The 71,257-nt window shown below is 37.8% G+C and overlaps 6 protein-coding genes across 13 annotated transcripts in view; all 6 read left to right on the forward strand.

The window, feature by feature from the left end:
• The first annotated feature begins 3,239 nt into the window (after positions 1 to 3,239).
• On the forward strand, positions 3,240 to 5,047 carry LOC130428160 (uncharacterized). Its single transcript, XM_056756022.1, has 8 exons — positions 3,240 to 3,303; positions 3,443 to 3,757; positions 3,850 to 3,888; positions 3,970 to 4,269; positions 4,344 to 4,473; positions 4,554 to 4,597; positions 4,703 to 4,815; positions 4,907 to 5,047. Exons 1-8 carry the CDS (start codon positions 3,258 to 3,260, stop codon positions 5,045 to 5,047), a joined length of 1,128 nt encoding a protein of 375 aa, XP_056612000.1. The 5' UTR covers positions 3,240 to 3,257.
• A 244-nt stretch (positions 5,048 to 5,291) lies between these two features.
• spa17 (sperm autoantigenic protein 17) lies at positions 5,292 to 17,046 on the forward strand. Of its 7 annotated transcripts, none has more exons than XM_056757604.1 (8): positions 5,292 to 5,623; positions 6,979 to 7,157; positions 7,377 to 7,453; positions 7,695 to 7,778; positions 9,451 to 9,497; positions 9,917 to 11,429; positions 14,033 to 14,231; positions 15,861 to 17,046. In XM_056757604.1, the coding sequence occupies exons 1-8, from the start codon at positions 5,559 to 5,561 to the stop codon at positions 15,908 to 15,910; spliced, it is 2,214 nt and encodes a 737-aa protein (XP_056613582.1). In that variant the 5' UTR covers positions 5,292 to 5,558; the 3' UTR covers positions 15,911 to 17,046. The 7 variants fall into 7 exon arrangements, with proteins under 7 accessions (XP_056613582.1, XP_056613581.1, XP_056613580.1 ...); XM_056757603.1 differs by having other exon boundaries at positions 5,301 to 5,623; positions 14,036 to 14,231; positions 15,858 to 17,046; XM_056757602.1 differs by having other exon boundaries at positions 5,302 to 5,623; positions 15,858 to 17,046.
• A 6,155-nt stretch (positions 17,047 to 23,201) lies between these two features.
• Positions 23,202 to 28,701, forward strand: hepacama (hepatic and glial cell adhesion molecule a). The gene is made up of 7 exons (XM_056757161.1): positions 23,202 to 23,436; positions 25,160 to 25,498; positions 25,959 to 26,240; positions 26,723 to 26,816; positions 27,093 to 27,160; positions 27,898 to 27,968; positions 28,053 to 28,701. Exons 1-7 carry the CDS (start codon positions 23,349 to 23,351, stop codon positions 28,383 to 28,385), a joined length of 1,275 nt encoding a protein of 424 aa, XP_056613139.1. The 5' UTR covers positions 23,202 to 23,348; the 3' UTR covers positions 28,386 to 28,701.
• Positions 28,702 to 33,224: 4,523 nt separating this feature from the next.
• Positions 33,225 to 42,067, forward strand: pde9ac (phosphodiesterase 9ac). Its single transcript, XM_056757136.1, has 18 exons — positions 33,225 to 33,318; positions 34,579 to 34,649; positions 34,787 to 34,864; positions 34,937 to 34,980; positions 35,112 to 35,166; positions 35,262 to 35,332; positions 35,911 to 35,998; positions 36,133 to 36,214; positions 36,335 to 36,409; positions 37,528 to 37,614; positions 37,733 to 37,837; positions 37,922 to 38,004; positions 38,188 to 38,344; positions 38,771 to 38,884; positions 38,995 to 39,099; positions 39,183 to 39,311; positions 40,792 to 40,887; positions 42,017 to 42,067. Exons 1-18 carry the CDS (start codon positions 33,250 to 33,252, stop codon positions 42,065 to 42,067), a joined length of 1,560 nt encoding a protein of 519 aa, XP_056613114.1. The 5' UTR covers positions 33,225 to 33,249.
• Positions 42,068 to 54,068: 12,001 nt separating this feature from the next.
• oafa (OAF homolog a (Drosophila)) lies at positions 54,069 to 69,917 on the forward strand. Its single transcript, XM_056756835.1, has 4 exons — positions 54,069 to 54,795; positions 65,928 to 66,062; positions 67,515 to 67,695; positions 68,042 to 69,917. Exons 1-4 carry the CDS (start codon positions 54,565 to 54,567, stop codon positions 68,308 to 68,310), a joined length of 816 nt encoding a protein of 271 aa, XP_056612813.1. The 5' UTR covers positions 54,069 to 54,564; the 3' UTR covers positions 68,311 to 69,917.
• A 1,181-nt stretch (positions 69,918 to 71,098) lies between these two features.
• Positions 71,099 to 71,257, forward strand: part of tlcd5a (TLC domain containing 5a) — a 4,767-nt gene continuing 4,608 nt past the window's right edge. The window contains exon 1 of one of the 2 annotated variants that reach the window (XM_056756839.1): positions 71,099 to 71,257. This exon is cut by the window's right edge and continues 118 nt beyond it. The gene's annotated coding sequence lies outside the window, so the exon portion shown is untranslated. The other variant, XM_056756837.1, reaches the window with a different exon arrangement.

Raw genomic sequence — 71,257 nt, forward strand, 5'->3', positions numbered from 1 at the left:
CCCGGTCAGACAGGAGATGAGCTGTCTTGACCTCTGACCCAGCTGAGACTGCCCCTTTGACCAAGATGGAGTCACTGTACTCTTACAGGCCGGACCATTGCATTTTTTACACTCAATCTGGCCTGAGATGTCTGAATAGTGGCCCACGGGACAAGGCAGAGGTTCCGACATCTTTTTGTAGGGACAGTATGTTCCTAAAGGAGGGTATGTGCAACAGCAAATTAATCAGATCAGATATTTTTGAGCATTCTTGTTTCATTAAGTGTTTGTTTGGAGGGTAGAGATGAGGTTGTGAATCTCTTTTGTGACATAGACGTTTGTGTTTATTTTGACTTAAGCAGGTGCAAGGCGAAGACAAAATGTATTTGAATTAAACATGTGAGCGTGTGTTTTACCTGCCGGACACAACTGACACTGGGCACTGCAGAGAGTTGAGTAATAGCCTTCAGCACAGTCAACACACACAGTCTGGTTCAAGTTGGGTTCTTCCCCTGGTCCACACTGAAAATGTATATTAAACAAATATACATTTTGTTTCTATTAATCTGTAAAACACCACTTTACCAAGTTTTTATAAAATATTAACATTTGGGCATTTTTTTCCCAACGTGACAATAGTGAGGAAAAACAATAAAGATGATTATCTTAGAGAGGCAATCATATGAGAGGAGCTAAACTGTACAAAGTAAAATTTTGCATTGACAATACCAGTTGGAAAAGGGAGTTAGAGAGAAGAAAATAGTTTTTTTTTATTATGAACATTCAACCAATTCAAGTTTATTAAATTAACTAGACAAATGTACTTTTTGAAATTTACGGCCATTATTTAATGAACCATCTATTTATTTTCAATGTTATCTATTACTTTCATATAATGATAACATAAAAAATAGAGTTAAAAAACAGAACATTCCCAGCAGATGGGGTGTTTTCCTTGTCTTGTAAATTTGCAGTACTTTTTCTGTAATTTGATTTTTTTACCCTATATAAAAATTCCAGAGCCTTGGAATATGGCGTAAAAATAACTGTCTTAAAATGACATGTTTTTCTTGTAAATTTGCTATCTTTTTTCTGATTTAAACTAAAAAATAAGAGTAAAATTCTTTAAAATAACTTTTTTTACAGTGACACATTCACAACAAGACGATCTGAAAGACATTTTGTGCAACACAAACAGACCAATCAATTTGTGCACCTTCATTTGAAAGCCATCAATGCAAACAAAACCAAAGGGGCAGGGCAGGCACCGGGTCAGTCCTTCTGGAGAATATTGTCCTGAGTGACATGCTGTAAGGTTGCCTGATGCACTGTCATATGAGAAACCAGCAGGACAAAGCTTGCAACCCACACGGTCGTTTGTGCTGACCAAACCTGAGGCACATGGCTTTAAAAGATACAAACACTTAAATGACTGAACTGTAAGTCTCGGTCTAACTGGCAATGGCTGTGATAAACAATTATGTTGACATAACAAAAATGGAACATATTCATTTATGTGAATATGTATACCATATATACAGTAGGACACCTTGCAATCTTGAATGCTACTTTTTCCGGTAAAAGGGTTAAACATGCCATTAGGACATTGTCTGGGTGCAGAAACATTGCCGGGACAGCTGAAAAGCCACAAACAACATATAACACTTATTCTTTTGTTAAGCATAATTTGTCAAAAGTTTTTAGTAGAACATAAGCATACTCACAATTGCCCGGCGGGACATTCAAGGCAGATTCTTGATGAAAAGTAGGTTCCCTCAGAGCATGATATTTGCGTCTGATTACAGTAAATCGAATACTCTAAAATATCAGATTTTATATCTGCACCTGCAATATCACATCAAGCACAAATTACTTAGTTAATAAACTCCTTTTAAATATGTAGATAGCATGTCACGAATCCCAAATTTCATGCTGTCAATGCTTACCTGATACAAGGACATTCTGGGTTTGTATTAACTTATTAATTGTTTCAAAAAATAAAAATGCAATAAAATATCGGCCCATGTTGAGTAACGTTCAAGATCCCTGTTTCATCTCTGTGGACTTCTGTCCTCGGTCGCTCTATAGCCCCTTTAAATCTATCAGTGAATGCAACACCTCAATAATTGAAAGTGAAATTCAAACCATGTAACTCAATTCCCTCATCAGCCATTGATACACTTACTGGGTAGAACTCTGAACTTTACTGTCTAGAGTATCAGTCTGTTTTTTAAAACATGGACTGTACAGGATCTTGTTTGCTTTCAGATTTCTTAATGTTAGGTCCATAAATGTTTTACCTCTACATGCATTTACATTCCAGTTCACACTGACAATTTTTTTTGTGAGTGTCTGTAATGTCTGTAAGGATCTCATATACCCCTCAAGAATGTGTTGAATTCCAATACAAAATGTAATTATTATTCTAGATTACAGCGTTTATTCAATAATTAGCTTTTTGGGTGAAATTTTTTGTGTACGAAGACACATCCCAGAGGTTCACCCACCTGTTACTGGGTGACAATTTTGAGAGAAGATGAAAAGTCTAACAAAAAGATATTTTACTTAAAAAATATACCAACCCCACAGGAACATGTTTAAATAGATTTTAGTAGAGTGGCTGTGGTTTGTATGGTAATGTGAAGGCAGGATGTTTCCTGTTCCTTTACGTTTAAGTGTAGCATCTGCAGCTGTGCAATCTGCACCAACCCCACGTTTCCACTGCAAAGTGTGAATGTGATCTAGTTTACTGCTGCAAAAAAACAGCTCCTGAACTGTTGAGAGAGACACTGTGATTCATTGACATGGATGTTATCTATACAATATGTACTGTGAAAAATCACTGATGCAACCAGAAGTTAAATTGTTTGGGTCTGTGGAAAATGTCAATGAGATGAAACTTGAAACATATTATCACAGTAACATGTTATTATTTGATTCATTTAAAAAAAACCTATTGTGACTTATTTTAATTGTCAGAATTCACACAAAACCTTCATAATAAAAATATAAATTGCAAATAGCATATATAATGCACATATTTTTTCATCAGCTAAAAATCAATCTACCATCCAAATCAAGAACAGAAAGAGACACAATGTCATTTTGCCATGTACTGTATAATAATGTGCCCATAGTTAACCACATTTCCACAGGCAGGTGCTAAATGAGGCTCCACCTCATAGGGAGGGGTTGCCCTTTGTTTTTCGCCCATGCCAAGCTCATTTATTCTTCATATACACACATATAAGACAAATCTCCTGAATGAACACCAAAATATGGTCATGATTCTTGTGATGCTTCTTTTAAAATTAGGACACCAAGGTAATGTCATTTGATTCAAATGTAATGTATATGTATATGTATATCGCATGATAACTTTTTTAGAAATGATTCATATCAAGAAATACTTGAATGTAATTGAGTGATATACATATATTTATCTGTTTATGGCTTTCCACAGCCGCTGTTACAAGTCTGAGCACCGGGACCCAGCATGAGATTAAAAATGCAAAACTCGAAGAGCCGCTTACTTTAAATTGCACTTACAATTGTTCCAGTGGCTTCACACGTGGTTACTGGGAAGCTACACCTTTATGTAGCAAGTGTGAATGGATAAAAGAATTTTCAAAATCAGGAGAGATGTGCATTGCAAGCTTGTACACACCTCATCTAATGTTGCAGCAAACCCGTTATAACTATTCCTGTGTGTCTGAAGAGAGCGATCGGCCAGGCCTTCCTCGTAAAACAGAGCTTCTGGTAACATTGACAGTTCAGGGTAAGAGTTATGTGCTGTCATTTACTGTGATGATGACAAATTACTTTAATAACAGACTTTATATCATTGTGATTTAATTGTACGTTCACCAGATAAATCCCATAAACCAGTGACTCCTCTTAAAGAACATGGTGAGTTTGATAAGTTGGATCAAATGTTATTTGATAAGTATGTAACTGCTATACAAATTGACTTTTTTGTCATTTTGCTAGGTCAATCTCTGCGAGTTAATATGTTCAAAGGTCACATGGAGTCAGAAGAGGTGTTAACCTCATTATCCACCATAGAAGTGATGGCAGGAACCTCACTTCGACTTCTTTGTGTCGCCCCTGACAACCAGCACTGTGAAGGACAGTGGGTCAAGGAAAACGGTTCAATCCCCTGGTCCGAAAATGACACTGTGGTCCAGTGGAGTCAAATCAAAATGGAGGATGGTGGACGTTACAGGTGCCAGACAAAAGGGACTTGCACCGGCAAGCCTATTACTGTGGAAATCGAGGTCATCGAATCTGGTGAGCAATTTTAAAATATATCACTCAATTTCATTTACATAGAAAACAGTCCATCAAGCGGTTTTGGTATACAGATAGATTCACCTGGGCCAAGATCTTTGCTGCTTTTGCGGTGTCTGCAATGTTTGTTCTGATGGCCCATCTGATATACCTGTGCTACAGAAGAGGGTGTAAGCCAGTGGATACAAGCTTAACCCATGACAGGTAATGTACAACTTGAATAATTCCAAAGCAACACAGCACAGAAAATATATCATTAATTCATAATCTCTGATCTCCTATAGGGTTACATCCAGAAACGCCGTTGTCATGAGGCCAGTCACTCAAGGTGTTTATTATGACATTTATTGAAGGATGGCAAAAATTATGGACACACTTCTTTGTGATCTGTTATTCAATAACAGGTGCAAATATCTTTTTCAATTTACCCCAGACACACAGAGTGATCATGAAGTACCTTATGCTGACATTGTGATCTCTGTGAGAGGATCCAGCCATCCTGATCTGTCCGACACCAATGACCATTCTTCAAAACTGCAAAGACCTGTAATAAAATATAAATAAATGAATTAAATCCTTTCAGGTTTATTGTTCAATGGAGATATGTGACAGTGTGAATGTCTTTGTATCTGAGCAGAAATGGAAAGACGAGGCCAGAGCAGGTCAACCTTACGCTTCATCTGACAGACTGCACATCCACTCAAGAGAGGTCACCAGGAAATTAAGCACGACGTCAGAATATGCTGTAATAACCTACTCATGCGAGGCTCTCAGTTAGTTACTTCAAATAACCATGTGACTTTTAGAAAAAAAGGTGGCAAGGTCATTGAAATTCTGTCATTTTTAATTAAAACTTTGTGTACATGTGTTAACGTCTGTGTGTCTTGAATAATTATTTGAACATTTATTTCTAATCTAAAACATGTCTAGTCATCACTTTGGATAAATGTGTCTTCTTAATACATAGCCTACTGTATGTAAATGTGCTTGTCAGTTGCATTTCGGCATGGACCCCTGCGTGCAGGGACGTGCACAGGGGGGTTGCTCAGGTTGCCCGGGCAACTGCCCATATTGCCCTTCTCGACTCAGGTTGCCCTTCCGAGGTGGAAAAAATAAAAAAATAAATCGTACAATGGATGCAGAATTTCACGTAGGTCTAGATAAAAAACAACGCAAAGCCTCATTCACTTCCATATTCGGTCACCGAAAATGAAAGTCAGTAGGGGAAGAGCAAACTCTGTTTACATGGCTGCAGCGCTGCACGCGACCGGCACCTGAGCTGAGCCTGCATGAGCGGTCCTAGAAGGAGATTGTCGCGGTTGTCGGGTGAGACGACACAACGTTGTCAGAAAACGTGAGTTTGTGATGTATAATAAACGAACGATCATCATCATCAAGTTTTTTGAAATGAAGTAAAATCTTCATAAATCCACGCTGAGTTTGCCACGTTTAGCCAAATTTAGCCTAAATAATAAGACAGATATAGGCTACAATTTTTTTGCTGATAGTTAGTTTCTCACATTTCGTTTTAGCAAGAATGAATGAATGATGGAAGTAATGCATCACATTAATTATTTTATCCAAAAAGATTAAATGCCTAAATGTACGACGGCGTTTTAGTGGCACGAAAAAAAAAAGATTTCGAGAATAAAGTCGAAATGTTACGAGAATAAACTCGTAATATTTTGAGAAAATTTACAGAATTGCTAGAAACAATGGCTGTGGAGGATTTGGTAAAAGTACTTCAGCAGGGGGTCACAACGAGTTGTGGCATATGGATTCATATGATAAACCGAAGCAAACATTGAAATAGAATACAAACATTGAAATATTAAAACAATCTCGTAACATTTCGACTTTATTCTCGAAATCTTTTTTTTTTACATGGCAGTAAAACGCCAACGTAGCACATCACTGCAGGGTTGGCTGCGAAAAAGCCAACCAGCAGGTGAGACAGAGATTTTGCACAGTAAAAAAGATGACATGACACTGTGTAGGCGAATTGATTAATTAATCAGAGTTTTTCTCAGTCCTTCATATAGCCCGGGAGTTTATTTTCAGTTTTTTGGGGGGGGTGTGCCCTTTTTTCAGGTCAGAGCAACTGCCCCTCAAAATTCCTGTGCACGTCACTGCCTGCGTGACATAAAACTTTTTGTTTTATGATTATTGCTTTCATTAAAAATGTATAAACTGCGTGCATACGTTTGTAAATATTTGTTTATATTTTACTGTCAACGCTGAAAAGCTGTTTTTAAGATCCTAATAAAATTTCGGAAACGTTTTATGACCCTCGTCAGTGTCCGTATTTGGAATCGTGTTTTGGTTGCGTAGCAACGCTGTACAACATTTGCCTTCAAGTTTTTACGGTAAGAAACTTCATGCCACTTGACCTGACGAAATGAATAGAATAATATATTGTAGAATTGAGCGCGAAGATAGGAATTCATACGCTAATTTTAGACACATATACAGATTTTATAAACGTCAATCCACTTTCGATTTGTACTTTGACTTTAGCCCAGCAAACAGTTTGCAATGCCCGGCGGTGAGGCTAATTACCATGCAGACATAAATCCTCATATATTTATTATCAAGGCAATTATCAAGAAAATACGGTTTTAATTACTCAAGGTCGTTATGTTGTACATTATCTTGCATGACCAGTTAAACGCATGACTTTTTAATGAATGTGTCTCATTCCTTATTAAGTTTAAGATCTCAGGCGCTGTATAGGATGTCTGTTCCTTTCTCCAACACAAACCTGCGGATTCCCAGAGGGTTTGGGAATTTATTGGAGGGTCTTGCTAAAGAGGTGTTGAGGGACCAGCCTGAAGACATCCCTGCCTTTGCTGCACGTTACTTTTCAGGGCTTCTTAAAGCCAGAGAGGGTGATTTTCTTTTTCTCCAGGCTTTTAACATTTGTTAATGACGTGCAGTAGAATGAGTCATGTAGTCATTACTTGCAAATTTAGTAACATTTAGCCTTTGCCTAAAGCAGACAATTATCCCATTGGAATGGTCTGGTGTTGTTTATTATGCTTGATGATGCTCAACATTGACATTGTGCACTATTTGCAAATAATGAATTTCCTTTTCTTTTGTTTTAGAGAGCGGCCTTGATCCAGCAGAGTGGGGTGCGAGGTTAGAAGACAGGTTCTACAATAATAATACATTTAAAGTCCAGGTATTTTAGGTCTTTATTATGTTTTGTGGTGCGCTTTAACAGCTGTTTGCGCTTAGTTTTTTGGGGAAAACAATATTTTAACAGATTTAAATTTTTTGCTCTAATCTAGTCTATTGTGATTGGTCAGCCGCTTATTGGTCAAGCACTTAGAGCTTCTGTAGAGAATGACGTGCCTTACCATAACTTGAGCTTTAGCTCATAGCAATAAACAGTAACACTGCTATCAATTTCACCTCATTAGTTCAAAACACAAATAATAAAACAAACAGGTGGACCAGGAGACATTTGCGAGCAGGACTTCAAAGGACATAGAAGTGTTTTAGAGGTATGTGAACATACACATGCTATATCAGTACACAGAACAATTTCACAGCAGATGTTAAAGGTGCCGTAGAATGGAGAACTGTTTTTACCTATAGGCATAGATGAATAATAAGAGGTCTGTACATGGAAATGACATATCGTGAGCCTCGTTTCCTCATGTAAATCTTGTGCTTGCAAATGGCCACTGTAAAAGAGGCCAATCCCAACATAACACCGACTGTGACGTTATAATCGTTGTATATACCCGCCCACGTTCTAGGCCAGCAGGACGTGCACAGCAGAATTATCAGAAGTTCTGCAGGTACTGTGAATTGAGTTGGGCAATGTCTACACAATTTTTATTGGACGATGTTTACAGTGAAACCTCGAGAGGGACGATGACATCATAGCGATGTTAAGTGAGGCACATCTTGGCGCCAGATCCACAGAGACACGTCCTCTTTATACAGCGCGATCTGGGCAGTTATCAAGTCAGGCGTGTCATCGTACAGTGCAGGCTTTTCAGTTATAAACTCATCCACGTCTTCTTTATACAACGCGAGCTGCTCAGACACACGTCTTTTTCATACAGTTGTAAATGCTGGCGGGATGCGCAAGCTGAGCGTCTTCTTTAAACAGCCGTGTCCGATCTGTATCGTGCGAGTTTATGTGCCCCTTTAGCCTGGTTTAAATGTGTTTACAATGCAATTTGAAGCAAAGAACAGCGATGGTCACGTGACGTAAGTGAAAAGAACAGTTTTTTAACCTGGCACCACATCAAGCAGGCTACACTCAGCGTTTTGATACTAATTTAAGAAGGGGTCAATTCCTCCTGTATTACGATTACAACCCTTGCCGCAAGCAGTAAGCAGGGATTTTATCCACTTCTTCCCTTTCACACATGACAGTAGCGATCTGCTTGCAGTGTGAGCTAGTACAGAGCCATTAACCGACGGAAGTCCAAATCGCTGGAGGGTCCCCTGATTCATGGAGCCTTCAGATAGTTCCAGGAAGTGACGTTTTCTCTTTTAATGTTTTATTTCTTTCATTTTTTTATTCAGTAAACGGCTTTCGTCTTTAAATTGGTTAAAAGTTTACCTCAGTTGGTCTGTTTAGTCGCAGCTCCTTGCGTAACTTGTAACTTCCGGGAACTATTGAGAGCCTGTGTCACGTGACTCATAGAGCCTTCAGATAGTTCCAGGAAGTTATGTTTTCTCCTTAAAATGTTTGAATTTTTTCATTTTTTATTCATTAAATGGCTTTCGTCTTTAAAAAGCCTCCATGAACCAATATTAGTGTGAAAAAACTTTTCCATTGGAGTCAACGGAGTTGACGCGACTCTCTCTTTCTACCAATGGCTCTGAGCTAGTGGCATGCAGCGAAACAGCCAATAAGAGCAGAGCTTAACATTAATATTCATGAGTCTTCCAAATATGGTAGTAACAGACCTTTTCCTTTTATGAATACATTTTAGGGTTGTAAATGGACATGTAAAACTGTTTCTGGATCATTTTTGCACACAATAAAGTCTTATTTCCTGGGGCCCATAATTCTATATGTCCCCAACCTTAGTGTTGCAAGAACCATGCTCTACCCCTTGAGCTACAAGAACATTCTTGTTTGACATTTTACACAGTATATGGCATATTAAGTTCATCTAAGCAGTGCATGTTTGTCTGTTCTTCTCACAACAGGAAACAGAAACACAAGGAAGCTTCGGTTTACCTAAAGAAAATACAAGGTCTGTGAATGGAAAATTGTGCTTTCTTCCCATAACAGTTTGTCAGATTAGAGAAACAGCCTGCAGCGTCTTTATATGACAAAAATAAAGAGTGAGAAGAGAGAGATAGGAAACACAGAAAATAAAGCAGCAACGACTAGTGGTGAATTGTCATTCTTATTTTGGTGCGATTTTCTTCATTCTGATAGATTTCAGTCGTTCAATAGTTTTAGGACATTACAGCAAGATAAAACAACGTGGGCTCTCTATCTCTAAGACAGGAATTGAATCATTTAACATTGATTAATTGTTGTGTCAGAGTACAGATACACATCTGTTTTTTACATTAGATGTAATTTACTTCTCCTGTTGTGCTCTCAATTACTTGCATAATCAATCATCGTCACATTTAACCAAAATACTTATATGTCCATTTCCAGTAACAAAGCTGGTGATGATACTAAAACATTTGGAAACAATGGAACTCGAGAAGCAAAAGAGCTCAATGCTTATAATTCTTCAGATTATTCAGATGACACTGAAGATAAGAAGAAATATGAGTTAGATAAGAAGCAAGATGAGGAATCAGGCGAGGCAAAACATGGGCCTGCAGCAGACATTTCCCATGTGGAAGGAGCAAATGTTGACATATGTGCACAAGAGGTCAGAGACTCCAGTGAGGTTCAGGATCAGGAAGAAGTTTCAGAGAATACAGACGTACCGAGAGACAACAACGACACAGCAGATGATATTGATATCTGCAGATCTGAACTTGATCCCACACCTCTGACGTCCTTCGGTGGTCTTGCAAATGTAGATGTATGTGCTGAAGAAATGAACCCCCCTTTGACTAAATCTGAACGTACCGAGGACAACAGAGACATGGAAGACCCAGAATCACACGGTGTGCAGGATTCACCAATTAACCAGTTTCCAGAATCTTTAATTGAAACTTCCTCACATGTCGATTATGATATAGACAAACAAAAGGATGAAATGTCTGATGATGAAAACACGGAGGAACCAGAATCTGATGGTCATTTTGAAAAATCAGAACAGGAAGCGTCAGAGATAACAGATACGTTTTTGGAGGATGAAGATGAAGAGACCACCGAGAAGGTTTATTTAGAGGAGTCAACAGAAAGAACCAATGATCTTGACATAACTGAAAACAGTATCACAAGCACAACTGAAGCAGGACAAGGAACGGAGGAAAAAGATGAAACACCCAACAGTGAAGATCAGGAGATCGCTCAGGAGTACAGCACCACTAATGACATCATAGAAGACGAACCTGCTGGAGAAACAACAGGAATGAATGACACATACATCGGCTTCAGTGATGAAACGTATGACAGTAAAAGTGAGATAATAGATGTGCTGGATGAAGTAATTATGAGTAGTGAGAATGAAGCTGGGAACAACACTGATGAACACAGTACTTCTAAAACTATGGACGCTTTGGAGGAAGAAGAGCTTTTGGAAACTCTCACCCATGCTCCAGAGCCAGATTCCAAACACAGCGACACAGAGGATGTGATGGGCAATGAGATATTAAATACTGATGTAATGGACACCTCTGAAAAAGACCCAATCACAGAGAGCGTAAATGAAGCCAGCGATTTAGACAGTGAAGGCCGTGATGCTGAAGAGATGGATCAGGATGACGAAGGCAATGAAGAGGAAGATCAAACCAAAAGCATGACATTTGATGACCTTTCAAGCAAGCATGAGCAATGGGAAAATGATGATGGGAGCAATGATTCTGAACTAAAGGAAGTTTTGCTATCGGAAACTGAGAGAAAAGCGGAGGTCATTGATGAATGTCATATAGAGGCACAAGAACAGACTGACCATTCGAAGACTGATGAAAATGAAGGAGATCAGTTTGAGGACCAAGAGGATAAGAACCATACATCAAATCTTGAAAATCCTGAAAGCAGTGAAGAAAAGGTAGGATTTTATTTTTATATATATTTTTGATAAAAATTATGATTTGCTGTTGTAGCCAAATTTAATATTTTAAAGAAGCATCCTTACTTGATTAAGACTGTTCCTTCTTTTTTCCCAAGTTAACAAGTAAAAATAAATTATTCAAGGACGTGGCTTATCAACAGCATGGTTCTGTACCCACCTTAACATTCGTCTCTGGAGAACAGTGATTGAAGATGCAGCTGAATTAGTCCAGCTTCTCTGTACAAGACTGCAAGCCTCACATGCAGGGTCATAAAAGAATGCATTCATTCTAAATGATATAATTCAGAAATGTTTAGATTTTTCTCCAAAAGGTCAGAAGAAAGTACTTCTGTAGATGGGGCTTGGTGAACAAAGATTTGTGGTTGTTTCCACGGACACATTTTGCCAATGTTTTATCTTCCCTCATCTCAGACTTGCTATGATCAAAATTTGTTCAACAACACATTAATCCGATATTCATGAAGATAGAGAATAGACATCATTTAGCACCACCTGCCTGATTGATCTCCTGTCTGAAGCTTTTAGAGTTCCGTTTGGTTTAATAAGAGACATACCAATGCAATACTCTTTCTCTCTATCTTTTTCCCAATGTAGGTCATCTAATCTGACCTATATCAACTCCTGTCCAATGACTTTATTCACTGTAGGTGGAGCGAAGGAATCATGCAGTTGCTATTTCGAGGCAAAATATTTATGGCTACCATCAATCTTAGGCGCGACTGTAAAGTCACCTCATCATCTTAGAGAGTGTTTTAACACTTCTGCGCACTGTTCTTTAGTTCTTTAGTTCTTTGCATATGTAGCAGATTGTAAGAAACATGATATTGCAGCACGCAGTTGCATTTTTTCTCCTTTTAATCTTGGTAGGGTAGGAGGAAGAAGATGTTTCAGGAAAACAAAGGGCAACGGATTTACTGTCTGTATGTCAGTGTATTTCCACTGGGTGGAGGAGGCACTGACTGTGTGGGTCTGCCTGAGAGGTGTGATTCTGGATTCCCTTATTTTCTCGTCTCAAAATAAGATATTTTTGGGGAAATATTAGGGTTGTTTTCAAAGTGATGTTATGTAATTGTTTAGACCCCTGGACTGTGGCTTCATTTGCACTTTTATGAAGTGACATCCCGGTGCCCTTTTGATTTCCTCCTTCTCTCTCGTTTCAATCTAATGCAAGTCTAAATAAAGTATCCTTGATCCTGTTGGTAACAGGTGACAGGAAAGTGAGAAGAATGGCGCTATAAACGTCAGCACTGAGCAAAATATTTGCAAGTAGCACGGACTCATGAGTGTAAGAGTGATGATGCGCTCGCTCTCTCTCTCTCCTCCCACCCTGAGACTCAGCATCAGAAGGATAGTTGGAAGAGAGGCGTATTCAGCCAAGGCGCTTTGCTCTGTTAGAAGCTTTACGCTCTTTTGCACTTTTAAGAAACAAGAACACATTTATAAGCGTCTTTAACTGTGCGTCATGGATTGCCGTATTGTAAGTATTTATCATTTTTATTCATTTATAGTCATGTATGTAAAAAAAATTGCAATAAATTTTGGAACGGGACGTAGCCTACAGTACTTCATCATTGATTTTTAAAATGTATTTCAAAAATTGAGGGAGCAGTATACTATACAGTAAACAGTTTATAACAGTTTTGAGGTTTTATATTGAAATTTTAATACTTAACGCTTTATGTGGCTGACAGTGATACTATAGCGTATGTTATGTATTTTATAGCCTAATCAGTTTGTATATCCTTCATGTTTTTTTTTTATCAGAGGCGATGCGTAAGCAGTATTAATAAGGAAATTGTTTACGCCTCTGCCTGTGACCACAAATTTTGAGGCTGTTGGCAAAATGCTTGGTTCATTTAAAAGAGGCTAATTCTCAGTTCAAAAGTGGGTGGATACGCATCTAGCAGTATTTTACAATAGACTTGTGCTCATCACCCTCACACAGACTGCCAGCCAGCCTCTGCTGGGCCATTGCTCGAGTTGGTTCTGGTTTTTACAGTATTAACAACAAGAAAGACTGTAGAAAACTTTCACACTTTCAGTATATAAAGAAAACAAACGTGTGATTCACAAAAAAAGTTGAAGTCTTTGTTACATTTGGGTGGCTGCGCACATTACAGCTTTCTGTTTTCTTTTTATGCCATTTCGATTTCAATAGGTTTGCATTTATCTCTGTGCATTCGGCGAACACTTTTATTTCAAGCATTTTACAGTACATCCAACCTTAATATTTTTTATCAGTATGGGGATCAAACCAATGACCATTGTTAACACAATGCTCTACCAATGGAGAAATGTAATAGGTTTCTTAATTATATAGGGAGGCTGAATCCCTAAAGGGATTGTAGACTTAATGCACAGGCTTGTTTCATACAAAACTGATCATATATGTGTTCTGTCTCTGATGGATGGTGATTTATTGCAAGGGGATTTAAGTGGGCAGGAGATGGATCATGCTGTATATAGGATATCAGAGGATAGTCAGAATAATTGTTCTACAAAAGAACAAAATCAATACACAGTATGCCCAGTGTCGGTTATACTAAAAACATGAATTTATTGTCCTTTCTACCTGACAGCAGGAATGCAGCCAGCCACAGGAGGAAGAGGACATCATGGACATCCCCTTGGATGACCCAGAAGCCAATAAGGCAGCCGCCAAAATCCAGGCTGGCTTCCGTGGCCATATGACCCGGAAGAAGATGAAACCTGATGAAAAGACTGGTGAGGAGGTGAGCAGCAGTGGTGAGGCCCTCAATGGCAGCGAAGGGGACACAGGTCAGTGTCACTTAAGTCATACAAGAACTGGATTGTTTTTCCACACCAATGCAATGTTGCCAACTACTTAGATCCAACAAGTCTGGCAACACATTAAAAATACCAACAAACTTGAACTGAACTTTAAAACTTGTATTTGATTTCTCTACTGTGTTCCAATTATCTAGATTGTAAAAAAACAAATACAAACTTAGTATTGTGGAAGGCCAATTCAGTTCACTTTTTTGACGCATGTGAAAATCTTGTGTGCAGGACTGCAGTTTAAGGAGTACAACAATATATCACACTAAACACATAATACAATATAGACAGGGGTGCAATATACACAGAATTGATACAGTGGTACCATACAGTTTCATTAGTGTTTCATAACGGATCTGACAGGCTTTGAAACTAAATTAAAATGATCCATTAATGAAGTTTTATGAGTCACATACACTTAACTAAAGGATTATTAGGAACACCTGTTCAATTTCTCATTGATGCATTTATGGTGGTGGTGTAATGGTGTGGGGGATGTTTTCTTGGCACACTTTAGGCCCCTTAGTGCCAATTGGGCATCGTTTAAATGCCACGGCCTACCTGAGCATTGTTTCTGACCATGTCCATCCCTTTATGACCACCATGTACCCATCCTCTGATGGCTACTTTCAGCAGGATAATGCACCATGTCACAAAGCTCGAATCATTTCAAATTGGTTTCTTGAACATGACAATGAGTTCACTGTACTAAAATGGCCCCCACAGTCACCAGATCTCAACTCAATAGAGCATCTTTGGGATGTGGTGGAACGGGAACTTCGTGCATCCCACAAATCTCCATCAACTGCAAGATGCTATCCTTTCAATATGGGCCAACATTTCTAAAGAGGGTGTGAAGCAGTTTGTCCACAGAGTCACTCTATATTCCTGTCAAATTCATATTGTGCTCATCTCACAGTTGTTGACATATACATCTTTCAAATCTTAATCAGGATTAAGACTCCATTTTAAAGCCTCTCACAGATTCATCTCTGTTTCAGTTTTCTATTCTGCAGTAAACTGGTCAAAATTGCATGATTTTCTAGAGATGTCTGATAAACAATTCCCCTTCAGTATCTGCAAATGCTTAAAAAGGTGTGCTTCTCTCTCAACACGAGCAAGACATGCTCAAGCAAATTGAGTCATTTAAAAATTAGTCATTTTAAAGTGGGGCAGGCAATAAAAACCAAGGTGTCCTTCCAAACTCTAGCCAGGCCCAAATATTTCTCCTTCAGGTGTTACCCCACATCTGTGCTGAATTTAGGCCTTTCTGGAGCAACATCAACCCAGTTCTCAGTTGCTAAGCATTTTATGTATGTAAGTGCTATTTTTATCTCCAGGTGCATCTGCATCACCGAAACAAGACCAGAATAATGTGCTCTGGTTTACTTGGACCAAAATAAATACGTAAAACAACTACGACCAACCCTGAGGCGGGCGATATACAGTAAATCATTAAGGAACGCTTTTAATGCATATTTTTACGAAGAACATGCAGGACCATCTTTTTGATGCATCATCACACCTCCAGTTGTGTATTTAAAAATGTTGATTCACTGAAAATGTCAGATACACTGAACCTGACAATCTTGTTCATTTTGAAAGCAGGGGGAACAGATGGAGTAGAGACAGACACCACATCCGGAGCAGAGCAGTAAAGACCTTCTCAGTGGGACGATTTCTTCAGAAAGACTTTTTGTGTCGAAAAGAAGTAATAAAATTAGGCTGGATATCTCATCTGATTTGTGAAATCTTTCTCTCTGTTCTGCTTATTATCCAGCCCAGGTGAATATCTGCTCCAGCATGCTTTTGCATCCCACAGACAGAAATTTGTATACTATATACTTACTGGTGATGTGTTATTGTTTGAATAAGAGAATGAACATCATAAAATTCAGCAAAGCTTTCTTTAGTCGACTACATGCATCATGGTTGACTTTTGTTTTTGATAATGCTTGTTTCTTTGCTGTGGTGGTATGTTTTTATTACATTGATTAAGAAATGTAGCCACAATCACTTTATCAGTGATCGGTTGTTTTTAAATCTTTATAATTTGTTTGATTTGCTCTTTGTAACATGTTTGTGGATTGTTATCAGTCTGTTTTACAGATGAAAAAAAAATCTGAGCTTCAAGAGCAGTACTGTATATGGCATGGCAAGATTGAATCTATTTACTTTAATTTCCCTTATTTTGCCTTTAATTAAATTGATTCTAATTATAATTTATTATAAGTCCTTTAATGCAATGCATTTCATTAGACGTAGAGTACAATGATTTGAGTTGTAAGTGAGGATGCAAAATGAGTGATAGAAAAGAACACATTGCATGTAGATATCAGCATCTATAATCTGTACCTGGTGAAAAGTGAATAAATCAGAAATGCCTTTGCTGTCATAGAATGGGCTCTTGCTGTTAAAGTGGGTAATATTAGTCTTTTGAAGTCCTTAGAGTCTGTGTTTCTAAAGCCAAGGCAAATCAGCAGTTCTATGTGTGGCAGTACAAACTGAAATATTAACCCACACATCAGTGTCATTAGATCTGCTGGAGCATTTCATTGGCAGCTCACAGCTGGATGACTGTACTAATAAACACGCCAGTCATTAATCAAGGTCACATTGCCACATGGCCCTTCTGTACATTCACTATTGCCTACACAACCTGCATTTATTCCCATATAGCGTTAAGTAATATTGAATATTATTGAATATTCAGCTGCAGTGTGTGCATCCTCTTATAAATGTGTTTGTGGTGGAGATAAATTGAAAACTAAATAAAAATACAAATAGTACCTGTCATGGATAACAGAAAGTTAACTTATTCTATGAAAGCTGCATCATGTATTCACCCTCATGTCATTTTCATGCATTTCATGTAATTTCAGCTCATGTCAAACAAACAACATTGGACCATTGGCTTCCATTGTACGAGCTCAAAACCGCTGTGATATCTCTTCTTTTGTGATCAAATAGAGTCATTTACAGGTTTTTTTATTTGTGGTTTAACTATCTCTTAAAAGACATACCAGCACCCTGTTAAGTTGCATGGCTGACGTAACTTGGACATTCATCGCAACACCATGAACTTCCCTCTATCTAATTTCTCTGGCTAAACAATTTGGAGTAAAGTGTTCAAAAATGAACAGCTTATTTGAAACTCAGTAATTACATTTAAACTTGATTTCTGCCTGCGACTTTATGAAGTTGATTTACTTGAGTCTTATTTCGTTCGATCCATTTTCGTACTGACTTAATAATTCTGAATTTGTGCAGAAATGACAAAAGGTAAAAAAGCACAACCTCCACACAGCAGAAACAAAGACCTGACGCAATTGTCATTATTCTGTTGCTTGTCTTGCCTTCCTCCCTGAGCGTTGGAGCAGCAGTCGCCCACGTCTCCTCCTCCACACACAGGGCTGGTTTTAGGAGGCTCCAGTGTAACCTCCTCAGAATGAATTCTGTCACTGGCTACAGGACTTATAGCATTTTTACAGGTTTCCAATGGCAACACAAAGTGCCATAAAATGGCTTTCTATCAGACTGCTGTTGTGTGTCCTGTGCACATGCCCCCTAAAGAGTGCTGTTGACCGCAAAACCCTACAGCTGTCATGTTTATAAACATTCAGCACAACATGCAAAAGACAAACACTGTCTTATAGTGAATGGTCGCATTACACGGGAAAAATGTGCTTGGTTTAGTTAACTAGCATGCTTAGTTTATGCACTATGCATATTTCCTAGGCTATTATGGCATTATTGTGAAATTTCCACCAGGGGGCGCTTAAAGCAACTAGTACAAGCTAACCAGCAACACAGGCTGAGTGAGTGCCTTGATAGTTAAGGTCCAATGTGTAATTTTTTTTCTAGGATCTATTGACAGAAATGCAATATAACATACATTACCATGTCTGCAGAGATGTAGAAAGACTAGTGGTGGCTATAGATTAATTTTTTTTAATCTAGATTAATCTTGGAATTAATCTAGATTAAAATGGCTCATCTGAATTCTGCCGAAGGCATTCAGAATATGTGTGCTACCCAAATAATGACTAAAAGTAAGTCTTTGAGAATGGGTGTCTCAAGCCAGGTGGCGCATTAGACCAGGCGCTCATCTCCTGTTTCCAAAATGCATCACAAACTGCTTGAGAAAGCTGTTCTACTATGATAATTGGTGATGAAAATAAATTATGTTCAATAAGATGAACTTGTGTTTACTTCCGCATTAGCTAAGGGATGATTTGCGTTTAGGTGGTACTTGAGACTGGAAGAGCTCCTACAGTTCATCTACATTTAGTCATTTAGCAGACGCTTTTATCCAAAGCAACAAGCGATATGTAATACAGGAGCCATAATACATTAGGTGCCAATAAAAAGTTACTGGTTTCAACTAAAGCTAGACCACTACCTGTTGAGAGAAAGTTTTTTTTAAACCAATTCCGCATTGCACAAGGTGCAAACAACCTTAGTCTTGTCGATATTTCCATTGGGAAGCTTCTTAAAAATAAATTTTCCCTGAAGCAACCCGGCGGCTTCAAATGTTAGCACGTCACCGTTGATGTGGTAATTTCACAGTAACGTTATGTTGTGTTCAGACCAAACGCGAATGGCGCGTCAAGCGCGAGTGATTTACATGTTAAGTCAATGAAAATACGCGATAGACTAACTTGCGGCGCGAATCGCGCGAATGAAGCCCTGGTCATGAGATGATGAGGCGGCGCGAATGACGCGAATTGCGCGAATCACGCGAGTTGAAAAATCTCGTTCTCGCCCGGAACAGTGCAATTCAGCTAGGTATACATCCGCGCTAAAATATCAAGGTGAAAGTCATCATAGCTTGCGTAGTATAGACCCAGCTCCCAACCCAACTTTGAGAATAGATTAACGGCGACATTTTTTTCCTCACGTTAACGCAGCACGTTAACGCCGTTAACGGACCACCACTAATAAAGACCTAACATAATGAAGCGTAATGTCTTTATTACCTTAGAATGAGCTATTTCTATCTTCATTCACCGCAGGTCCCCTTAAATGGAATCTGCCATGTTGTTCTTACAGTAGCCGTAAGCGGACATAACTATGTTATATCCTTCGGCAAAGTACCAAAAACGTCACCACACCTTTGTCCGGTGTCACCTTAGTGCTTCAAAAAGGAGGGGTGGAGTGAGCCGCTAGATGTCATACACTGGACCTTTAAGGAAAACATTTGCAACTCTTCTACAGGCATTGGTTCTCCTTCACTAAAAATTGCTTAGAGTTTTCGATTTTATATGCACATTTGAACTTCTCACGAAAACTTTCCGCCAAATTTACAACACGTGTGTACGCACATGAATTTGTTCTTAACCTCGTCCTAATGTTAGTGAATTTGGAGTATTCTAAATGAGCGGCCGCGTGGACGAGTTTAGTCATTTGCATAAAACCCAGCCAGTCAATCTTCTTATTAGGGCTTTCTGCCTAACCTTTCCTTTACCACTGTTGTCACTTAATTCAAAGATACTCCAGACAACCCCATATGATGCTGCCTAAGCAAGTTATTCCAACTGTGCAGTCCTCAAAATCAGTTCATACACAAAAAAACACATTTTATACAGACACGCAGTTAACAGAGTTCTCATTAGCCGGCTGTAAAAGCGCTGTTCTTCAGAGAAACATCGCAACTCCAGCTATAGTCTAATGCAGCTTTTCTTAAACTTTCACTGTAAATGATGACAAAAGGAAAAAAAAGATTTACTATACATCTGAGCGTAATTATATATATATATATATAAATGTAAATATAAATGTATATTTAAAGTGCATAACTAGGGTGTCATAAAACATACTGTAACGAGAAGGAGGCGGGACGAGAGCCATGGCTCGGGGCCGGTGGCGTGAGTGAAAGTAGGAATCAGCCGTGCGCAAACCAGTCTCGCGTATCTCAAGGAGGAAATCGGGAGCATAAGAGGACAAGCGACAGGACTATGGACGAGGATGGACAGGGCCCGGACATGTTTACGTTTTTGTTTATGTTCTTGGAGTGTTCCTTTTACCTCCATGTTATTGTTTGTTTATTTTGATTAAAGTTTGTTAAATGTTAACAACTTCCTTCCCTACTTTGTGCTACACATACATTTAGCGATTTTGTCTTAGAGAGAAAAAGAGACTATATTATATTTAGAATATACATTTATTAATATGTATTTGTTCATGAAAACATTTGTACGCATGCTTAGTGAATGAGATCCATTATTTTGTGTGCACTACAGACAAAGATGAAGTCCCAACTAGAATTTTTATGATCACTATTAAAATAACTTTTCCAAAAGCTGTTGCATCCACAGCAATGCGCAATAAGTTTGCACACAGCAGTTTCACATATTTAATGTGTTGAGCCTTTAAAAATTGAATTTAATTGGCTTACTAATGTTTCATTGATATTCTAAGATGTAAACAAAAATAATAAATCTGAATGCAGTTAGAGCGATTGTCCTCTAACATAAAATATAGAAATGTTAACAGAACGCTGAAACCTGAAGAAAAAAGAATGATATGTTTCATGTGCCTCACTACTAATACTAAACTCTGTGAAGAGATCATAGCTGTGCTTAATTGTGAATAAAACAGCTCTCGACCAGTATCGTTAAGGACCAGAAAATACATTTTATGATAGAATCATTTTCTCATATTTCACAGGACCTCAAGGCCAGTGTTTGTTCTCCACAGTCAGTTTCAAGAGGATATTTTCCAGCTAAGATGCGTGTAAGGCCCTTTCTTGCTTTCAATGCACTGTTGACCTTAGATGTTCACACTGACTCTACTTGACAAAGATCTTTAGAAGATGAGAGAGATCATGAGGACTTTTATCCTCCAGAGGACAAAAGCAAATGGGAAGCACTGTGTGACTATGTCTGTTTGTCTCAGAGCTTTGATCGGTCAAAACACAGAAGACACTTCAAGACAAAAGACAGTATGTACAGGAAAAGCATTCTGCTTTTATCACTAGCCAACATTTCTTATTCTGATATGGTAAAATATGAACTCTTTTGACTGACATCATATGCCACACATGTGAGACATGTGATGACTTTGGCATAATTCCAGGCATAAAATGCATTTTTTTTATTCTTTTCTTATGTATTTATCTATTATCTGCATTTTTGGGGGAACTATGTTGAAATAATGGACTAATGGAATAAGTTATAGTTAAAATAGTACAATTAACGTATTTTAAGTGCAATGAGTTTTTGCCACCTTCCACAGGTCCAGGATAGAATATTTCTTTAAGAGTTGCTGAAACCATTAACATCATACTTGTAGAAAGCCCTTTTTACCAAAGAGGGATGCCTTAGCAACATGTGGCCTCTTTTCATCTCCAGCAGCCTGCTGGAGTAAAGATATATGGGGCTTTCAAATGACCAGAATGTTCTCAGGCCTGATGTGGGAGGGCCTGGTTGGACAGAGGTAGGAGGAAATTTAGGGGCAGTAGGAGGAGAGAGTTGTTTTTAAGAAGAAGCATTTTACCTGAGCACTTGCACTTGAGAACTATATAGCTGTAATGCTTTCTCTTTACATTCTTACCTTCGGTACAGTTAGGAACTTGAGAACATTTTCTGAAGTGATAAGCAAGTTTTTATGAAAATTTGTTGTTGTCTTTCTCGTGTTTTTAGATGACAGTGGGTGGGTTAGTGTGGGTGTAATATGTGACTTGAACATGATGCATTTTCCGTTAATTAAAAGTGATGTTAAAAAAAATGACAGCTCATGTTCAGACCTGTCATGTGTCGAGGGTTGACAACAGCAGCAATAACTTAATATTAAAATGACAGCTTTCTTTATTTTACCAATCACCCCATGTGACAGAAAAATAACATCCCAATTATTTCTCCTACAGCAGGGAGTTTTATTTTCAGTTTTATTAATATTTTGAGTGGTTCAATTGTTTCTAGTTTTCATTTTTGTTATTTTTTGGCTTATTTTTTGTTCAATGTTTTTTTATATATTGCTTGCTTGCTACATATAATAACATACAATAATTTGTATTATATAATTATCTTTATTTCAGCTGTAGTTTTAATTTAGTTTTCTTTCATTTAAAAGTTTTATGCCAGTTTTCACAGGTAAGGCTTAAGGCAAGTCCCAGACTAAAATGACTGCTTAAACTGTCTAAACTGTTAACAGCTTGTCACATATCTTAAAATATATCAGTGCCATTGTTTTGTCTCAAGATACACACCGTTAATGCTTCTTTCCAAGGCAGTTTTATAAAAGCAGCTTTAATATACTTATTAAACAACATGTTCCTGATTTAAAAAAGCTAATTTTTATTTCAAACTATGAATATTTTAATAATTTAAGTTTTAAAAGACCATTAGGTTCTTTAGACTCTTAAATATTTCAATCTAGACTTCTTATCAAGTATTGGACCAAATTATTACATCCATATAATTGTGTATCTCTATGTATACATAAAGACTGCATAAAAAAATTGTTTGTATACAAAGTAATTTAAATGATAATAAATTACCTTCAAAAATTCTGTCATTATTTACATGCCCTCTTGTCGTTTCAAACCTGCATGACTTTCTTACTTCTGCAAAATGTAAAATAAGATATTCTGAAAAATGTTGGTAACAGAATGCCGTTGGTCCTCATTGACTTGAATTGGTTTGTGTCCATACAAAGCAAGTCCATATTTTTTGGTACCAACATTTCTCAAAATATCTTCTTTTGTGTTTTACATAAGAAAGAAAATCACACTGGTCAAGTTAACACTCAAATAAAACTGAGGCACAATAAAACTTCTCTCTGGAATTTCTCAAAACATTTAACACTGTTTCTCTCGCAGAGACTGTACTGAGAGGACAAACACAAATGCACAATGCACAAACACAAAGGAGCCAGAAAATAGATGATCACTGAAGAGAACAACATAAGCGGACGAAGCACACACACACATAAGGGGTCACACACAGAGCTGTTGTTCAAGCTTGGATCCTGAGAGTGGGCTTCAGAGCAGCCAGTGTCCCGTCTGGCAGGAAGCACTCTGCTTTCTCAGGGACGTGATTGGAGTGGACAAATCATGCTGATTGTGTGGGAGAGAAACCCAGTGCTGCTCCCAAGATGAAGGTAGTGCGGGAGGCATCATCCAAGGAGACAGCCGTTCCTTCACCGTTTCTTCTGCTGTGCTTTTTCATCTTTTCCCTGGCAGGTAAGGCAAGAAGAGCAAACTTTCTACTGTATGCATTGAGAGAGAAAAGAGAGCACTGTGGAAAAGTTTTTAGAAAGAAAGAGAGAAAGTGTGTCAGAGTTTCATGCTTTTCTATGTGTTGCATTTGTGGGTGTTGGGATGACACGTATCACAAATAGAGCTATCAGTCAATTAATGTAATTGGCAGCGAATACTTGGAATTGTGAATACGAAAAGAAGTGTTCTTGTTGTCGTTTTTTTAAGAAAGTGTCATGTGAAGAAAAATACGTTTAAGGATTAAGTTTCTGAGAAACAAAAATCTGTCATTTTTCACTCACCCTCGTGTTTTCTCAAACATGCATGACCTTCTTTCTTTCATAGTCCACAAAATTTTGGAGGAATACTTACACTCTGAGGACCAAAGGCTGTCAGGGTTCAAAAATCTGCCATAAGAATTAATCACATAGAAAGTTCTCCATTATATTCATGCAGTATGTTCTGAATGTCTTCTGGATAAAGATAATTTTGTCTGACTTCCACCGACTGCAGTATTTTTAATTGTATGGCAAAAATCAGTTTGGATATAATTCCTGTTTTGTTCATACGGATATTAAAACACACAAAAAAGTTTTCATTTGTTGAAGACCAATTCAAAGTAAAATACAATGATTATAATGTTACATGGAATATTCAATACGTCAAATTTGCACAGAGATGAATGAGATGTAAAAACACTCATTCTAGGACATTTAGTCGCTGTGGCTTGGCATAACATTATGGTTTCTTAATTTCAGGTTTACAGTCTTGTAGCCAGGAAAGGGAATACATGTAGAGGCATAAGAACATGCTTTTATCCCGTAGCTGTTGTGTACTGTGTACTGTGGTTGGCTTTGAGTAGCAGAATCACTGGGCCCCACTGTCTACATCCCCCCATCCCCAAAAGAGTATGTCTCTTGCACAGCTGCTTCTGATTGGAGGATAGCAGGTCTACAATCCAAGCATTGTTAGCTGATGTTGGCATGACCCCAGCACTGAGAACTGTTACCACAGCGATTCAGCCATGCCACGCTGACTCGCACTGCCATGGCAAATTGGGCAAATACATGTTGACTCACTCAGGGGTATCCAAGAGAAATGAGCAGAAACTTGTTTTGGAGCCGATAACTCCACGGCTACGGCGAAAGGTGGCATTTAGTTAAAAAAAAGTTAAAAATTCTGTCATCATTTAGTCATCCTCATTTAATTTCAAACCTTTATGACTTTCTTTCTTCTGCAGAACACAAAAGAAGATATTTTGAAGAATGTTGGTAATCAAACACCACAGACCCCCCCATTGACTTCCATTGTATGCACACAAAACCAGTCAAAATATATTTTGTGTCCCACAGAAGAAAAGTCGAAGAGGTTTTGAATGACATGCGAGTGAATAAATGATGACAGATTTATTTTAACAATTTGTTTTAGAGCAGATTGCATTAAGCAGAATGACTTTCTGTGGAGTTTTAGTTCTTCTGTCATTGAGGCATGCTTTTTCTAAAGCAAGTCTACTTTGGTTACATTTTTGGCACATGGTGTTAATTTATACATATTAACTTGCTTTAATCTTTTTGTGTTTATCCAAACAGACATTCATGTTATTTTATTTGTTTTATTTATATTCATTGTTTGATATTAATTCTGGTGCTTATAATATAAACCAGCACTTAAAGGGTTTCATTCTAATGTGTCTGTCTGTGTTTTCTAGTGGTAGGTGCAGTAAACATCAGCTGTCCATCTCCTCTAGTGCGAGGCACACTCGGAGGGTCCGCCCTGCTTTCTGTCACTTACACCAGCACCAGCTCTGACCAGCCTGTTATTAAGTGGCAGGTAAAGAGGGACAAACCCGTCACCGTGGTCCAGTCTATTGGCACAGACATCATTGGTAATCTGAGGCAAGAGTATCGTAGTAGAATCCTGTTGTTTGAGAATGGATCACTGCTCCTGCATCAGCTGCAGCTCTCCGATGAGGGGCCCTATGAGGTGGAGATCTCCATCACTGATGACACCTTCACCGGAGAACGATACGTCAACCTCACTGTGGATGGTAAGGAGGCAAGCTGGATTTAACTGAAGTTGAGTCCAGACACCTTGAAAACACTTCCAGCTCATTCATTAGCTTACTTTTAATAGATATGTATTAGTATATACAGCATGTATAAGTGATAGTTCACCCAAAATTAAATTCTGTCATCATTTACTCACCCATATCATTCAAGCCTGTTCCACTTTTTGTTCTGCAGAACACGAACGAAGATATTTTGAAGAATGTTGGTAACTAACTACACCTGTTCCCATTGACTTGCACTGGTTTTCTGTCCCTACAATAGAAGTTAATGGGTACCTGCCGTTGTTCGGTTCTCAACATATATAAAAAAAATTCTGAAGAAAGAAAGCCGTTTCATTTTGAGTAAACTATCACTTTAATCTTATATACATTGAATGCATAATGTGTCCATTTGAATAGAAATGTAGATGTAGCTTTCTGTGCTGTTTTTCGATCACAGTTCCTGTGTCCAGACCTCATGTGCATATGGCAGCATCATCTGTACTGGAATTGACTGAATTGTTCATACTCAACTGTACTCACGACAGTGGCACTAAACCTACTTATAGCTGGCTTAAAGGCGGGAAGGCTTTGATCAATGACTCACGTCTTCTCCTGTCACATGACCAGAAGGTCCTGACCATTACACGTGTCGTGATGTCAGATGATGACATCTACAGCTGCAGAGTAGAGAACCCCATCAGCAGTATGAGGAGCATGCCTGTCAAACTCACTGTCTACAGTAAGTTATGCGAGTCTATAAATAAAAAATCTAAACAAAAAACGATAGAATGTGCAACAAACAATAAAAAAACACTTCTCCCCAGAATGATAGTTTATATATTCATGGCTGGTCAAAGGTTTTGTGCTCGGGTGAATTAATCCTTTAATTCTGGCTTGCTGTGAGTGTTTACAAAGGACTGCCAGGAGAAAGTGTTTATGAACATAGTTTTGCTCTTGTGGAGCTCAGCTGACTAATCCTCTCCTGTCTATTGCTTCACTTTCACACTTGAACCCAGCAGGATTCAGCTTTCCCTCAGTATAGTCTACCCTTTAAAAAAGCCCCCAGGTTGCCACATTCATTCCAGTACTTAGTATTCCTGGCAGCCCATATGTCTTATGTTCCATCTAAGGTCTCCAGAGTGCTGTTGGGGTTTTTTTCTGGAGAGGGAATGTGAAAGATCTCCTATGTCAACCTTTATTTTCCCCTTTTAAATTTTGCAGGACGGAGCTCCCTCTATATCATTCTCTCCACGGGAGGCATTTTCTTACTCATCACCTTGGTGACTGTGTGTGCCTGTTGGAAACCCTCCAAAAAGTACCAGCTTTATTGTCCTCCTTACACATTCTCTTTTATGGGTCTGAAGCAAGCAACTGTAAATCTTACTAAGTCTTACTTTTCTTGTAAAAATGATTGGAGGTTTCAAAGATCAAATAAAAACAAGACAAAAGCAAGTGAATAACCAAAAAGTATGCTAGAAAAAAATAATGTGTTTAAATTTAGGCTTCTGTACTAAATGAATGTTATTGCTATGAATGTTACATATCGTGTTACATATCATGCTCAATATAATGTTGCCAAATCTGTCTGCAGAAAAAGGCAACAGCTTGACAGAGAAAGCAGAGCAAATGTGTCAGACCATATCAATGGCAACAATGAGGGTAATATTATTTTAAAATACTGTAATATTTTTTAAGGTGCACTCAGTATTTTTTCCAAAGTGAAAATAAAGTTTACAAATACATGAATTTGATCATTTTGTACATAATAGATTCATTATGGAGGACTGTAAAAGTGTGTTTCTTAAAGGGGTAGTTCACCCAAAAATGAAAATTCTTACTCACTCTCTAGTTGTTCCAAACCTTTATTCATTGTTTTGTTTGGTTTAGAAAGATATTTCGATGAATGCTTGTAACCAAACAGTTCTCGACCCTATTGACTAACATCGCAGGAAAAATGACAATGGTAGTCAAAAGTGCCCCAGAACTGTTTGCTTTCCTACATTCTTCAAAATATCTTCTTTTGTGTTCAACAAAACAAAATTTTGTAATTTTTCCTACTATGGCAGTCAATGGTGGCCAAGAACTGTTTTGTTAAAAGCATTCTTCCAAATATCTTTCTCCGTGTTCATCAGAACAAAGAAATTTGGAACACAGATTTGGAACAACTCGAAGGTGAGTAAATATGACAGAATTTTCATTTTTGGGTGAGCTATACCTTTAAACGACCAATAAAAGATGGTCAAGAAAACCTTTGGTCATTGTGAGTCCAATACGATATATTATAAATCAAATTCTGAGTGAACCTTTAAGATGTTCCCTTATTGTATTTCATCATAAAATACAGAGGATTTTTAATGCATTCCCATTGAAGTAACCCTAGAATATTCTCTTTGTAGTAGTTGATATTGTTCCTGCCAGAAACTACCATAATCGTCGAAACCCCGCACTATATGTTCTCAAGGAAACCGTAAGACACTATACTTCTAGAATTATGCTTTGTTTCACAGTTGTTGACAGTGTGGAGGTCAAATGAATCTCGGCTTTGTTTCAGGATTTCCTTGAGGGGGCAGACGAGTCATCTTGTAATTATGTCAACCCTACTGATACCCTCAGTCCACCCTGTTATCCCAGCATGGCTTGCCCTTCTGCTCATTCTTCAGATGCCTACATGTCTTCAGGAAGAAGATACCCTCGCACACCTGTTCCATCTCCACCATCAACCCCTCATCCGACTTCTACTCCTCCCCTCTCCGGTCCCCCTCACCTGGGAAGCTTAACGCGAAACCCCCACCCTCCGAGAGCAAGCCCCCCACCTCCACACGCAGAGGAACTTCCCGCTGAACAGGAGAACAATATTCTCCACCACCACAGTTTACCACGATGAGAAACATAATTGGATGTAGGATATCAAGGATAATTATGAGTAGGCTTTGTATTTTTATGAGAAATTGTAATCATTTTAAAAATAAGTATTAGTATTTTATGCTTTCCAGGAGCTTTAAGTTAAAAAGTGAGTTACAGTAAAGAACTAAATACACACATTAGATGCTGTGCTGGATAAATTGTTTTTAATACTTAAGGCAATACACCTTTTACCAGTCATTTTTTAGGTATATTGTACATCCTGTTGCTCTACTTCAGCATTAAAATCATAGTTTCTTTTTTATAAAAAAAAACAGTATAAACTGTGTTTTTGCTTTTAAAAAGTGTTGCTTGAACCATTTTTTTATATTTTAGATATGTGAAGCTTTCCTGTAGCTCAGTGGTAAGAGCAAGGTTGTGGGTTCGATCCCAGGGGATTGCATATACCTATGTATAAATGTATAGGATAAAGCAATGTAAGTCGCTTTGGATAAAGGCGTCTGCCAAATGCCTAAATGTAAAGTTAAGACATCCGTGATAAAAGAGACCGCAGCCTCAGCGAGAATTTACACTATTTCACCACTAGAGGCTCCCATTCCATAATCAAACATCCTCACGTGTCATTCAAAGCGCTGAGCCAAAATTCAAGTTTTTTACTCAATCTTGTTGTTATTCCTCAAAGAGAATATTCTTTCTTTGATACGCGAGCTAACAGATTTAAATCATTTTCTCCACAACCCTCGAGTGTTTAAGTGGAAGCAGGATATGTTATGGGGCTTCATACATCCAATATGTGGCGTGTTTCTCACGGTAAACATTTAAAGAGCGTTTTTAATTCAGCAGCTATAAATCTAAACGCTTATATGCGTATTTATGGGGCATAAAATTGAGCTTGGAGTAAACTTTCGGTGCTAGGCCCATATATGGATGAATGATGAAAGCACGCAAGCTTTAATTTGTATTAAAATTGAAGTATGAAAAAAGGTTCAGCAGGTAAGTTTTGGTCTAGGGCCATTCCACCAAATCAGTGACATTTATACCCCCATGCCATTACTGTATGAAAATGCATACATATTAACTTTAACATTTTTTATTAAGCAAAGTGCCCTACACATACCTAAGTGCAAATTGAATGTAATTAAAATTTAAATAAATAAATCAGCACATGACCTTCTTAAACCATGCATCAAAACCTAACCAGCACATGCTGTGATTATGCAGAACAGTTGTATTGAGGCTCATCGAAACATTGCGGAATAGATATTTTAATCCGACCAGAACATCAAATCATAGATAAAATCTTTGTTCATTTCTATGCACTTCAGCACTTTCCTTTATATTTTGAAGTCAGTACAGTTTCCACTCCAGGGTTTGTGCTTTCCTTAATTTAGCAAGTCACAGGCAAATCCCAGAATCAGACGCACAATGAATCTTTCAAGACGTTCAAGTTCCAAACAACAGAGTGGGTGAAACATTAATGTTGCTGTGAAGATGAAAGGACCCTAATGGAGGAGTTTTCCATATTCCTGCCCAGATCCGGCTCAGATACACAGCTATAAACTGAACCGCCATAACACCTCTTATTATCAGGGTAATGTCTTTCCCTCAGATCTTTTATTATTGAAATATGACTGCACTCCTCTCTTTTGTCCCCTCATTATGACGGAGCGTATGCGCTTCTGATTACCAAAGGTGTGATTTTCTTTATCAGCGTGGTTGCGTAAGCTTTTCTTGTTAACATCTTTGTAAATGTATGCCTTGTTGTGCACATCCTGTTTTTGTAAATGCCCTTTTGCAACATCATTAGGCAAACAGCTTGCAAAAACCATTTAGGTTCTTATCGAACACATTAACCCTGATCAATCTTCTGCTCTTATCAGAGTCGTGGTCTTATGTCAGCATTTAAGACCCTCTGGGTGGGCCGCACCACTAGATGATTAGATTAGATCTTTATTGTCATTACACATATACAGGTACAGTGTAACGAAATGTAGTTTAGGTCTAACCAGAAGTGCAATTAGCAAGTGCAGATATACAGTGTGAATAAATACAGAATACAATATTAGGAAAATAATTTACGATGGCATGTACTATGAAAATATGACAATCGGTATGTACTATGAACAATATATACAGAAGGCTATATACTGTGAACATTAATGTACAGGAGGTTATCAACAGATAACAATATAGACTATACAATAGTGAACTAATCTACACTACACTAATCTGTTTCCGCCATGGGAGTAATCAATGGGACACGAGACTTTGAGAATTAAGACGTAGGACGTTTTGCTGGCCCTTGGGGGACGAGATTAAAAAGAAATGAGAACAGGTTTGCTCTTGTCTCCACAATTCACACTTCTATCCCGTGTTTGCTGGGGTTGTTAATGATCTAACCACATATGCAAACAACTTTATTAGTAGCAGGTAACGTTTGGGATCCGATTGCAGTAATCACAAATTGAAATTCATGTAATACAGAGCAGAAGGTCAGTAGTGGTTATGTTCTGCCTCTTGTTTCTTCCTTAGCTGACTAGAACATCTGTTGTTCTGTATAAGTGGACGCAGGAGAATCTAGGCCACGGCATGGCGTAGGCCTATGTCTGAATTACCCACAATTATTTTCTTAATGTGATCTAAGACATGGTAATTGGAACAATTTTGTGCAAATCAGTGTTTGGTCTTGAAGATCTCAGCTATGCATTAGAAAGAAAGTGCGTTTTGGGTGAGCAATGCATTGTTTTGGTTTTCTCCACAGTCACGCCAAGATTTTATTATAGGACACATCATTTTTTCTCATGTAAAAACAGACGTCGGATTAGGTTGCTTACATAAGAGCACAATGAAATGACTAAATTAAGTGAATACGCCAGCAACAATAGACATCGAGGGGGTTGGACACTTTTTCACCGTAGTAACTGTTCCCCTTGGCAACAGTGGAGGGTGACAATTATATTCAGGGTCCTCCATACCTCCAGGTTTCACCTCCTCACTTGCTCTTTTTGGCTCTGTGGAGCACCTGGGATAGCGGACGACCTCTGACTGCTCACTGGGAGAACAGGGAACTGCTGACACGACACAGGCAAGATTGCTATTTTCTGACTCAAGCGTTCTGTCTGCAATGCTGTGAATAGAAACACTTAATTAGAGATTATGTTTCGTGGTCAAAAATAAACAGAGCCTGCCACATGCTGTATCTCAACCTGTCTTTTTGAACTGAAGCTTCTAGGAAAGTCTCAGGTGACGCTGACTGTCTGTCAGGATAGTGGAACACGCTCTGTATATTTGACATAGAAAATTGTCTTTGTATAGATGCATTGATTTAGTGTCAAGGCAAACTTCGGAGTTTGTGACCTTAACCAGACATTTAAACCTCATCCTTTTCAATTCAAAATGTAAAGACACATTGAACTCCAGGTTAATGGGACATTTCACCCCAAAATAAAAATTCTGTCATCATTTTACTCATTCGGTTCCCCTGAGGTGGAATGAACTGCCAGCCTCCACCCGAACTGCAGCATCCTTCACAACTTTCCAAAAACAACTCAAATCATACACATTGTTTGACTAGCCAATAACCGTCTATGTCTAGTGTCTAAAAAAATTATAATACTCTTGTTGCTCATTCTCTCCCTTCTTTACTCCAGCTTTGATCCTCCCACACTGCAAAAACAAGTTAATTCAACTTGAAATCATTTGTAACCTGGCTGCCTTAAAATATTGAGTTCAGTATGCTAAAAAACTTTAGTTGTTGACACATATTAAGAGTTCTTTGAATTAAGAATCAATAGTTGGGGTTAAAATGGTTGAGTCTTATCAACTTCATATTTTGTTTGAACAACAATTGCTTTAATTGGACCAACAAGAAAAGAAAGTTGCGCAAACCAAAATTGTAGTAAAAGGAACATAAAATTAGTAAGACCAACAAATGTTTAGTTGTTTAAACTAAGTATCTTGTTGCATACACTTATAATTAGTTCTGCAAACTAGATAAAATAAACAGCTTGTTGAATTAACTTATCTTTTTAAGGCAGCCAGGTTACTTTTCCTAAATTAGTTACTTACTTGGAATATTAAGTTCATTCAACAGGTTGAACAGTACTGCATAAAAATGACTCATGGACATGGAATAACAAGCAGAATGTTATTTTATTTCATTTTAATTTCCTTTATAAAAAAAATTAAGTAACAAACGTATGTCAAACTACTGCATACGTAGATAAAGAAATTGCTACCTTACTAGCATGCCTTGTAAACTAACTGTACTGTTTAGCGTGTTGATAAAATATTCATATGCTCTGCTTCTTCGAAATCTGCCAAATTAATAAATGTAAATTTACTCACCCTATTGTCATTTCAAACATGTACATTTTTCTTTCAAGTACACAAATGAAGATATTTAAAAGAATTTTGGGAGCCGAAAAACACTGACCCCCATTGACTTCCATAGTATGGACAGAAAAGCAATGCTAGTGAATGGGTACCACCGGTGTTCGGTTACCAACTTCTAAATATCTTCTTTTGTATTCTGCAAAAGAAAAATGTCATACAGTTTTCACAAGAGGTTAAGAAAATGATGACAGAATTTTCATTTTGGGGAGAACTGTCCATTTAAAGTAAAGTTTCATAATTGAATTTACTTTTTAATTGGGGTTTGCATTGCATTTGACCCTTGGTTAACATTGGGTTATATTGTTGAGTGCAAAAAGGTCTCATCATATGCACATAATGGTCAATTGTGCCAATAGATATAATGTATCAGCTGTTAAAGTCATTCTTTATTTATGTATTTTATTTCCAGAGGGAATTTGAGTTTTGGCCGGATCTGCTACTGTTTGTGGGGGACTTTCATCGTGTTGGTGTGGTGAGAGAGTGCTGTGAGCATGGGTTCTGGCTCCTCCTCTTATGCTCCCAGAGCTATCTACCTGGATATTGATGGCAAAGTGCAGAAGGTGAGTGTCATGTTCAGATGGACTTTTGTTTTTACGTTTTAACAAGCTTGCAAGCTTTTAAGTTATTTCTCCAGATTAGTTGAATATATCTCCATTATATGTAATTTGATGTGTTTGTTTTTTATTGGACAACAAAGAATAATAATAATGCTTGCATCATGGTGTTAATTTGTGGCTACTTATGCTCAAAGCTCCAAAATACAAAAAATACTATTCGATGCATATATCATTGATTTTCTGTGCTGTATATTTTAACCAAATAGTTTAAAAAGAGACGTTTGACTAACTGAGGTGCAATCAGAATCAAAGGTTCATCTTATCTGGACAGAAGGTTCAACATTTACTCTAGAAAAAACTTAATTTATTAAAAACAAGTATGTTTTGGCAAAGTGTTTCTCTATGTATTTTAAAATACATCAAATATTTAGAACAACTATTTTTTTTAATCAGAATCAGAGAACGTCAAAGAGAATGTGATCAGATCAGCATCATTTTTTTATAATCCAAACACTCTCCATCAACATGAGCAAATGGTCATGTTAAGTTTTCTTCCAATGCCGAGTGCTGGAGATCAGGTTATAAATAAACTGAAGATGGCGTGTTCCACAGGTGTGACTGACACTGAATGCTGTGGTGACACTTACTGGATTTTTTCTGCGTCTCTATTGTTTTTTCCTTTTGTGATGACTGAAGAGCTGTAGTGATTGTTGTAGTTGATTTATTTTCATTATCATTATCAGCACATTTTCCAAAAATATTTTTTTCATGGCATTTGGAACATTTGTTACCCCATAATTAGTTTGTTTCTCAATTTTTTCATTTTCTTTATTGTTTTATATATTATTGTTAAAACATTAGTGTGTTGCTTTTGTTTATGTGGCTTAACATGTGCATCAGTTTACACAACCTGCGCAGTGAAAGAAGTGTTTTATGTGTACAGATGTGCCTGTCAACCACACCTGCCGCTGTTTTACTCATTCAATGGATTTACTCAGTAACACCAACAAGTTCTCTATTTTATAGAGTTATGATGATTTTTTTGCCGACATTTTGGCAAAGTGCATTGTGTAAGAATGTTTTGTTTGAAAAGTAGGATAAGCAAAAGTGTTCATTTATATTTATTTAAAACATGCTTTAAAATCCCATGACATTTCAAGACATAAAAAGAACAATAAAGCTCAGCTTTTTGTAATGCAGATAGGGCAAAAAAACACAACCATTATACAAATTAAACACACTTATTTGTAATTATTTGTGTAGGTGCTTTTCAGTTCCCACTGCAGCCCGTGTGACATCAAAGAGCTGCTGTATTCCTCCTCTAACATCCCCAGGTCTGAGTTCTATCACCGCTACTGTACCTCAATGCCTTTCCAAAACCTGTGTGAAAATATATTCTCCGTGTTTGACAAATCAGCTTTGCACAGCTCTATTTAATATAACTTTAATAAACCTTCATTATTTTTTGCAGAAACACAGCCATTATGATGGTGGACCCTGCAGGTGCTCTTGTATCAATCGATCCCACAATGCCCACCAACACCCCCAAGTAAACAGCATCACAATCCTTCAAATAAGCGATATTTACATTGTCAGTTAATGATCCCTCCTGTCCTTTTAGCTCACTGTACAAAGTTGTTCCGGTGTCCACTGGCCAGCTGGGGGGTAAGAGTACATCACCTTCCCTTCCACTGTTTTTCACTGTGTTTTTGTCTTTTCATTTTATAATCTTCCTTACAATAAGAATCAAGAGTTGTTCTATCTTTATTTTTACGCTGTGCTTGCTTTACTCACAGAAAAGGAGGATATGTTTCAGAATGTGCTCTCGCAGGTAGCAGAGCAGTTCAGCAGGTAACAGACGGGTTTGTTTTTCTTGTGGACGGCAGAGTAGAAATCGCCATCAATGTAAGGGATTTGAACTGAAATGTTTTTCCTCCATTCGGCAGAGCATTCAGGATTAATGAACTGAAAACTGAGGTGGCCAATCGGCTGGCTATGCTGGAGAAGAGAGTAGAGTGTATGTAATGGCAATTCTAAACTTGCACGATTTCTCCTGCAGGCTCAGGCATGCCTGTATTAATACTGTATCTTGGTGTCTTAATATGTTTTTGACATTAATTGAAAGACAGAAAAATCTTAAAGGAATACTTTGCCTCAAGAGGAAGACTCTGTCATCATTTACTCACCTTCGAGTTGTTCCAAGTCTGTATAAATTTCCTTATACAGATTTTTTTTCAGAGAAGATATTTGGAAGAATGCTTACATCCAAACAGATCTTGCCCCCTAATTGAATACCATAGTAGGAAAAAAAACTTTATCATTTTCTTTGTTTTTTTGAACAGAATATAAGACATCTTGAAGAATGTAGGACAGCATTCTTCCAAATATCTTTCTCTGAGTTCATCAGAACAAAGATATTCATACAGATTGGAACAACTCGAAGGTGTGTAAATGATGACATAATTTTCATTTTTTAGTGAACAATCTCTTCAACCAAGGGTTGAAAATAACCCAGTGTGTATTCAAGAGATATGTGCCTGCTATAAACCTCTAAAACTTTGTAATATTGGTTTGTAATTATTGATCTCTGTATAGTGGAGGGGTTGAAGGTTGTGGAGATTGAAAAGTGCAAACACGACTTGAAGAAGCTCAGAGATGAGATGAGGTCCAGAGCTGGAGGAAGGTAAATAAAAGAAACTGTTTGAACCCAAGCGTGACAATTTATCTGCTTATCCAACTTAAGTGGCCGTCACGGCATATAGGTGCGGCTTGTTTTTAAACAAATGCATCAAAATGATTCCTTCACTTTCTTTTCAGAGTGAATTGTCCGTGCAAGTACAATTTTACAGATGATGGAAAGAAGTTAACCCCTAGACGTGATGTTCCGAGCTACCCCAAGGTGCTTTAAAATTTTACAATGTGCTTTGATTAAATTACTGGCACTGGTGCAAAGTTTTTGTCTCTATTTTGCACGCTTATATCAATCTCACGATCTGATATTGATCTCTTGAATCTTCAGTACACACTTTCTCAGGAGACCATTGAAGCGCTGAAGAAACCAACCTTTGATGTTTGGCATTGGGAGCACAATGAAGTGAGTCTGATTGGTGGAATAAACGTACAAAAGCTTCTTAATGTCTGAAATCACATTAAGTTTCCTTTACGAAAAAAAGATAATTCAAGTTGTTCCAAACCGGTGTCAATTTCAATGTTCCACTGAGCACAAAAATTATGTTTGGAAGAATGTTTGTATTCAAACTGTTTTGGGGCATTACTTCCACTGTAGGGAAAGAAACTACTGCGGCAGTCAATAGTGCCCCAGAACAGTTTTTGACATACTTCAAAATATCTTCTTTTGTGTTCAACAGAACAAAGAATCTCATACAGTTTTGGAATCTCATACAGTTTTTTGTGTGTTTTTTGAGTACTTCTTGAAGTATACCTATATACTTGAGTATACGTAATGAGTATACTAATATGAATGTACTTGTAGTACACTTGTAAGTTGTAAATACTATTTAATTTTTGGTTTATTAAAGTATACTTTTAAGTATAATTTAAGTGTAGCAATAGTAAACTTTGATTGAGTACACAAGTAGTTTACAGTTAAGTTAAGTTTGTACAGAAACTTTAGTTTATAAATAACATAGTAATAAAAAACAGTTTACTTGTTTATAACTTGTAGCACTTTAAAGTGCACTCTCAGTATAAAAATACTAAACAGCTCAGGGTATACAGTACTTTTAAGTAAGTATACTTTTTTTCTTGTGAACTTAACATCATACTTACATTTATCTATTTGTTTATCATTTTTGCACTTTAAGTATGCTACTTCTAGTACTATGTTTCTATTTAGCTATTAATTTCTATACTTTGAAATATACCTATTAGGATGCATTAGGTAGATTTGAAGTTAATCTTGATCAAAAGTACATAGAAAGTAGATTGAAAGTATTCTTTCTTTCTTAAGGTTAATTGAAGTATACTAATAGTGCTCTTAAATATTTTTTTGTAAGGGAAAGATTTACATTTTTCTTATTTTTTCTAAGAAAATCTTTAAACAATCATAAAAAAATTGATTTCCCGTATTTTCAATGAGACTCTTAGAGCCATTTACATGCAGTTATGACATGATTTCTGTGGCACTATTGACACACATGCTTGTATGTGCAGGGATTTGATTGTATATATTGTGACATGTATGTTTGTCAGATGCTGAGCTGCCTGGAGTACATGTATCATGACTTGGGTCTTGTGAAGGAGTTTAACATGAACCCAATCACTCTCAAACGCTGGCTGGTGAGAGATTGTTTATAAGCTTAAGAAAAACATTTTTTTTACATTCATGCAAATTACATGCTTTTCATGAGAATCAAATCCTTGGTATAGATGAACACTTATTGCTCACTATTTTCAGCTGGCCATTCAAGAGAATTATCGCACCAACCCCTTCCATAATTTCCGTCATTGTTTCTGCGTTAGTCAGATGATGTACGGCATGATCCACCTCTGCAACCTCCAGGTGAGATGCTTTACGTACGTAGCAATTAGGACAGCCGTTTCCCGGGGACAGTAAAAGTGGAACATGTATGTGTGTGGCCCACAGGAAAAGCTCACGCTGACAGATCTGGGCATTTTAATGACTGCTGCAGTGTGTCACGACTTGGACCACCCCGGATACAACAACACGTAAGATCCCCGCTTCTGTGTAATTATGTTCTCAAGGAAAATAAAACATACAGGCGCATGTGCCCGAGCATTTTCCTACATTTTTGTGATGACAATTTTATGATACCGTATTTAGCCGGTTATTTTAGTATCATACGCTTGCTGTATTATGGGAAAATGTAGCATGTTGCTGTCCTTTAACAGGTACCAAATCAATGCCCGCACTGACTTGGCTGTCCGCTACAATGACATCTCGCCCCTGGAGAACCATCACTGTGCTGTGGCCTTCCAGATTCTCTCATTGCCCGAGTGTAACATTTTCGCAAACGTGGACCCAGAATCCTTTAAACAGATCAGACAGGTATGACTATCGTCTTATGTGTTCAACAGAAAAAAAATGTATAAATCAAATTTTCCTACTATGGTAGCCTATAGAGGCCAAGAACTGTTTGGTTACAAGCATTCTTCCATATATCCCTATGAGCAGAACAACCACAAACATCAAGTCCCATTTAAACTCCCATTAAATGTCCTGTTAAATGTTGAGATGGTGGTCTAGTTGGTTAAACCACTGAACTGGTAAATCAAAGGTTGCTGGTTTGATCTCAGGAGCCACCACCAGTGTGTCCTTGAGCAAGACACTTTACTCCATGTTGCTCCAGGGGGATTGTCCCTGTAATAAGTGCACTGTAAGTCGCTTTGGATAAAAGCGTCTGCCAAATGACTAAATGTAAATGTAATCTAAACTTTATTGCACTTAATTATTATTGTTTGAATGTATTGGCAGGCTATTATCACACTGATTTTGGCAACGGACATGGCCAGACATGGCGAGATTCTGGACTCTTTTAAGCATAAAGTGGACTATTTCGATTTCACCAATGAGGAGCATGTGACTTGCGTATGTACCATTAAACGCATTACAAACATCAAGACATTTGACTGGCCAATTTGATACAGATTGGATTTTGGTAGGGATTTACTGAGCCACTCTTTGCATTTCATTTTTAGATGAAGATGGTCCTCATCAAGTGCTGTGACATCTCCAATGAAGTCAGGCCTTCAGAGGTGGCAGAGCCGTGGGTGGACTGTCTGCTGGAGGAATACTTCATGCAGGTCTGCTCAGCTTTATCTGTTCTTATGGCTCGCCGCCCTGCGGTGATTAATGGAGGTGTTTTTGTTATCTTCTCTTTGTTCAGAGTGATAGAGAGAAATCAGAGGGGCTTCCTGTGGCTCCCTTCATGGACAGAGATAAAGTGACCAAACCTACGGCTCAGATCGGCTTCATTAAGTTTGTCCTCATCCCCATGTTTGAAACGGTCATGAAGGTACGTATGAGGTTCTGAAGGGATCTTTGGTTGTCGATTTATGGACAATTCATGCATACAATACACTCATGTTGTAGTTGTAGATACAACGTGGTGATTCCATGTAAGGGGACCCGCGGTGTATGTAGATAGAAATAGCTCATTCTAAGGTCATTAAACATTACGCTTCATTATGTAAGATCTTTATACACCTATGAGACATAGTTATGTATATTATATATTGCATTTCTGTCAGAAGATTCTCCTAAAAATGACACATTGGGCCTTTAATACAGCTTTGCTGTTACTGAGGAATTGAAGTTTAAGTTGTTATTCACTTAAAGTATTTATTAGTATATTCCTCATTTTAACAATCAATCAATCATTATAATCATTGCATCGGAATGCAATGAAATATCAGAGACTACACACAGAGGTCCTACAATACGACACAGAGGTACTACAATATGATATATACACATAAGCCACAATAACCTAATCAAAATCCATTTAGAGACGTGAATGATGCAGGTAAGAGAATATGTAAAGTGCAGTTCTAAGTACAAAAATGATTGCCCAGTCCTGTGCAAAATAGTGCAAATATTGAAAAGCCTCCCTTAGTTCAGGAACTGGATGACTCTTGGAAAAATTATTTTGAAAAATCTGGCTGTGCGTGTTTTGATTGATCTGTATCTCCTTCCTGAGGGTAGAAGGGAAAACAGATAATGACCAGGGTGAGAAGATTCCTCAATAACGTTTTTTGCTCTTGGTAGTTACCGAGTGTTTGCAATGTCCTGTAGTGAGGGAAGAGGGCAGCATGTGATGTTCTGTGCAGTGTTTATGACCCTCTGTAGAGCTTTTTTGTCAGCTCCTGAGCAGCCCCTATACCACACCGTAAGGCAGTATGTTAAAACACTCTCTACGGCGGTAGAAGGCCACCAGTAGTTTTTGACACAGATGTTTTTTCTTTAGGACTGTCATGAGGTGCAGATGCTGCTGTGCCTTTTTAACATCCGCAGTTGGATGTGTGGTCTAGGAGAGACTGTCAGATAGATATATTCCCAGAAATGCGAACTCTCTTGGCATAGTCTCCATTGTATAATGATTGGAAGGGGTCAGCTTTGTACTTCCTGAAGTCCACGATAAGTTCTATAGTTTTCCTTGTGTTTAGCACCAGGTTGTTTTCAGAGCACCACAACGTCAATTTCCTGACTTCATCACGATAGGCAGATTCATCACTTCCAGAAATGAGTCCAATCACAGTGGTGTCATCTGCAGATTTTATAATGTGATTGGAGGATTGTGTTGAGGTGCAGTCAGAGGTATAAAGGCATTAGAGTAGTGGGCCGAGCACACATCCCTGTGGTGAACCGGTGCTGAGAATGGAGGAATTCATTACATAATGACTGACTTCAATTTTCTGGTGAACTGTCTCTTTAAATGATCCCATGCTTGAAGCGTGCAGCATCTGGTGTAAATGTTTGTTTGCTTGTTCCTTCAGCTCTTCCCTCAGATCGAGGAGATAATGGTACAGCCTCTCAGAGACTCACGCGACCATTACGAGGAGCTGAAGCAAATTGATGATGTCATGAGCGAGGTAAACGCCCCGCAGATTCTCATTACATAATTTTATAGTCAAGGAATATACATTTCCATGAATATTTATCAAATGTCAACATTTATCAGCAGATATTATGTTGGGATGAAAGGTTGAATTTAGGATGCACAAATGACATGAAATGTTCACAATGTTCCGGTCAAATGTATGGGCATTGCTTAATATATTTATTAGACCACCTTTAATAATAAAAAGAAAACACAAATACTTTAGGAATCTGTCAAAAACTTGTTTAAAGGAGTCATATGGCGCAAAAACATATTTTTCTGTGTCTTTCCATGCATGTATTAGACACGTGAAATTGCAAAAATTAAAGTATCTGAACGAAAGATGCATTCTATCTTAAAGCAAATGTTCGCAGAGACCCAAATGTATAAGGTGGGAGGCCCTGTCAGTACAATTGCTTTGGAACCTGATATTCCAAATATGGTAAGAGGCGTTACATTTCCGTCACACGCTTGCAGTATTCCACCAATAGCTACACACTGGTTAACTGGCCAATCACAGCACACCTCACTTTTCAGAGCGATGAGCTTTGTAAAATATCAGCTCGTTTCAAAGAGGCGGGGCAAAGAGGAGATACAAACATGAACGGTATGTGGAAAATACAGTGTTTTTTAACCTCAATCGTGTATACACTTTGCGAAACACCTAAAACAAACGATAACATTCATTTTATCCGTGTCACATGACCCCTTTAATACTAGATTTTTGGTCATTTATTTGGCAAATAATAAACTGAAACGATTAAATAGTCTTAATTTATTAAACATTTAACCAATACAATGTATTTTTTACTAAGAACTGTAACTGTACTGTTATTGTACATCGGAATAAAAAAGTGATTTACAGTTTCTTTGCCTTTCTTGTAAAACAACCAGTTCAAACATTCATGTTTAATAACCTCATATTTTTACATTAAAAATATTCCTGTGACTAAAAAGCTTACACTATTGGTGGATTAGCCATTACAGAGACATACATTTTTGATAAACCTTACAAATATGTTAAACACTACATAAACAGTATACACACAAATTGTGATCCTGTATGTAAGTGTGGGTTCTTGGAACTTGTTAACATAAAGGTGTGTTTTTTGTTCCATGAGGCAAGGAAGAAAAAAATAGAAAATATGTCATTAGGAGGGAAGAAGAAATAAGCAAGGGTGCCTGCTGAATGTTACTGTGTAAGTACATGAATATTTTTTATCAACATTTGATTATTGATTTTAGTTCATTCCCTTCTTTGTGTACCGTTTGTTTTGTCAGAATCTTGGAAAAGTGATCAACCGATTGATGTTTTTTCATGTTTCATTTCAGAGGTCTCATTTTTTGGACCATTGGCACTGTATGAACAGCTCCAGCAGTGAGATCTCTGCCGTTGGGCTGCTGTTGAAGATGGCTGTTTCGCCCACTGAGCCAAAAGGGACCCCTGATCACTCCTGATCAACTCAGGAGTTGCTTCCTTTGGCCAACAGACTACTTTTTCCGGTCTGATTATTCCTTAGCCATCTGATATGGGCAAATATTTGTAAGTTCTGGTTGTGTTTGATTTTTGGTCCTTCAGAGATGAATGAGAAAATCTTGTTATCGGTTGCATGCAGTATGTAGGCATCTGAAAGGTTTTTGGCCACAAAGTAATTACAGTACCAGGTTACAGTGTGACGTAGCTTTTGAGAAATAACTAGTGCCTTTGAAATGTGTTTTGATTGTTATCAGAGGTCAGCACAAAACAATACTGTTCCTTTTTCAGCTTATTCTCCTCAGAGGTTCTTAGGGCTCATTTGTAGATGAGTTTTTGTGGTGAGCAAAATACCACTATATACCATAATATCAGCATTTATGGATATAGGAGAATGCTCTTAGAAATTTTACTCACTAACTTTCCAAATTAAATTCTGTTGATCATTATTTGTGATGGTATCTATGGAAAACAGTTCATTTTAGCCATAAATGTCTGTAAAGAATGATACTGATAGGATGGAGAGTTAAAGCAACCAATTATTTAAATCCTTATCCTTACGTTGATCCAAACCTGTATGTTTCAGAACAAAATTCTTACTATATGGACTAGCTTTTAAATGATTGTATTTATTTAGGAAGATTTGACTGTGTTAGGTGTGGGTACTTACACACATTTTTGTTTCTCTTTTTTCATAATTTTATTAAAAAAATACTACGATGATGAATAAATAACTCTCGAATAAATATGAGTATAACTCATGCAGGTGAACTGTACCTTTAATCCTTCTTTTTCAATCATGCCTTTTTTGATACTCCCAGTGATAATACAAATCATACCTCCTAACCTCATTCAGTTATTTCTTCCGTTTTCTTATTCATTTTCTGTTGCATTCTCTGTATCCTATTTGCTCCGGATTGTTTCTAAAGTTTCCACCAAATAGAACAATAAAATCTGTGGGAGTTCTGCCTCCTGGCTGTTCCTGAGCAAGGCCATTCTTTTCTCTTTTATCAGCACGGTAATAAAAGCCCTCGCAGCGGGGGGTCACATGTGTTAACTGTTATAACAAGGTTAGGCCTGTACGCATCATTTCATCCATATGTTTCTCTGTCATTGTTCGGCCCACTTATCTGTAGATAAGCACATTTTGATGGGGGGAGATCACGGCACATATTTCCCTCGCTGAGGGTAGCGTAAGTGACTTGTTGAGACTGGATCGGTGTGCGAAAAAAGTTTGTGTCATCGCAAGCTATCAATTAAAGTGGATTTTAGGACATGAATGGAAAGTGAATTGTAAATAGACTCATTGCATACTGTAGACAAACACAAATTACACAGTTTATACAGTTTATGAAATAACGCCTGAGTTAAGCAAATTCACGAGTCTATTCCTTTGACTTTTCGTGATGAATTGCATGAGATTTTCTTCATCGTGTTGCCATTAGGTGATCAGCTTTAATTTAAGCTTTAAATTATCCACCCGCTGGCATGTCTTGCTTTGTCTTCACTGACTGTGACAGATTGAGTTCACATTTTACCAAAGCCTATTTCATCACCCTCTTCAGAGAAACGAAAACATTTATTTATCTTGTAACATCTCATTCCAATGAATTCTTCTCCAACCCTGATTTCAGCTGCATCCACGATACGTGAATGCTTTAATTGCATTGCTAAATAGCCTTCGAGTAGAAGAGGCCCCTTTCAAAAAGTCCACCTTTGACATTACGTTTCAAAGTTTTTAACAGCCGGAGAGCCCTCAACTGAACCATTAGGAAGTGATCTGTGTCTGCCGACACCTTTCAGATTTTCTGTTCCACAGAGTGTTCACAGGGTGGCAATATTTCTCTAAAGAGCTCTTTTAAGCTCCCCTCTCGGACCACTGAAAAGGAGCAATTAGATGACAAAAGAAAAAATCTAAAGAGTGGTAACTGAAAACGGCAGAGAACGTCACTCCCTGCTATTAAAAGGTCTGGTTTTTGCTCATATATCACACCTGTTGTGTAGAGCATTGTATTATTTGGCAGTGTTTTCCCCACAGATCACTTTCCCCATCCGTTTTCAGTATTAAACACACGTCTCTCAGTATTCACAGTGGTGCATATTTGTTTGTGCTGTAGGTATATAGTTGACAAATATATCGTGCCATGTGTCCTATGGTGTGACAACAACAATTTTGAAAATAAACTTTAACTTAATTTATATCATAAATATTTATATTCATAATAATATAAAAAAGCTTAAGAGAGATTTATCGTCACTTTTATTGTCAGACCATAGGAAACATGTGCAATTCAAAATACACAGTGGGGTCTGTAAGTCTGAGACACATTGTGGTCCTTTATTTTTAATAACAGCAGGCTCTTAAACTCGCATGAACTACTCAAGTTTATGCAAAACCTTCTCCATGTTACACCAGCATGATCTGGTTATGTTCCAAAGACCTCAATAGCAAAAGAAATCTGACCTTTTGTACAAAACCCCCAGTGTTTATATGGTTAATTTCACAGATATGCTTATTTAATTAGACACCTAGGTAACATATTAATATAAAATATTAGAATATTTATTTGTTTTTAAAATCCTAACAACATTCCTTAAACCAGATTTAAAGGGATAGTCCACCCAAAAATGTAAATTCTGTCATGAAATACTCACCCTCAAGTGACTACTAGATCAGGACAAAATATTGTATTTTTTTTGTTCTGTTAAACACAAAACAAGATATTTTGAAGAATTCGGTAACACCTCTGACTACCTTTTTTTGACTACCCCAGAAATCTCAGTTGCTAACATTCATCTAAATATCTTTTGTGTGCATGTGTTCAGCACAACAAATAAATGTATAATGTACATGTTTGGAACAACATGTGAGTAATTCATGACAGAATTTTCTTTTTTGGGTGACTATCCCTTTAACCTAAGTTAATAAACGTACATTCTGGAGGAATACGCACATGTAATCTTACCAGGGGGAAAAAAGCAGCCTCTTACTTCTCAACGTCCATTTTGTCAGCATTTCTTCTCTTCTGTTTTTCACCTATAAAATGATCACTACAAGTCTAGGGGGAAAATCAGAGCTTGAGAAGAGTATCCTCTCCGAGCCCTTCTCCTTAGCAGACAGCAAGCCAAGTCTGTCTATTACATGACCACACAAAGATTATGTGGGCACACAAACTTTCCTGTAGCTTAGTGGTAAGTGCATTGCGTTAACAACAAAAGGTTGTGGGTTCGATCCCAGGGGATTGCAAATACCTATGTAAAATGTATAGGATAATGCAATGTAAGTCGCTTTGGATAAAAGCGTCTGCCAAATACCTAAATGTAAATGTAAACAGAGCTGTACCGCATTAATCCATTCATTTGTGTACTAGATGTTGTTTAATTTCAGCACATCCTTTTTATATTTAAACATTGTATGCAATTCTGTAAAAGTGGTATATTTCTGATATCAGAAAGATTAAGTTAATTGTCTGATGACAGTTTTATTTGCACGAGGAACACCAAAAAAAAGCACAATTGGAAATCATGCAGCACACACTATCTGTGTGTGAAGAAGGGGCCCTGGTAACTTGACTCGCTGAAAATTCTCCCTATGCCTGTTATCACCATTTATCAGTGCTGTGTCTCACACGAAGCCATGTTTGTCAGTGAAAGTGTTTTTGAGATAACTTGCACAGAACGTTTTTCCAAAACAGATTAAATCTGCTCTGTTTCACTGCAGTTGATGTGATGTAAACAGTAACGTCAAAATGAAAAAGTGTGCTGGATCTTCTTTAAAGGAACGTGATGTTTTCTATTCCTTTATTGTTATTCGTTTCCAAATCCGTCTAATTAGCAGCTTTTCTTTTATTTAATCTCCTTTTTATGTGTTCCTGGGTAACATGAAATAAATTCTGTGTCTTCTTTTTAATTAACATACCATTTTATAATGTAATGATAAACAGCAAACCTTAAATGGTCTTTCTCCTCCTAACTCTATTAAAGCTATAAACATCCCCCTCATACTTTAGTTCCTCTCTAGATACTCTCTCTTTTCTAAACACAGGTCTGTGACTCCTTTCTGTTTTCGTAAAAGGGGCCTTGAGCTAAGGGTCAATGTGTGGGCTCTCATGGGCTTCTGCTGTGGGAGGGGGGGGTCTAGATTACAGTTCTCAGATGGAAGAATCATTTTCCTTTAGAGGGAGAAAGATAATGAACAAAATATTTTCTTTCCTTTGTTGCCTCAACTGCTAACAATATGTGGTCTTTGTTTAATTCTGTTTCCCATTAAAGGAACAGCACACTTAAACGAATGTTGCCAATATTTACTCTGCCTCATGGTGTTTCAAACCCATGCTGTGATTTTTCTTTCGTGGAAAAAGTGACCAAGTCAAGAAAACAATTGAGGAATTGAACTGATCTGTTTCGCAGACTAGATCTTATCATATTAACAGTTACTTTACTTAGTGTGTAAGATACAGAACAGGTTGGCAGTTACATGAGGATGAGGAAATAATCACAGAATTGTTATTTCAACAATTTTTTTAAATAATTGCTAAATTGAGCCTTATTATTATTTTCATCTTTTCACACTGAATGTCAACCAGCCCTTCTAAGAAATTCAAGTTATTACTTGATGAGTAAAAGCACATATGAACCCCCAGACGCTGAGTACTCCCTCAAAGGCAAGAATGTCTAGCTCCTCTCAGACAGTGAGAATGCAAATAAGTCAAAGTCAAGAGTCTGAGAATGCTCTTCCTGTGAGGGTCACACTGTCAGCATTCCACAGATACATTCGAACCTTCAGCTTTTTAGAGGATACCTCGCACTTTCCAGACGGGACAGTACAGACACCTGTGGTGAGGTCGCTCGCAGTTGAAACGGTTTGTGTTCGTGATAGGTTGCTACAAAAGCCAACAGTCTGTTTGTAAGCAAGACTGTAAATATCTGGGACATCTCAAAACATTTATCAACAAACCCACAGCTGAATCCAGACAATGCGGCAATAAACATTTTGTTTAAAAACACTGGCCATAGAGTAGAGGCAGACAAAAAGTCTGTGAGACTAAACGAATTTCCCATCAAAGCTGAGATCATCATACATATAGCATCCAGAATTTATGCTTGAAAAATCCCACACAGTAGGATTTAGGAGAGTAAAGTTTACATTCTGCCAATATCGTCCTTGAAGAATTTGCTTATCGCAAAGTTTTGTTTCACCCTTATGAAACTGCTTTTTTGTATCTGAAAATGTTACTGATTGAAGTGACTTCAGCAAACTATTCATCAGAGTATTCAAAACAACTGGGTCAGACGTATTTAAAATCTCAGTTTCATCTTAAAAACAATTGCATTTGATTGCTGCATTTCTCGAGACAACGTTGCCTTCGCTCAGGCTCTTTTAGTCTTTTTCCATGCTTAGATAAAACTGGTTTACGTTGCTTGTGCACGTTCCATAAGACAGAGCTTCTTTACAAGCTTCTTAAGATTTCTGCAACCAGAGATTGGCAGCTACTTTAATAAAAAACAAGCCCTAAATAAACGTTTCATGTAGGCCTGATTGTATTTTTACACTAGGAATAATGTAATTGAAGGACAAACTAAAGTTGTCGGGGAGAGATCAGACCAGATGTGTTTACATCTCCCGGTTCTGCATTTATCTCCAAAAACATCTTGTAGTTTGGCAGCAGGTCAACAGTATGTTAGTTGTGATTTGAAGTGGCAGCCCATAACCCTGACTGATATACTAATCTTGTATCAAAACATACCATCACGGGATAGTTCACCCATGAAAATTCTGTCACCGTTTATTCACCCCCTTGTCATTTTAAACCTGTATGACATTCTTTCTTCAGCAGAACACGAAACAAGTTATTTTGAAGAATGTTGGTAACCGAACAACAGAAGTATCATTTATTTATGCTGCATGGACACAAAACCAATGAAAGTCAGTTGGTACCACAACATTCTTCAAAATATCAACAGGTTTGATTTGACAAGAGGTATATGATGATTGAATAATTTTTGGGTGAACTATCACTTTAACAGTTTTACGTGCTGAACATTGTCGTCACCTGGATTTTACTTTATTCTTTATAAAAAGTATGGAAACAAAGAATCTCACAGGGTACAATTACGGCCAGTAAAATAATACAGGAATGGAAAGAATGATTCACGCTATTTGTGAAAATCAAGTCAATTCCGGTGATTTTTCTTTCCAAAGGCGTACACGCCAGACTTATTGCTACCCACAACTGTAATGTCATACTTTTCAAGTTTTTTCCATGAGATGAATGAAATGCATCTTCTCTGCATTCATGTGGCAGATGGCCTGGGGTCATGTGTTTCCAGACGTCTCTTCGGTAATCGACAGCACCTGATCATTTGTAAGTCATTTTCTTCAGCTCGACAAGTCTGCGGCACACAAACCGCATCACGGGATCATGGTGAATTGACGGGTGCACTTAACATGCAATCCTGACGCAGATGACCGTCATACGCAACACGGTATACTTCTTTATAGTCAATGGATATAATCATTCACAGACCGACGTGATGTGTGTGCACAGGCCTGCGACAGCTAAGCTGCAGTTCTGTAATTATGAAGAAACGGTATAGTAAAGACAGGCTTGGAGAGGTGCACCAGCCAGTCCATTATAAGTGCCTTTGCCTTGTATTATAATAGGATAAATGATATGCCTGCGATAGTATTTAAACGTGGATTCTCTTTTCATCTTTCATTGAGGTGTGACATGAGAGCTTGCTAATGCTTTCCCGGATGAGCCCCAACATGTTTATTTGTTTTTGTAATCTAAAGACCCTTTCTTACCTTACCACGCATTGGGAATTTCCACAAAGAAAGAATTCACTCCGTGTGGAAAGACAGTTTCCACAAAAGCAGCACAGGAGTTAAATAATCACAGTAACCACTCGACTTCTCTCTCTTTAAACACAATTTTTTACTGTAACTCGGGTTTCACTGGAACAATCCCATCTGGAAGCCACTGGTTTGGGTAAAGACGGGCTGGGGGAGGGCCCTGTCGTGAATCTTTGGGTTGTCCAAACAGACTAATAAATCCACCACTGTTTGTCTTCCACAACTGTAGAGACTTCAGCCTGTATTTATTCCCTCAACAATTCCAGCATCCAAGGCCAGGAGAAATCCTTGGGTTACAATTTAATCTATGTGTTCTAAAGGAATCCAAGGCCTAACACAGTTGTCACTGTGTGCTTAAACAGGGAACGTGACATGCATGTGCTCGGCAGATGTTGCGCTCCTTTTGGAGATGAAAGTGAGGTGGTACTGGGCATTCTGCATTCAGTCTCAGATGTCCTTGAGATGTTTACCCATACACCCACAACAAGTGATCTGACATCCAGTTCTCTTTGCAAAAAGATAGAGTATACACAAAAAGCTTTCAGTTGTGTTCTCCGTTTGAGCCTGTACTCCTCGGAGTGAAGTGTTCTTACAGAAGCACACATGTAAGGCGATACTGCTCAATCCATGTTGGATCCGCAGACCTGAACGCTGCATAGACGGATATTTCCAGCCAAGAGGGCTTTTTATTTAAATACAGCAAACATTGTCTCACTTTCCCCAACTGTGTGTTCTTCTGGAATAATGATTAAGTTCCAGAATTCAGATCACATCCACACAGTTTCTGGTAAATAATTTAAAAAAAAAACGTAATAGGTTTATCACCAGATTTTATGTATTAAACACATTTGCTGGGGTTTGAAGGAGCAGAAAGATATGCTTTTTAGAGCAGAGAGGAGTTATTCCATGTGGAGCCCTTACAATAACAGCTTGTAGGCTTCACTGTAAAAGACTGTAACAGATGTTTCACATATAATGTATAACGTATATGTTAATGCTTAAAATAAAACGCTTTAAAAAATACTGCAAATTTACAAGAAAAACACGAAAACGTAAATTTATGTGAAAAAAAATGTTCTCTTCTCCCCCCAAGTGCCAGAAAAAATTCTGTTTTTTAATAGGATTTTTTTATAAGAAAAATGAGAAAACAGGTTTTAACAGGGTTTTTTAATGGCCTAGCTACGAGAAACTTTTAGTTTCTTTCCAGATTTTATTTTACAGTGTCGGCCGCTGTTTTTTGTTTTGTTTAGTATGAAACTTATAAAGACTAAAATAATGTGTTACAAAATACCAGTTGTGTTGTTTTACGGAATACTCTATTCACTCAGGTTTGTTTTTTTAATATCTGTCAAGCTCCTTCTGTAATCTTCCCATCAACCGAAAGCCACGTCTCACTCCATTAACGAATACAATGACCTTTTTATTTTGGGGGTAAACTGTTCCTTTCGAGAAATCACACTTAGTACACATCATGCAACACAAATTCTTTCTTGTTCCAATCCTCATCTTTTGAAAGTAGTCTGAGGAAAGTTTATCACGCTGTAAACCTTCCTGACCTGCCACAAAAATCTTTGTGGGGTAAATCCTCTGTGCAGGAGGCTATTTTAACAGATTCTTTAAATAAAGGAATTCTGCATTAGGGATCTTTAGACTCAAGCAAAGGTTTAACCCAAATTCCACATTAATAGGCAACTCAAAGTTCAAGTCACATAAGAAAACTTAAAGCATGTTTTCTTAAGAAAGACCTTTTGTTGTTGCATTGAAAGAAACGGAAACGAGTGCTTTATCTTTATTTTGTTTGCCATTTCATTGAAACGCCACAGGGATAATGTATCGTGCTATTCAGGTTAAATGGATACACCTGCGGATGCGTTTACTGGATCATTAGTGCATCCTCAATATGGGAGCTACTATATTCCTCCACAAGCCCTTATTCACGTTTATGCAACTGGCTGATACTTGTATCCAAAGAAAGTTGCAGTGCATTCAAGTACAGAATGTATTACTTTGTGTGTATCCTGGCCATGAACTCATGACCTTTCCATGGATGACACAATGTTCTACCTGTTGAGTAACAGGAATTACACAGACTGGAGAAAAGCACTGAATGGGGAAAAATGATGATTACAGTAGAGCAAAAACAGAGACTTGTCGCTGCATGTCATTCTCATCGTATTTCTGTCAATGCGTTACGAATTGAGAAAACAAACCACGCACTCATGACTATATTCCCCGAATTTTTGGCACGCAACAAGATCAGAATAAACAGCAAGGTGCGCAATGCCATCCTTAACCGGTAAAAAAGTTGAAAAAATAAATAAGAGCATTCAATATTTAAAAGCACATTTAAGTTATGATATGGCTGCAGCTTTGATCATAAAAGTTGGCAATGCTTCAGATCCCCAATTTTCTTTTAGTCCAGTCAACATTTCAGATAAAACGTTACAATACATCAGTGGATCGCAATCAGCATTAGTTGATAACTATGTAAGCACAACATTGAGTCTTTTGTGATAAATGATCACATTATCAAAGAAACCACAAGTACTAGTAGCACTTACGACAAAGTTCAGCAGCTTCAAAGTTTCTATTCTGCTCTTAAGTTAGGCAGTCTTGTGTGTGTACAGTATGCCTCTGGTTAAATTATTGAATGCCTTGTTAATGATTTACGTAAGTATATTTACACTATGACGAACCTTACCAAATGGCACAAATGGCACTTTGTACTACGAAACCTGGACAGACCATAGATATCCATTAAATAAGCGACTTCTAAAGTCTTGAAAGTCTAAAGAAAGAATCCATTTAAACCTAACTGTTTGGAAAAACTGGTGAAATTAGTTAAATACTTTAGTTGCACAAATTTATAACGACTTTGTATTGAAGATACTAGATGGTTAAAAGGCAAAACAAACCAAACACATAATACACATAGTCTCTGAAGTAGCAGCTGGTCAAATGGAAATGACTAAGATCCTCCTTTTACGTCTCGTTTACCTCCCCCAGAGTCGTAAATGCTTCAGTTTAGCTGGCGCTATTTACCTGAACTTCCCTACTATCTATCGGCCGTATTGACCAGTGTCCTGACAGTGTTTACTCAGGCCCATTGGCTTTCTGTTTACTTTCTCCTCCGGTGAAGATCCCCAATCCATGAGCTCAACAGTAGTGATGTGCTTTCTGGGGAACTCACAGACACTTGGGCCACCCAGAAAGAAATGCATCACCTAGAAATGAGAGCTTGGGTGAGCCACAGCTGGAATATCTTCACAAAATATTTTGTATAGGCCTACAGCTTCACTCTGCCTATCAGTCATATATCAGAAATCCACACACAAAAAAAATATTTTCATTAACTCACATTTTTAAACCTTACAATGGTTTTAAAAAGGAAATAATTTAGGAAGAAACTGCTTTTTAGATGATAGTATAATATGTGCATAACCAAGTTCCATACGGTCTAGTAAAGATAAAAGAACAGATATAAAATGTTTTACTTTCAAAAAAATGTTTATATATATATATATATTTTTTTTTTTTTTTCCAACACGCTATAAATCCATTTGAATAGTTTTCATGAAAACTAGGTTTTTTTCACCTAGACCCATACATTTTGTTAATATTTTTCCTGTTAAAATGGTCTGTTGGCTCAGTCTGAACATGTTAAACAATGATTGTTAAATGAAACAACAATATTGTCGATTATAAATTCAAATTTAGTGTGTGTGCCCTGCGATGGGTTGCCACTCCATCCAGGGTGTATCCTGCCTTGATGCCCGATGACTCCTGAGATAGGCGCAGGCTCCCCGTGACCCGAGGTAGTTCGGATAAGCGGTAGAAAATGGATGGATGGATAAATTCAAATTTTATTTTTATTTTTTTCAAAATGCTACATGTCCATCCTTTTTTCAAAAAAATGTTGGTTTATTTCTTTTTAAAAACAAACAAACAAGAGAACACGAAACATATGACATCAGGGACTCATACTATAAATTAATATAAATCAAATAAATGCAAATGCATGAAATAAATAACAGCCAAATAAATAGAAACAAACTAAATTTTGAAAAATAAAATAAATATTTTCAATTTCATGTTTCAATATTTTCCACCACATACAACAAATAATTTAAAAATAACACATACAAATACCACTAACTAGCAAATTCTGATTGGTCGAGAGGACAAATCGCATTTAGGCTAAAAACAGGGACTTATAGCATTATGGAAAGAAACTGCATCTTGCAGTACATTTTAAACAAGGAAATATAGCGATTTGACATGCAGCATTGATGGAGCAGTGACTAGGTTTAGTACACAGCAAAATGGCATGACAAACTCATTAAATTTGGCGTTTAATGCGTTTTGGAAAAGAGCTCTTCATATATATATATATATAAAACTATTAAAAAATAATGTTTTTTTTATTATTTTATCGTGTTTTTATTGTGTATTATTATGTAAATTAGCAGTATTTCTTTAGTTATTATGGCTTAAATCAAAACAAGACAACTGCAGATTGATTGATATTAATTGGAATACATAACAAATATATATATATTTTTAACCGAGTGATCTCATTTTAGAACCAAACTCTTCATATATGTATATTTTTTTCAAAACTTTTTATATAAATTAGAAATGCATATTTGTGGCATTTCAGTGCATACCGTTTTTAATGCTTTATTGAACATTTTGTTGTAACAAACCAATGTTACAACATAAACGTCCGTTTCAGTGCGTAACGTAAGCAGAGATTTGCAACTGTAGGCTTGTGTTTTATCCAGACGCCTATTGGTTGATATTTGCGGGGACGCTGCGCCTTTAAGAGTGTTCGAGCGCTGCCAGCTAAACTTTGGGAGGCCGTTGGGCTGCTGCTGCACTTTGGATAACGAAGGAAGTGACGAATCCGCAATACTAGTGGAGAAAAAAAGCTCCCGATGAGGAAAACAGAAACTAAAATTGAAGTCAGAGTGTAAAGCGCGGCGTCCCGAGTCAGCACAAACGTCAATGGCACGAGGACGAATGTGCGCGAGCTCACAAATCAAAGTTCCCTCAGTGAGGAGCGCGAGACGACTGAAAACATCTGATTGAGTTTTGACGCGGATCTCCAACTAAATGCTTATTTACCAAACGCGAGAAGTCTATAAACCTTTTGAACAGACTTTATGAATTCGTTCGTATATCCAGCCTCCAAAAAATATGGATGAAGTGGACGTGTGAGTTAAACGCGGACCCGCTGTGAGTCTTGAGGAATGAGTCGAGCCACATCAACGCTACATTATAACTGCTGGACTGTTATTCCAGAGCCTTCCGGACTTTGAGTTTTAGGATAATCTGGAATGTTGCCGAGGTGGATTTCATCGGGTTCAGTTCGGTTAACTGTGTTGGTTTGGCTGCTCGCGGTGTCGGTCAATTTAGGGTCTAGTTCGGAGCTGAAGGTGAGAGTTCGTTTAGCCGACGGACAGATCGCAGATGAAGTTCTGGAGGCGGACGGAGAGAAGGACTCCATCAGTGTGGAGTTCAAACAGGGAGATGGGACTCTCATCACGTTCGTGGCCGATTTCAAGCAGGTAAGCCGAAGACAACAGTGTCGGGTTAAATTCACGTTGTATTTCGATTGTCACATCGTGACGCACAACATTCTGACATGCTGTATCCATTTCATGCTTCTTAACTTCATTGTACTTCTTTCATTTATATTGAACTATATATAACTATCAGTTTAGGGTAAACATTACTAGTGTCCCCTGAGAATATAACCTGGTCAAATTTTAATAACCTTTAAAACATAGTTTATCTGGTTATCTTTGCTCTTCTTTGGTGAACTGATTTTCCTTATAGGCTACTAGTTAAATGAACCTCTAAAAGTGACGGACATCCACATGTTGTGAAACTGGTGATCATGCCATCAGGATTACTGTTATGACTGCCCTGATGTGACTGTCAATTCAATCGCATCAGCAGACCCCTGCTGTACATCCAGACAAGCCGTGGTCAGCGTGGAGGATTTAATCACATTTGGGAATTCCTGAACTTTCCTTTCCTCTTTTTATCAGTTCTACTGCTAGGCTTGTCTCCATTCCTTTAACATGTGGTTCCCATCTAAGTTTCCTCGTATCTCAGGGATTTATGGAGAGTTGAGTTAACGACGACTTCCAGCTGCCTTCTGGGATTTAGTGCATGCACTGCAGATGCTACGAAAGACAAATATTCATTTATATTGAGGAATATTTGTTCATTAAGTATCGTCACGCTGGCGCCAAACTAACTAGGTGCTAAATGAACCAACTAGGTGTTTATTTTCATATTTGTTTTTGTATCGTTTAGTTTGGAAACAATTTATCCTTCATTTGATTGCATTGATACATCAGATAATGTTCGTTTTCGTTTTTTATTTTTGGAAAGAGAATAAGAGATTCAGACCATGGCAACGTGTAGAGATCAGATGAGAATTATTATTCTCTTTATACATTCTTATGTTTCCAGATGGGTTAGCCAGAAGATTATAAAAGAGTTTTTCTAGATTGGAAAAATCTTGCAGACATACTTGTGGGTTTTGTGTTATACAGTTGGAAACGATTTTCATATTCAACAAGTGCTGTTTGGTCACAGCTGGGTTCTGGTCTGGATGGGAATCAGATGCGATTTATCTTGCATATCTCGAATGGAAATGAGGTCATGCTTGTGGCTTTTTTTAAGGAAGGAACCAGACACATCCAAATTAAAAACACAAATTAGATTGATTCAAAGCATTGGTTATAGAAGGCTGGACTGCCTCATAACTCTGTTTGTCTTTCTCAGAAAATGGTGGCAACTGTTTAGGAGAATAGGCGAGTGATAATATGAATGCATGAATGTTTTATCTCGGATGCAGGCTCTTCTCTTAAAACGTACCGTTGACTTTCTTGTTGTATTGTGTTTCTCCGCACTCTGTCTCTGAAGATTGAAGATTAATTCATCTCAGCTCGTACCCGCTGCCAACTGAGGAGCAGTGTGGTCTGCGTTAATGCTCATCTCCCTGTTGGGATATCTGTGACCTGCTTGGCGGCAGGCCAGCCTTCCTCTTTACTTTGAAATGTTATCACCCCGTAAGTTTAGCTGGAAACCTTGCCATAATGAATTCAACTGTTAGGGAAATTGTTTTTTGTGGTTTGTGGCAGGAGGCTTTTTTCTATGACTTCCATTTTAGCAACTCATTCTGAGTGGTGTTTTTCTTCTAAATTTATGTCGTTTGTCACCTGTGGGAACTTGTCTGTCTTTTATGTCATCGTTTCCAGTTTGTGTGCTGTGTATTTGAACGGCATTCAAGTGTGTAAACCTGCCCACTTTAACCCGGGCGGTCCAACCTGTTTGAGAAATGGCCCACTGAGTTACGTGGGATTGATGTGACCTTAACTCTACGGCACACATGCCTGAACCACTCTTAGGAATCGGTGTGGCACAATAACCCTTTAAAACACTCATGTCAATTCGAATGAAAGACCACACCCATTGTGCACACAGCGAGCGGTTTAATATTCAGAGACAACTATTAGTCATTTGTTGACTCTTTAGAGAACTATGATGAACACTTTGAGCCAGTGGCACTTTTGAAAAGCACACTAAAATGATTCTCATATTGTACAGTTAGTTATGACCATTTTCATATTAATCCATGTTTTTGGTTACACTTTCGTATTCATTTGTTAACTCCAGGTAGGAAATATCTGACAGCCCCTTAGCTACCAGGTGATGTCTTTATTTAACCCAGAATTCAGTAGTTTTGTGGACCCTTTAAACACTGCTGCAAAGGAAGAGCGCTCCTTTTTTTCCCACGGAGAGAGTGGCAGACACTGTTATGCAAAGTACTAGTAACTGTTTTTGAAGTCAGTTGATCCAGACTTGCATGCCAGCAGTGACCGTGATAAAATGATTTTCGGTTTTGCAGTTTTTCCCACCATTTTAAGAAGTTTGTGTTGATCAATAAAAGCAGCTTACCTACAGCCCCGCTGTACAGTAGGTCATGGGTTTGATTTTCAGTAAATTCTGAAACACTCATGCAATGTTTGAATCTAATGTCTGACATTTGCATACACGTCAATGTAACTGTTTCAATTTGGTAAAATCCTAGAAGGCACTAAATTTGTCATGATTTCATCAATTTGATTTATAGAATACAGTGTAGATTATAATCACAATTATATTATTATTAATAATATAAAATATTTTTACTTTTTGCTATGACACATAGGACATATGTCTGATATATCTGTCAACTATCTACTTGTATAACATTTTGTCATCTGTCTTTTATGACATGTTTTTTTCCAAAATAGGATTAACATCCTTAAGAGAATAAATAACTTCTGATCTGTTTGATACATTGCCACATGAATCAAGCTCGGGTTACATTAGTTCTCCCTGAGTGCAACTTCCCGAAACAAGACATTGTACAATATGGGGTTGCTTAATTTTTTCCCATTTATTGATGAGGCATATATTCATGGAAATAGAATATGTAGTTCCGCTTTAGTTAACAGGAACTTTGTGAAGCCTCCATGAAGTCTTCTCTCACGTTTCGATGTCTCTCTCTCTGTCTTGTGCAACGTCTTGGGTTGATTCAGTGTTGAAGCATTCAGTGTTGAAAAATTGACATAACTGGTTTAGTAGAATATTACGAAGAATCTGTGCTACGATCTTGATTTATTTTTTAATACATTGCGCTAGGGCTGGGTGATATATATCGCGGTTCACCCTAATTATACATCTCTAAATTGTTTCTGAAACCAATTCGATATTTATGCACAGCTCTTCCGTGAACTACGGCTCCTTGATCAGTAGGAGGTGCTGCTCGATCTAAAATCACTACGAGATTGAGTCGTTTATTACGTAAATTTGAAAAAGCAACACTCGTCAAACATCATCACTATAAATATACTTTATTATCCTGAAAATACCTGAAAAGGTTTGAAGAACAGCAAAAAAATAGGACCACTGGCATTTCCTGCAATGAATTGTTGTTCTTCTGTTTCCCATATTCCAAATTTCTGCGCAAGAGCGCCCTCTGGCTTTCGGACGTGGCAGCATTTAACCGTAAGTTATTGAGAAACTGAAAGCATAAGAATCGCACGATATATCGCCCAGCCCTACATTGAGCCATTGTGCTGCTAAATATACTTGTTTTATAAGTGTTAAGATGGTTGTTGAAGAGGTTAACAGCGACGTGAAGCATGTAACATCATGATCTTGTGAAGTATAGTTAAGTACATCACAATCCACAATCAGACAGCTGTAAGGGTGGGGTAAAGTTGTCTGTGCTGTCCCACGGAGAAGCTCAAGTTAGCTACATGCGAAGTGGAAATCGTAGGTCACGTAGGTCTTTCGATTTTGGTGTCGTATTCAGAGGAAATCTACTTTAGGAAGTTACCAAAACAGATATACTCTCTAGTTTTTATTAGCAACTTTTATTTAAGGCAGTGATGGTTTTTATGCCTACTGGTAAGCAGGTGTGCAAGATCTCACATTCCTCTAACTGGGGTGTTTCTTAAAGCCTCTGCTTTTCTGGCACTCTTTTGTTTGAGATTGCTGTTCATTAGAGCGAAAGGTTAAATGCCGGCATGCACCTGTGCTTTTTCACAGGCCTTTATAGAAAACCAATTAAAACATTTCCGCAGTCACACAGGGAGCCGTAATCCTATTACAGCCAAATACTGATTATGGTAATTGTATAATAATATACAATGGCATTTTCTTATGAGCTATTTTTAGCATAAATAGTTTGCATGCCTGATCCTTTTGCCTGAGGTTATGTTGCATGGTGTAGTTGTTTGTTTTCATTTTGAATCTTTCCCCAAGTTACTTTAAACTGGATGTTTGGTTACAAGAGGGACGTTTGGTTTTATATTCGAGAGAAATGTTAAAGCCCTCATTTCTACATTCTGATTTACGTGAACTCTACAAACATTATTTCATGAAGTAGCAACTTGGCTTACTTAAGACCTGTATGAAGAGCAGTTTATATCAATTTCAATGTAATAAGGAGTGTGTATCAGTGGATGTTGATGGTGTCTGGCTTAAGACAATCCATCATGAAACAAAATTCCCCCATTAACCCGGTTTCTATGAACGTTTACCCACTTTGACATTTTTTTTCCCTGTGAAAAAAAAAAGGGAATTTTGTGACTGAGCCATGTCTTGGGTTTGAAGACATACAGTTGTGTTCAAAATTATTCAACCCCCACTGAAATTGATTGTTTTGGTCGGTTTGACATTGATTATGATCATTCAGTCATCCTGCTTACAATTAAATCAAAGAGGCACGTGTAGGTCAGACAAATATAACATAACATTTATAATGAAATAACCACAAATGTCTTTTCTGAGCTCACATCATTCTCAGTTTTATTCAACCCCCAAGTGACATTCCATCTTAGTACTTAGTACAACATTCTTTTACAGTTTATAACAGCTTTTAAACGTGAAGCATAGCTTGACACAAGTGTCTTGCAGCGATCTACGGGTATTTTCGCCTATTCATCATGGGCAAAAGCCTCCAGTTCAGTCACATTCTTAGGCTTGCGTACTGCAACTGCTTTCTTTAAGTCCCACCAGAGGTTCTCAATCGGATTTACGTCTGGTGACTGCGATGGCCACTTCAAAATGTTCCAGCCTTTAATCTGCAACCATGCTCTAGTGGACTTGGAGGTATGCTTGGGGGATCATTGTCCTGTTGAAAGGTCCAACGTCTTCCTAGCCTCAGGTTTGTGATGGACTGCATCACATTGTCATCCAATATCTCCTGGTACTGAAGAGAATTCATGGTACCTTGCACACGCTGAAGCTTCCCAGTACCTGCAGAAGCAAAACAGCCCCAAAGCATGATTGACCCCCAGCCATGCTTCACAGTAGGCAAGGTGTTCTTCTGTTCATAGGCCTTGTTCAAACATAGCGTTGATCCATGGGCCCAAACAGTTCTAATTTTGTTTCATCAGTCCACAGAACACTATCCCAAAACTTCTGTGGTTTGTCCACATGACTTTTGGCATACTGCAGTCGACTCTTCTTATTCTTTGGGGACAGCAAGGGGGTGCGCCTGGGAGTTCTGGCATGGAGGCCTTCATTACGCAGGGTGCACCGTATTGTCTGAGCAGAAACTTCAGTACCCACATCTGACAAATCTTTTCTCAGTTCCTCAGCAGTCACACAGGGACTTTTCTCCACTCTACGCTTCAGGTAGCGCACAGCAGTCGAAGTCAGCATCTTCTTTCTGCCACGACCAGGTAGCGTTTCAACAGTGCCCTTTGCCTTGAATTTGCGAATGATGCTTCCTATGGTGTCTCTTGGTATGTTTAACATCTTTGCAATCTTCTTATAGCCATTGCCCTTCCTGTGAAGAGTAATCACCTGTTCTCTTGTCTTCCTGGACCATTCTCTTGACCTCACCATGTTTGTAACCGAACCAGTAAATGTCTAGAAGGAGCTGAGTATCACAGTCATTTTAAAGCTGCCTAATTGGTGCTTATTAGGCTTTATTGCTGCTCCCTGATATCCACAGGTGTTTTCAATACCTGATTGAAAACACTTCATTGAACCTCTGATCTTCAGAGTGGTAGTCTTTAAGGGGTTGAATAATTATGTCAATGAAGAATTCACAAAAGAAACATTTACTACTGTATTACAAAACTAATTGATGTCATTTTAGTTGCATATGGTTCTTTAAGAAGTCCTTGTAGGATTTCATTCTGAATACAATTACAAATGTACACTAAATTCCCTAAAACCATTTACAGCATTGGGGGTTGAATAATTTTGAACACAACTGTATGCATGTACTAATACTACATATAAGTCATTTTATGTATCTACAGTAGGGATGTTCTTATCGACCGTTTAACCGTTAACCTAATTGTAAAAATTTAGAATTAAACGATTTAGGTGTTTATTTTTTTGTTAAATAATATTTATATATGTTTTTAATGATAATAATTGAATACGTTACTAAATACCTACTAAATCGTATGGTGAAAGAAAAATATGCTATACATATGTTAACTCACGGAGAGCGCAGATTTGTGTGACCAGGTGAAAATGCCATCGGAAACGTTTTCGCGACAGATTAAAATCCGATCACACAAACCACTTGACGAAACTGGACAAGTGTAATTCATCTTATTTGCGAGGCCACATTTGGCAGGGCTTTACTTCTCCAAACGGAGTGCGTCACTCAAGCTCTAGTTCGTTGTTTTAAACACGCTGTGTCTACACCGCAGCGAAATGAAGCTCAGCAAAGCTAATAGGAGTGCTACTTGCAAGGGAATCTGGTGCTAACAATTAATTTATCCTTTACATAAACTTATCTCATGGATGCTCAGCTTTGACAGCCTCCCTTGCGCTTCGGAAAGGAGGAGAAAACGTTGCGACCTGTAGTTTCCATATGTCCTTTTAGACTTGACGTAAAAACACGAATTTGAATTAGGAAGGAGTAATAAAAAACGTGTGTAAATGTCAACAGGCTCCAGACTGTGCCCACAACCCGTAGTAAACATGTTACTTTATTTAATAAAAACTAACCAAGCTTTGGATTGAGGTAGACCTGCAATTTTTATTAGATGAAGAAACTTTCTGATGGAAATAAACTTTGCCAGTTCTTCTGTATTTTAGTTTTGTCATCATTATTTAAGTTATTTTCTTGACTGGTTATTTAATGCTTTGGATTTATATTATTTTAGTTTTTCTTCACTGTCCAATACGTTGCAGGTTCTTGAAAATATGCTCGTATGTGAATGCAGGTGCTCTTGTTGATCTAGTCGTTATGCTGCCGTTTGCATGTTAAAATAATCTGTGAAATTATTTTTGTATTTTTAACGCGTCACAGACCCTTGTCAACTGTAGCTGTATTTAAATTGAAGTCTGCATCCTACGGGTGTCGCTTGGAAGGCGTATGAGGCGGACAAACGCGACCTCGGGAGGACGCAGCCTTCAAAATGAGACACAGCGTGTATTTTTATTTTATTCAAATTTAATATTAATATCTTATCAGTTAGCGGTTAATGTTCGGATGACGAGCATCTGTTTTCCGTTAGGGAAATTAACCGAAATGACCATCCCTAGTCTACAGGGCTTTCTCTTCCTTTTGAATGTTCAATTTTCCAGCAGTTTTCCAGCTGGTTGTTGTTTGTTGTAGACTTTTAATGCAAGTAATTTATTAATGAAAGCGTGTTTGCCAAAGAGTGACTGAAAAAGTTTACATTAATAGAAACATGTGCAGATATTGCAAACAGGCCTCTACATAATCTACATAAGGCTTGTGGTGTATTTGCAAAAGAAACAAGCCATTTCAAACATAAACATCTTTTATGTGGCACAACAAAGCACATTTACTTAGCATTGCATTTAACATAATTAATCAATGTCATTGCGTACTGTTAAATATGGCAGAAATATAAAAAAAGCTAGCTTTTGTCAGTTTGTTGTACTTGATCTCTGGAGACCACATTGTCAAAATGTTTTATGTTTGAGATTCAAACAAATATAAAGTTGCGAGGCTTGTCTGTTATTAGCCACCACAAATCCAGATCCAAAGAGCAGCTGCGTGCTTAAGGATCTCTAGCCCAAACCCTCAGAATAAAATAACCACAAAAAACACAATGATTTTACCACAGTTAAAAGGGTAGTTCACCCCTATTTTTTTCATGAATTACTCACTCTCTAGTTGTTCCAACCCTGTATACAATTGTTTGTTTGGTTGAAAACAGAGAAAGATATTTGGACAAATGCTTGAAACCAAACAGATCTTGGCCACCATATAAATTTATAAAGAACAACTCGAGGTGAGTAAATGATGACAGAATTTATATTTTTGGGTGAACTATCCCTTTAAGGGGTGTTAGTTCACATTCAACTGATGATGTGTATAGATTTGCATGTCACACATCATACAGTCAGATGTGATATCTATTATTTTGATTAGTTACATTAAGGAAAGTTATGTCTCAGATAATATTTGTTTATTATGAGTATAGGTTTTTTATTTATTTTATTGTGATGTAAAACATGTAATGCATTGAATCAGGCAAAGAATCGGTGATGACTATGGTCATTCGATACCATTGGCAGCCACAGCCAACAGGAAGTGTTTGTGCACAGTTATCCACCTCACTGCATTCAGTATCAGCCCTTCAATCATATCACTGAAACAAGCGTTTAAGTGCAGCCAACGGTAAACTTTTATCTAATACTTTTTGTACTCTATAATGAATCTTAACCCAATGCATGATGGGATATTTCGGAATAAGTAGTGGAGTTGTGAGCTGTAAGTGCAGTGCCACAGAACTAGGTTTGTACTGTACCTGTGTTTGCTATTCTCATAAGAATGAAGGTTCTTAGAGGTGAGACGAGGATCTACCTTGACTGAATTGTTTACTTGCTTACCTGGCTTAGACATGTTCCTACACGGAGGGGGTCAACCAGAGAATTGTAACAGGACCCCAGAGGCACTCGGGATGGTGAAAAGCGAAAACAGTACACACTGCAGATAAGGAAAGAGGAAATTGGCAAACGACGACTAAAAAAAGGGTGGTTTATTGAACTACTGATATCTGCTCAAGCTTGATAGTGTGATTGCTGTACGTCAGCAGGTGCGGATGTTATACCTGTGTGTGTTGTGAGTTTGCAGAAGATGAGTAGCCCAGCCTGTATTTGTCTTATGCTTGGGTTTCTCCCTACTGTCGGCAAGGTGGTTGCAAAGGAGTGACGCAACACTTCCCTACAATTAAAATGAGTGCCTGGAGCAGTTCCCCCCACGACGCCCCCTCTCTTTCTTAACCCAAGCCGCCTGCCTGCCGACTGGGAGGTCCTATAGTGGCCAAGCTTGAAATAACAAGTGCCTGTTCACTCCCCCCTCTTGTGTCTGCGGATTGTTCGGTCACCCGTGAGGTAATTCGGCTTGGTCAGCTTCCTATGATGGTTTATTAAAACTCTCTTATATTTCTGCTGCTTTACAAGAAATTCCATTCAGAACATCCAAACAACATCAGAACAATTAACATTACGCTTTTTATCTGCCCTGTAAGAAGTGTAAAACGTTAGCAATAGGTTTTTGATGTGATTTCATCACCTTCATATAGCCTTGCAATGCCGTCGTTTCAGATCCCTGAGCCTTCACCTCGGCCAACTGAAGGAAGACTTTGTAACAATGCTGTTGTGTTATGTTTTCTCCGGAGTTGTGCAAATGTGGAAATAATGAAGTACATTAAACATTATAACAGTATCTTCAGAAACATAAAAAGGATGTGTAAATATTTAACGCATGATGCTTTTTCTGCATAAAATTGTGGCTTTCTGCTCAAACTTTGATTGATTTGGTGTTTCATTTGTCATGGTTTCTATTGTTTGGATGTCTGTGTTATGTAATGGATTCCAGCAGGGACGCTGTTATATTACCCAAAAAAGTTGGCAGAAAGATTGGAAAAAAATCAACTCATAGTTATGCTATTCAATAAAGGTTAAAGTAAATGAGATGCAACAATGTGAAAATACAATATCCGGTCGAAAAGTCATCTGAAAAAGCCTGGGAAAAATTGAGACCGTTCTAAATTTTCATTAAATCAGAATTTCTAGATGAACTGTGGTCATCTCAGTCCAGGGTCTGTTGAAGTTCAACAAATCAAACCTCAGGAGTGACACAAAGTCATTCAACAGCAATGTGAAAGACTGACAGCATGACAAGACACATGAAAACTGTGATAAAATCGAGGTTATCACATAAAAAAAGTTTTCTACAGATAAATGCATAGAAATAATATTTTTGTTTGAAATTTGGTATACACATTGTAAGTAGTAATGATTATTTTTATATTTTACCAAACGCATAGCTATAGAAAATTTTAAAATCAACAAAACGTCTTTTCATTTTTCTGCAGCTGTATGTATTTAGCTCCCTCTGTTTTTGCAGAGAACAAAACAGAAACTGCCCAGTATCTGCAAAACACAATCTTCAATTGAAATTAATTGATTCTTGGCTGTTTATCCACCATAGGCTCAGTGAGACTCCAGCTCCATGAGTTTGGGGATTGACCAACTCTTGAAACCAGATTGAAGGTTCTAGCTACAGAATTGGGATGAGACCTCCAGAGCAAACAAAGACAGCTTTGGCTTGTTTGTTTTAATTGTCCCAGAAAACCTCCTACTGTGCAAGTGCAATCCTGAAAGCTTGCACCCTTCTGTCGGTTCTGTTCTTGAGAGCTCACTGTGAAAAACAGAGGGAGTTGGGGGGAATATGTGTGTGTGTTCTGTTGGCAGAGCCATGGGGATGCCAGAGCAAGATTTGCTGATGAATGGGTAGACAGGTCTGTGGTCTTGCTCTTCCCTCCAGGGTTTCCCATAATGCCTTTACATGGTCTTTTTAGGCACGGGGCCGGTGCCAGAGTCCGGGTCTGGTTGCTATGAGGAACCCAATGATGTGCTGAAATATACGGTGTCTGTCTGTTGTTCTGGGCTTGCCTTGAATGCTATGAAATCTTCTAATTACGATGTCACTATGCTTGAAGGTCGGTAGCTGAATTTGAAATGCTAAAAGGCATTTGAAGTATACAATGCTGGAAGCCACACAAGAAGACAAATTAAAGACATGAGAAATATCCTGCACAAGCTCAAGTCTAAAATGTTATGTGTCTTTATAAAGATATGTGTCATAATTGAGTAATGACTGCATGTCTCCTTACAGGATGTGAAGATCTTTCGGGCACTGATCCTGGGAGAGCTTGAGAGAGGGCAGAGCCAATACCAGGCACTCTGCTTCGTCACACGCCTCAACCACAATGAGATCATCCCCAGCGAATCCATGGCCAGACTCCGGCAGGTCAGTCCCTCTGTGGCTTGTGGCGGGAAAGGGGGAAATCATTAGGGTGAAAAGGTTGTGAGGGAGCAGATGCAGGCTCAGACGGGACATGATATAACGCACCAGTGAGATGTTTAAAAAAGAGATTTATGAGGCTGTAAAAAGATTTTTGATAAGCTCCTGGGAGGTCGGCCAAAGTGTTGGAATGTGTGAATATTAATGAAAAATGTGTTAAAATACTGTAAGCATCCTGGGGCCCGTTTCGATGAGGAGGTTCAACCAACAGCCAGTTAAAATGTGATCTCTTGAGTTGTTTAAACCAGAGATGCAAAACTTTGAGTTTTTTGTTTCAGAACAGCTGATTTGAGTAAGTTCTTCAATTGATAAAAAGATCAATGTAACAATAATCAAACAAATTAATAAGTAAAGGAATGAAACAACAGAATTAAATCCCAAATAATAAAAAAAATTGTCATGAGTACTGTAGTGAGGCTTGTGTGTCAGACTCTTGTGTCAAAGTCAGAGTGATCATCGTTTGCACCCAGCTCGGAGCAGTCGTCTAAATGAATTGTTTATTACCTTTACCACTGCATTTATTCATTCACTTTATCTATACACTTAAGTCATTTCTTATCCTCCATAGAAAACTAACATTGACACATATTATGATGTATCTAATTCACTGTAAAGAAAATTTTTACAGTTTTAAAAACATGGAAATGACAAAATTCCACTCGGTCCTGAATTCCTCACAAATCAAAGAACATCCATATGAATTAATGCAGCCTCTTCACAATCAGGATCCTCTGTAAAAGCACTTATGACATTTTAGTTACTGAGATGGTCTCTGTGTAATCTAACAAACCAAATATTTTGTTTTTTTAAACTAGTGTTTTAGTTCTTGTTGGCATTATTTATGCTCTGTTGTTGTTGTTGTTGTCACTGTTAGTGGTTGTGGTAAGTGTTTTTTTAATCAATGATGTGTTTTTTTGTGTTCATTATTGAGGTGTAAGTGCAGGTTTTTTACAATTTAATCTTGAAAATGTAAACCTGTATGGTTTTTATTTCTTCTGCAGAACACGTAAGAAGATATTTTGAATGTTGGTTCCAAACAACGACATTACCAATTGATTTTCATTGGTTTTGTGTCCATACAATGGAGGTGAATGGGAAACATCATTGTACGGTTACAAACATTCTTCAAAACATCTTTTGTGTTCTGCAGAAGAAATAAATTGGTACAAGTTTGAAATGACAAGAGGATGAGTAAATGACGACAGAATTTTTATTTTTGGGTGAACTATCAAATTAAACAATCAGTCTATCTGCTCTGTTCAGCCGACAAAAATCATTTAGTTCTGTTATTGACTATGTTTTGACAGTTTGGTGGACTTCAGTCCCTGTTTGTAAACTCAAAAAAGTTGCCTTTATTATTGTAAGATGACTGAACCTAAAACCTTTTTGTCTTGATAGAAAAATGCCCAAGCTATCCGCATAGCAGAAGAGAAAAGGAGCACAGAGATGCTGAGCATGAACGTCGTGGTCAACTTAACACGAACATGGCAGCTGAGCACCCACATCCACAACATCTGCAGCGTTGCCCGGGAAGCAGTATACACGCGCGAGGCTGACGTGAAACACTGGCTGGAAAAAGGCAAGTCTGTTTACTGTATCCTTTAATTATATTCTACCAAACCCAACATCCTTAAATATATATATATATCGCTGACATAGTGTTCTTCCTGGTTAAGTATAGAGCTGAGCTTCGCCTTAAAAATAATCTTTAACCATTAGTACTTATGGCGACAATAAATTGTAATTCTCTGTCTTATCCAGCCGTTTCACATCAGAATAGGGAAAGAACATCTGCTCCATCAGTAAAACACTTAAATGTATTGTAACCTGTACAGATGATCAAAGTTTTTATTGGAATCTCTGCATTCGTCCAAATGACCCACATAGCTTACAGCCCTAATGCTTGTCATTCTGCTGTTCTGCAGGTGTGGAAGGCTCCATGTTTGAGCCCTTAGCAATAGAAGTGCTTGACCTTCCAAGCTGTGGGACGGTGAAGGACCTGTGGCAGCCTTGTTCCTGCAGCTACAACCTCAGACTGGAGTGGTACCCCTGCCTGCTAAAATACTGTCGCAACAGAGACACCTCCAGCAGGGGGAGTCCTTATAAATGCGGCATCAAAAGCTGCAGCAAGGGCTACCGTTTTACATACTATGTGCCCCACAAACAGCTGTGCCTATGGGAGGAAGAAACCTAGAGAATTAAGACTTGTCTACCAGAAAAACTGTTAATGTGACATTTACCGTCGGGTTTGTTCACCTCCAAGCCTTCAGATTCATGTGCCTACAGAGATGTTGAAATTACTTTGCCTTGGATGGGTGTGTGTGGAGCTGTGATTAATGCCGGATTCTTCAGCATCTGAGCAGCGGCGTGATCTGATTTTACATCTTTGGACCAGTTTGCCAGATCTTTTATTTTTGAGGAACAGTCATTGTTCCATTTGGCTGATGCATTTCAGTTGGTCTGTAGTATTTAAAGCTCTCCTCCTGGTCTTGTGGAATGGGTTTCTAGACGCATTGATTTGTGAAATGCAGCAAGTTTAAGATAAATTTGTCAGTATAAAACAAGATGTTGTCTCTAATTTAGCTTGCGTCAGGTTGCCAATCTTTCTTTTTTCAGAAACTGGTATTATTTATTTTGCAGTGGGAAATTATTGAAGATCCTTAAGCACCGAGTACATGTTCAGAAAAAAAATGTCTTTGTTTTAATTTAATTTTGTTTTTTATTATTTTCTTGTATGCTGATACTATGTTCCGAATGGGTAACATTCAAGGCACTGTTTTAGGTTTGCAGTGGACGTACACATTTGATTTATGTTGGTACAGATGGATAACACTATTTCTTGATTCATTCAGTCTTCGTTGTAATTCAGACAGATGCAATCATGTGAATTCAATCTCCTCGAGTCTTAATGCTGACAACAATACTGTTGGAATGTGTGTATATGAGGGTTCATTGGATTATGTGGTATTATAACCGTATCCATCAAGGGATATTTGGTCTGCTTGCAATATGTTGCTGTCGAAAGTCACGTTTTGTATGTGAATAAGAAGCATTACACCCTCACTAGCTGGAAACAGTCGACACTGTTACTTTGGTTCCTTGTGTTATTTTACCAAAGTCAGATCAGGGTATGTCCTGAAAACAAAACAAGATTGAAAGGCAATTGAGGCAGCAGTGATCTACTTACTCAAGTCCTGAGATCTTTGTTACTGTGCACCCAACACTGCCATCTTATGGTTATGCAACATCACTGTCACTCAGTCTTAACCTGTCTCAACAGAGCTGGGAACCTCAAATTTTGATACAGAGTTTGTCCTTTTTTAAGGAAATCCTGTTTTGTGTGGTATTAAATGTCTTAAGATTTTTCAGCTTCAGATGTCGCTCACTAAACAGCACTAAGACCACGAGATGAGGCCTATCATGAATGTCAATAACTGTTTTTCATCATTTTCATTTAACTTCAACACATGTCTTCCTTTTCTTACTATCAGAATATTAACTTTTAACATGCCACAGTTGACTCCGTTTTAGTTTATGGTTCTAAAATGTTTCTACTGATTTGTTTAATGTTTTGTTTTTGAAGAGTTTAAGTGTTATTATTTGTTAAAGTGTTGTTTGAGATCACCTGAAACCACCCTAGCCAACAGCTATTGTCTGGAATCTAAGTGCCTTGATTCAGTGTTTACTTTTTCTTTAAAAAGATAAAGCTGCTTGAATAAAGTCTCAAAACTATTTTCCTACGAAAATGAATACGAGCATAATATGAAGAACTTTTGAATAAAACCTCCTTCGGCAAAGTAACCTGTCTCTTTTAAAAGCAGTCTTTTTTAATACTAATACAAACGAATGCTTTAAGTATAGTGACTGACACAATTTTCACACATCTAAAAGAATTAGTATAATGACATTTAATTATATGATGTTAAACCTTATCATACAACATAAGCGTTTTTGTGCTTAAAGACATTTTCTGGTGCAAAGATTTATATTTGTCTGCTCTGCAGACATCATTTGTATGCTCAGAAGACATTTTCCTTGCTTGAAAATGGCTTTGGTGCCACCGGGAATTATCTAGCTTGATGTCTGGGCACCTGCAGATTGGCTCAGGTTCGTGAAGACAACTTGAGATTTTCTTATAAATGCTCTGAAGATGATGGGATTGTGGGACTCCAGTCTATAATGTCATCACCCTCTGGTTCATCTAGTTCGATAGGAACCTCATCTCTGTTACTGACAGGCATTTGTAAATGAGCCAGAAGCCAAGTGTTTGAAAAGAAGCCTCGCTGTTGTTTGTTGCCTCCACTTTACTCCTCTTTGCTTAGGAATAGCACCGATCTTTTGGCCTGCCCAAAGACAGGCTGCAAGCTTGTTTTCTTCCCCAAACACATAATCAATTTGTGCAGAACTATAAAGTATTTCACCGTTCGGCTGATTAACATGTAACTGTCAAAACACACATCAGCAGTGACGGATTTTACAGATCTTCAACAGAGGCAGCATTGCGATGTCATAAAGAATAGAAAAGGCCTTACCCTTGAAATGTTTTGTCTAATGTTAACTTAAAAAATATATCAATCCCACATTTGTGAAAAATCTAACCAAATCATTTCTTAGCAATAATTCTTACATGGCCTACTTGTTTTAAGCAGTCTCAAGTAACAGAGGTATGATAACTGTAACAGCAAACAAAAAGCTCCAGAAAAGTAGTCAACGTAGAAAACAGGCAACAATATCTGTTTAGCATTATAACTATTATAATTCCTTTATGTTGTGTATTTGGATCTTTTTCCAGCATGATTTGATGTTATATTGATTCCTATCCGCAAGCAACCAACAGTGGAGACCTACAAAGACCATAATAATGTAGTATCAATTAAATCAATACAATTTCCTTTATATCTATCCTATAGGATGTGTTTTTCCAATAGAGTCTTGCGCGGTCCATACCAGCAGAGGGCGCCCTCCTGTAAAGCACGTATCTTCCTCTTTGTTGTCATCCTCACTGTGTGTTGGCCAGCTGCTGAGAGATCGAGGGCTCAGGGCTGAAATGTGGCTTTTGTTTAGGCGGTGATTTGCGTCCCATCTCCAAGACAATGCCGGAGATGAACACGCAGATGAACTCGGAGATCCCTCAAGGCCTC

The sequence above is a fragment of the Triplophysa dalaica genome, chromosome 9 (assembly GCF_015846415.1).
Source record: "Triplophysa dalaica isolate WHDGS20190420 chromosome 9, ASM1584641v1, whole genome shotgun sequence".
Lineage (NCBI taxonomy): Eukaryota > Metazoa > Chordata > Actinopteri > Cypriniformes > Nemacheilidae > Triplophysa > Triplophysa dalaica.

Coding starts and splice junctions, on each gene's coding strand:
- LOC130428160 (XM_056756022.1), top strand. CDS start 3,258: ATGGTCATGATTCTTGTGATGCTTCTTTTAAAATTAGGACACCAAG. Junction 4,474..4,553: donor ACAAGCTTAACCCATGACAG/GTAATGTACAAC, acceptor GATCTCCTATAG/GGTTACATCCAGAAACGCCG. Junction 4,598..4,702: donor CATGAGGCCAGTCACTCAAG/GTGTTTATTATG, acceptor AATTTACCCCAG/ACACACAGAGTGATCATGAA.
- spa17 (XM_056757602.1), top strand. CDS start 5,559: ATGAGCGGTCCTAGAAGGAGATTGTCGCGGTTGTCGGGTGAGACGACA. Junction 5,624..6,978: donor ACACAACGTTGTCAGAAAAC/GTGAGTTTGTGA, acceptor TTCCTTATTAAG/TTTAAGATCTCAGGCGCTGT. Junction 7,158..7,376: donor GCTTCTTAAAGCCAGAGAGG/GTGATTTTCTTT, acceptor CTTTTGTTTTAG/AGAGCGGCCTTGATCCAGCA.
- hepacama (XM_056757161.1), top strand. CDS start 23,349: ATGAAGGTAGTGCGGGAGGCATCATCCAAGGAGACAGCCGTTCCTTCA. Junction 26,241..26,722: donor TGTCAAACTCACTGTCTACA/GTAAGTTATGCG, acceptor TAAATTTTGCAG/GACGGAGCTCCCTCTATATC. Junction 27,161..27,897: donor TATCAATGGCAACAATGAGG/GTAATATTATTT, acceptor TTCTCTTTGTAG/TAGTTGATATTGTTCCTGCC.
- pde9ac (XM_056757136.1), top strand. CDS start 33,250: ATGGGTTCTGGCTCCTCCTCTTATGCTCCCAGAGCTATCTACCTGGAT. Junction 36,410..37,527: donor GGCATTGGGAGCACAATGAA/GTGAGTCTGATT, acceptor TATGTTTGTCAG/ATGCTGAGCTGCCTGGAGTA. Junction 39,100..39,182: donor TGGAGGAATACTTCATGCAG/GTCTGCTCAGCT, acceptor CTCTTTGTTCAG/AGTGATAGAGAGAAATCAGA.
- oafa (XM_056756835.1), top strand. CDS start 54,565: ATGTTGCCGAGGTGGATTTCATCGGGTTCAGTTCGGTTAACTGTGTTG. Junction 66,063..67,514: donor CCATGGCCAGACTCCGGCAG/GTCAGTCCCTCT, acceptor TTGTCTTGATAG/AAAAATGCCCAAGCTATCCG. Junction 67,696..68,041: donor GAAACACTGGCTGGAAAAAG/GCAAGTCTGTTT, acceptor GCTGTTCTGCAG/GTGTGGAAGGCTCCATGTTT.